Genomic DNA, 72,089 nt, shown 5'->3' on the forward strand with positions numbered 1-72,089 from the left:
CTGTTTTATCCAAATAAGTCAAAGAAAACAGACCAAGAATATGATTCTATTTAAGCATAGCTTGATAAACCACTGAATTAATTGGGATTACTTACAGGAACATGATTAAGAGGCTACTTACAGAAACTTGGGTGACTCAAGCAGTCACATCACTGAAAACTCCACGCCATCATGGGTGTTAAGAGTTACACAACGAACTTCCTGAACAACATGCAGGCAGCTCCACCAAAGAGTGTCCTCTTTCCCAGAAAATGTATGCTATTTATGCTTCCTCAGGGAAGAACCACCAGTTTCATGGGCTTCTGAATATATGTTTCTTGTGAGTCTCATGATTCTTCTGCCTCTCCCGAATGTTTCAATATGCAGAAAGTAGCAATATCTTTGAAACCATAAATTAAAATAAAGAATTTCTTCATTCTGTTTTATGACCATTTCCTTCATGAAAACCACATGCAAACAAATGTGGTGGGAGGAAAACTCTGACTATCCCAGTTGCAAAGAAAAGAGATCTTCTGACTGGTTTCTGTAAGCTGTATAGAAAGCTGCAGTGTTGCAGCTTTTATGAGTCATACAGCTACTTTTGAGTCATCCCTAATTCTTTTAAGTAACTTCTCACCCATATTCCTGTTAGTAACCCCAATTAAAAATGTTGGTTTATCAAATTGTACATTGATGGAATTTTTACTTTAGTATGTAATAGATCTCTTTTCTGGGGTGAATTTGTGTCATGTCTCCCTAGGTAAATTATCCCAAATAACACTTCAATGTTTTTGAAAAGGTGACTATATGCTTTGTTAAGAAATACATTACCAAGATGCCAGAAAATTTTACTAGAGGCTACCTATTCTATCAGAAACATTCAGTAGGAAGACATGAAGAGTTCTATTTAGCTCTTAGTTTTTGAAGGTTTAAGGGTATGAATTCACACCAACTCAGCTCTGATGAAGACCTCAAGGTATCATTTTATAACAGGAGAATGAGGAAAAGTATAAAGTCACATAGTGAGATAAGAAACCAGAAATCCAAGGAGTTACCATTCTTGTTTATTTATATTCACTCAGTCTTACATGAACTTACTAAGATCCTGTATGGACTGCATCAGTGCCTTTCTAGTGAACTCTCACACTCTTCTTCCAATATTGCTTCACTAAAGTCAAGCTTCAAACACATGAAATTTTGTGAAACACAGACTGTATCCAAATCACAATAAGGATACTTACAAAATCAGTGAAAGGTGTTCACTACAGTCTATGTCCAATACTGCAAAGGGTGAAGTAGGAGCTGAAATCAATCTGTTGATGATGTGGACTGTGTATCCTTTGCTTTTAAAATTGAATCAATATTATATTGCAGAATATTTCTGTTTATTCTAAGCAGTTATTGCTAAAATTATGACATAGTATGTGCTTTCAGTACCCTAAATATAAGAATTTTGCAGGAAAGAATGGGGCAACTGCTATTTTTAATTGGACTGATCCTTTGCTGATTTCTTTCTTTTTTATTAATTATTTTATTTGCTTAGATTTCAAATGATATCCTCCTTATTGGTTACCCCTCCACAAACACCCCATCCCATCCCATTCCCTCTCTTCCCCATCTCCTTTGCCTCTATGAGGGTGCTCCTCCCCCCCCCCCCCCCCCCCCCCACCCACTCCCGCCTCATTGCTCTAGCATCCTCCTATGCTAAGGCATCAAGCCTCCACAGGGTGATATCAGAAAAGACCATCCTCTGCTACATGTGTATCTGGAGCCATGTATACTCTGGTTGCTTGTTAGTCTATGGGAGCTCTGGGTGGTCCCGTTAGTTGATATTGTTCTTCCTATGAGGTTGCAATCCCCTTCAGCTCCTTCAGTACTTCCCCTAGCATTTCCATTGGGGTCCCCAGGAGATAGAACCTGTAGTGATCACCTTCAGTAGATAAGCACAGCCCTAAGTTGAGGGGTGGGGCCACCCACCCATATTAAAATTGTTAATTCAGAAATGTTCATGTCCAAAGGAAAGACAGGGTCAGAAAATGGAACAGAGATTGAAGGAAAGTCCATCCAGAGACCGCCTCACCTAGAGATCCATTCCATCTGCAGACACCAAACCCTGACACTATTGCTGATGCCAAGAAGTGCTTGATGACAGGAACCTGGTATGGCTGTTCCCTGAAAGGTTTTACCAGCACCTAACCAATAAAGATGCAGATACCAATTTCTCTTCTTGGTACAATTTATGAAATTTCATTGTATTCCTTATATGCAGTCTTTATTCTTTCTATGATGAGGGGGCATATTCTATTCTTGATTTAAACTCTATTATATCATTTTGGCAAAACAACTAAAACCATCTCCTTAAACTTTCTTCCTAGAATTTTTTCAATCAAACCAGAAATTCTATAAAGTCAGTAACTCATATGAACAGCATTGACTCATGAAAGTTCACTCTTGTGCTGATGTGCAGGAAGTTTGCCCAATAGGGTGGGCTGTCACTCAAAGTAATCACACCATGATATAGGCAGTGAAGGTGTCTCTCAGTGTCTACTAACACCAAGCCAAAGAAATGATAAGTATGGCAATGACAAACATGAGAAAGCATATCAGTAGCAAAAAGAAATCCTGGGATGAAGTCTCTGGGGCTGTGCCTCAACAGAATGCACCCATCACAGCTGAACAAGACAGTGAGCTGTCTCCCATGAGCTCACTTGCCTGCTGCAGCTCTTCCTGCATGGTATCTACCACAGACATCCAGTATGACCAGTACCCTTTGTTGAACATGCTCTCCCTTTTCCATTCTATGGGTTTGGCTTCTCTGTAGAAAATCAAGTGTCAATTTGTATGTGGATTTATTTCTGAGGCTTCAACGTGCTTCTATTGATCAACTTGTGTGTTCCTATACCAATACCATGCAATTTTTATTACTATTGCATGTACTGTACTATTGTAGCACAGTTTGCACTCTGGAAGGCAGGAAGGTTGATTGTATCAGAAATTCTTTTATTGTACAGGATTGTTTTAGTTATCCAAAGTTCTTTTGCTTTTCCATATGAAGTTGAGAATCATTCTTTCAAGGTCTGTAAAGAATTGTTTTGGAATTTTGATGGGAATTGCATTGAATCTGTACATTGCATTTGGTAAAATGGCCATGTTTACAATGTTAATCCTGCTGATGATCCTTGAGCATGAGAGACATTTCCACCTTCTGATATCTTCTTCAATTTGTTTCTTCAGAGACTTGAAGTTCATGTCATACAAGACTTTCACTTTCTTGGTTAGAGTTACACCAAGATATTTTATATAATTAGTGTCTATTGTGAACTGTGTTGTTTCACTTACTTCCTTCTCAGCCCATTTATTGTCTATATAAAGTAGGGTGGCTGATTTTTTTAAATTTAATTTTGTATCCAACCACTTTGCTTAAGGTTTATCAGCTGTAGGAGTTATTTGGTAGAATTTGGGGGGTCACTTATATATACTACCATATCATCTACAAGTAGTGGTACTTTGACTTCTTTGTTTCCAATTTTCATTCCCTTGGTCTCCTTCAGTTGTCTTATTGCTTTAGCTAGAACTTCAACTACTATATTAAAGAGATGAAAGAGTGAACAACCTTGTCCTGTCCCTGATTTTAGTAGAATTGCTTTAAGATTCTCTCAATTTAATTTGATGTTGACTATACATTGCTTTTATTGTGTTTAGAAGACTACCTCTGATCCCTGACCTACGCTGGGAGCCTTCTCAGCCTGGGGAAAATGTGGGTTGGAAGTGGGACACTGTGTGGAATGCAGGCCAAAGTACTGATGATTTTGGGCCTTTTAGCTCTCTAAATGTACTGGAAAAAGAAGCTGATACCTTCTGAAAAACTAAATATTTTCTTACTTATTATGTGACTGAAGACCACTGTCTCCTTTTCTCTTTAACTCTCTCTGCTTTACTTTACTTTATAAATTTCTGTGTTTATTAAACTTAACTTTTTGTTGCTGTTTTGTGGTTAAAAACTTAAGTCTTTCTTACTGTTCTTAAGTGCTGAAGTCTGGCAAATTAACATATGTTTAGCAGCAGGGGGTTAAGTAATAATTTGTTAGATTTCCTTTCTCACTTGCCTGGGAGCTTCATCTCTCTGGAGCTGGTCAGGCCAAATGGAGACCTGAAACAATTCATCATGAGACAAAAAAAGAAGGCCATGTTTACAGAAAGAAAAACTTTTACACAAACAAATATTCAGAGACACATACACACATTGATACACACAGTCATACACACATTCATGTCAGTATGATCGCCTGTCTTATCCATTCAACATATACATATACTTATACACACACACACACACACACACACACACACATACACATGGTGGATGGAGCAAAAGCCCCCAGTGAGTAGGTTTCATTAAGCAAGCACCAGCACAGAAAGAACTCAATCATTCTGCATGAAAAAATAAGCTCCAATTTTTACTGCTGAAAGAAAGAAAAAACTTCCATCTTTTTATTGAATAAGAAAAATCCATGTCCTTGTCAGCAAGAAGAAAACTGCTGCTAAGAAGAAACAAAACAAAAAAATCAAAATGAACAACAACAACAAAAAAATCTTCTTTCTCATGGTAAGAAAAAGCCTGTCTTCCCTCTCTGCTCTTATTGTCATCATTCCTTGTTCTTGTACTTTCTCAAGATAATTGATCACATAATATTACAAGCACCTTTTTTCAAAAGTCCAGAAGCCCAAATCTAAACTCAGATCATAAATGAGTAAGAAGTTACAACAAACATGTTTATATGTGTTTCCATTAAGATTAGCTATCTAAGCATTCATTATCTGTCACTAGTTCCTAAGTTCATTAAACGTTCAAAACAATAATTTTTATGTGATAAGTTATCATGGTTTTGTCAAGAGGCAAATCATCTGCCTTGTGTCTCATCAGTCCTGAATTTTTCTATAGAATAAACAGACAATATTTTATCTCCTGTCCTTGCATCTACAATGTCTAGTCCAAGTTTACAACACCAGTTATCATAATGGTTTCACAGCCAGCCCAGAAGGAATGTTTTCTCTGATGGTAAATCTGTTTCAAACTTGCTTTGTATCTTAGTGAAATTATCCATGGAATTTGAAGTTTTACAGAGCCCTAGTTGTAGCCTTTCTATAGAGGGCTCAAAATTACTAGTATAAATTTAGAAGTTCTATAGAATCATTATGAGGAGTTAAGAAATCCTCAGTTTGTCTGCATAACATTACTACAAGAGAATGTCTCTTCATTGATCTGCAGAGAATCTGCCCAGTAGGGTTGGGTAGTGCCCAGGGATCATTAGACTAATTCAATAATGACAGAAAAGGCATATCAGTAATGATAATCAATCCTGAGATGAGATTTCTGAAGGCCTTGAATTTCAGAATTTACCTATTGCAGATAACGCAAAAACAGTGGACCATGTCCAGGGAAGTCATCTGCTAGCTTTTGCTTCTCCTAGATGGCTCCTGGGCATTCTTCCCAAGAATTTTAAAAAGAAGGAGTGTTGGATTTTGTCAAAGGCCTTTTCAGCATCTAATGAGAAGATCATGTGGTTTTTTTCTTTAACTTGTTTATATGGTGTTACATTGATGAATTTTCCTATATTGAACAACCCCTAATTCCCTGGGATGGGCCTACTTGATCATGATGGATAATATCCTTGATGTGTTCTTGGATTCAGGTTGTGAGTATTTTATTGAGCATCAAAGTTCATAAGGGAGATTGGTCTGAAAGTATCTTTGTTGAGTCTTTGTGTGGTGTAGATATCTGAGTAACTCTTTCCTCATAGAATGAGTTTGGCAATGTTTCCTCTGTTTCTATTTTTGGAACAGTCTGAGGAGTATTGGTAAGTAGTCTGGTCAATTCTTCACTAAACCATCTGGCCTTGAGGTTTTTGGGGGGTGAGGGGAGACTTTTAATGACTGTTTCTACTTCCTTAGGGGTTATAGGACTATTTAGATATGTTTCTCAGTTTTTTATTTAACTTTGGAAAGTGGTGTCAGTCTAGAAAATTATCCATTTCATTTAGATTTTCCAATTTTGTGGAGTACAGGTTTTTGAAGTAAGACCTAATGATTCTTTGAATTTCCTCAGTGTCCGTTGTTGTCTCCCTTTTCATTTCTGATTTTGTTAATTTGGATACTGTTTCTGTTCTTTTTAGTAAGTTTGGCTAAGTGTTTGTCTATCTTGTTGATTTTCTCAAAGAACCAGCTTGTGGTTTCATTGATTCTTTTCTTGTTCTCTTTGTTTCTAATTGATTGATTTCAGACCTGAGTTTGATTATTCCCTGCTATCTATTCCTCTTGTCTGTGTTTTCTTTCTTTCTAGAGCTTTTCAATGTACTGCTATGTCATTAGTATGAGAACACTGGAATTTATGAAGGCAGTTAGGGCTATAACCTTTCTTCTTAGCAATGCTTTCATTGTGTTCCCATATGTTTGGGTATGTTGTGCATTCATTTTCATTGAATTCTAAAAGGTCTTTTTTTTTTCTTTATTTCTCCTCTGACCCAGTTATCACTGAGTAAAAAGTTGTTCAGCTTTCTGTTATTTTTGTTGTTGAAGCCCAGTTTTAATCCATGGTGGTCTGATAGCATACAAAGGGTTATTTTGCTTTTCTTCTATCTGTTTAGTCTTACTTTGTGACCAAGTATATGGTCAATTTTGGAGAAAGTTCCATGAGGTTTTGAGGAAGTATCACCTTTTGTGTTTGGGTGAAAAGTTCTATTGATGTCTCTTAGATCCATTTGATTCATAATCCATGTTACTTTCATTATTTCTCTGTTCAGTTTCTGTCTAGGAATGTGGGTGCCTTTCATTTGGGGCATAGATGTTAAGAATTGAGACACGATCTTGGTGGATTTTTTTCCTTTGATGAGCATGGCATGTCCTTCCATATCTGTTTTGATTACTTTTGGTTGAAGCTCTATTTTGTTAGATATTAAAATAGCTATTCCAGCTTGTTTCGTGGGTCTGTTTATTTGGAAAACCTTTTCCCAATCCTTTACTCTGAGGTAATGTTGCTGAGGTCTGTTTCTTATATGCACCAGAATGATGGGTCCTGTTTATAAATCCATTCTGTTAGCCTGTTACTTTTTTTGTTTTGTTTTGGTTTGGTTTGTTTGTTTGTCTGTTTGTTTTGTTGTTGTTGTTTTTGGAGACAGGGTTTCTCTGTGTAGCCCTGGCTGTCCTGGAACTCACTCTGTAGGCCAGGCTGGCCTCAAACTCAGAAATCCACCTGCTTCTGCCTTCCAAGTGCTAGGATTAAAGGCATGTACCACCACTGCCCAGCAGCCTGTTACTTTTCATTGGGGAATTGAAACCATTAAGGTAGAGATTTTAATAACCATTGTTTGTTAATTCCTTTTTATTTTGATATTGTTAATGTTTCTCTCTCTTTCTCTCTCTCTCTCTCTCTCTCTCTCTCTCTCTCTCTCTCTCTCTCTAGTGTGTGTGTGTGTGTGTGTGTGCGTGTGTGTGTTTGTCTCATTTTGGATTTGCTTGTATGGAATTATCTATTTCCTGTGTTACCCTCCTTGTGCTGTAGATTTTGTTTGTTCTAGTATTCTCTACAGTGCTAGATTAGCAGAAAGATATTGTTTAAATTTGGTTTTGTTACAGAATATCTTTGTATCTCCTTCTATGGTGATGGAAAGTTCTGCCCAGTAGTCTGGGCTGATATCTGTGGGCTTGTAGCATCTGCTATACCTATGATGAGGCCATTCTAGCTTTTAGAGTCTCAGATGAGAAATCAGGTGTAATTCAGTTAGGTTTGTCTTTGTATATTACTTGGCCATTTTCCCTTGCTTGCTTGGAAAATTCTTTCTTTGTTCTGTGTATTTAGTGTTTTGATTATTATGTGATGAGAGGGTTATATTCAGTTACATTTCTTGTAACTTTATAGGCATCTCTTTCTTTAGATTAGGGAAATTTTCTTCTAAGATTTTGTTGAAGATGTTTTCTGGGCCTTTGAACTGGGAATCTTTCCTCCTTCTCCTCCTCCTCCTCCTCCTCTTATTCCTATTATTCATAGGTTTGGTTTTTTTAAAGAGTCCCAGATTTATTGGATGTTTTGTGTAGTAGACTTTTTAGAGTTTGCACTTTCTTTGACGTATGTATTGATTTCTTCTATCATATCTTCTACACCTGAGATTCTCTCTCTTCTATCTCTTGTACTCTGTTGGTGATGCTTTTGCATTTATAGTTCCTGCTCTCTAGGTTTTCCATCTCCAGGATTGTTTAGGTTTGTGTTGTCTTTATTGCCTCCATTTCCCTTTTCAGGTCTGGGGCAGTTTTATTCATAACCTTCACCTGTTTGATTGTAATTTCCTGTATTTCTTCAGTGTTCTTTTCTCTTCCTTCTGATTAGATTTGGTTTAAAGACTATTTTATCAGATATTAAAATGTCAATACCTCCTTACCACTTAGGACCATTTGCTTGGAATACATTTACTTGTCCTTTTACCCTGAGATAGTATCTATCCTTGAGAGTACAGTTTGTTTCTTGGATGCAGCAGAAAGATACATCCTGTTTTCTATATTATTCCGTGTCTTCTTATTGGGGAACTGAGACTATCAATGTTGAAGTTATCAATGTGCAGTATTTACTGAGTTCTGCTATTTTGTTGTTATTGTGAGTATTTTTTTTCCTGCTCTTTTGATTTACTATTCTGTGATTATTTATTTCTTGTGTTTCTTGGGTATGGTTAACCTCTTTATGTAGGCTTTGATTTTTGAAACATACTATGAATAAGGGTTCTAAAATGCGTTGACGCCCCTTCTAGCCATCCAAATGTAGGGGAGAAAAGATGGTAAATAGGACAAGGGGATGTACACCTGATTAGAAGTAGTTCTTTTGGGATAATTCCCATCTTCATTTGTCAGGATACCAGCAGTCAAGTTCAGTAGTATCAGGATACCAAACACAAATTAGCAGTGGTGGCACAATCCAGCAGAAACAGCCAGGCCTCCACTGAAATGGCACAAGTCAGCAGGAACAGCCAATACCAGCTTGTAGCCTCCCATAAGTCTGAAACAGGCTAAGCCAGAACTTGACCTTGCTGCCACTAAGGAGATTATTGGTAGAGCCTTTTTCCCTAGATCACTCTATTGTTCTGCCACTGCTGCTGTTCTTCTTCAAGATACTGCTACCTGCTGAAAGGCCCTGAGCTATTCCGGAGACTATGCCCTATCCTGCACTTCATCACCTGCAGCTGGTTCCAGGCTCCAAGGATGAATCAGCGGGAATGGATTCCTGCCCCCTCTTTTATAAAGCGTGTCCACCATTAAAAATTTGAACCTTGATCAGAACACTGTCTTAGTTCCATCTTCCTCTCGTCGCCTAGTTTCTCTCTCTTTCAGCACCGGCCTGCTATTCAGGTGTACCCATCCTTGTGAGCCGCTGGATGGTTCACAACACCAGCTGGGATGCCAGGAGAAAATCTCTGCTGTGCCTCTCTTAATGAAATGAAGATCAGCGATGACTCAAGACCAATAAAGCATTGCAAGGCTAACTATGAAAGCATGCCTTCACTGTCCAGTGGGTCCTATTTATACTCTCCCAAACATCACTGGTCTTGCCTCAGCCAAACCTTATGTGAGTCTGCCTTAGCAAGACACCATGTGTGTCTGCGTTACATAATATAACTAGAAATTTGCACTTCATATGCACTGTTGTGTAAAAATTATACTTTTCCCTAACATTAACAATCTACCTACAATATAAATAATTATAAGAACCATAAAAGTTGAACTTTACATCATATTTTAAATAAACAGCTTATGTATAATATAGTCTAACAAAACCACCTTAAATTTCTATTATCATACAATAATTCAAACAAAACAACCTTAAATTTCTATTAATGTATAATAAAAACAAAACAACCATAATTTTCTATCAATATACAGTGATTCAAAAAACAAACAAATTTCTATCAGTAATTCAAACAAAACAACCTTAAATTTCTATCAGTATACAATAGTTTGAACCTACCAACCTAGATGATAAAAGCCATAGCACATCAAGCAGCCAAAACCATCCATTCCAACTTAAGGGATCAAGATCATGGTCTTATAATTGACTCATGCTGAATTGGGGTGAAGAATTCCTGTTTGGGGCCCAAAGAAAAACTGGTTAATACAAACAAACAAACAAACAAAAATTAATTGTAGCATTTGTTACACTGTCTCTGTTTTTATCCAGTCTATGTGTTGCCTGTCAAGCCTATGTGTTGTTCAGTCTCTGTGTGATTGATCATTTGGGCTAGCCATTTTGAAGCTGATGTGCATTCATATTTTGTACAAATGTAACTGAAACAAGCTGTGAGAGTGAATCACTGAGATTTATTTGATTTGTGAAGACATCTCCATCTTATAACTATTGCAGGGTTACATTCTAATGTCAACACATCTTTATAAGTCTGTTGGCCTAGTTTATCAGTTTTTTTGGTTTTTGGTTTTTGGTTTTGGTTTTGTTTTGTTTTGTTTTGTTTTATAACCCCATATCTCTTAGCTGCTGTTGTTCCATATTTAGACCAAGAAGGCATTATTTAATATGATTCTGGGGGCATTTACTCTGCCTTTTTATTTAATAAGCATTTATTTTAAGGTACAACTGGCTTTTTCTATAACTGCTTGTCCTGTGGGATTGTGTGGTATACCAGTTACATGCTTTATATTATAATATGGAAAGAATTATTTCATTTTATTGGATACGTATATGGGAACATTATCAGTTTTAATTTGTGCAGGTATTCTGATAATTGGCATTATTTCCAATAAGTGTGTAATTAACACAGTCAGTCTTTTTAGAACTTAAAGCTGTTGCCCACTGAAACCCTGAGTATGTGTCAATGGTTTGGTGTATATACCTTTGTTTTCCAAATTCTGCAAAATGGAAAATATCCGTGTGCCAGATGTCATGTCTTTTGTTCCCCTAGGGTTACTACCAGCAGATAACAGAATTTGTTTGCATAAAGAACACGTAGGATTTTTATTATTATTAGTTCTTTGGTTTGTTTCCAAGTGATAGAAACTTTTTTCTTTAAACCTCTCCTATTAATATGATGTTTTTCATTACATTTTGAGGCTTCTAACACATTTCCTATTTTTTTTTTTTTTGTCATTTCTCTATCTATGGTAATTGAAAGTTTTTCTGGGTATTGAAGTGGAAGTTTCTTGATATTTTATATAATACAGATTCACAAGGTACTTTACTGAAGCAGACTTTTGTGGTATTTGCTGAGGCAAGAATCATGGGAGGACATGTGCTGTTTAGAGAGAATATAAATAGGACTCAATAGACAGTGATAGCTTGTTTGCATAGCTAGCTCTGCAACGCTTCATTGGTCTCATGTCTTCACTGATCTTCACTTTCTTGAGAGAGGCACAGCAGAGAACTTTTCCTGGAGTTCTTGCTAGAAGATTGGAATCGCCCCCAAAACTACTTCTAAACAGGCTCATATCCCGTGTCCTACTTGCCATCTTTTCTCTCCTACCATTAGATGGTGGGCTAGAAGCAGGGGGTCAAAGCATTCTGGTCCACTCTATTTGGTGTTCTCTAAGCTTCTTGTGCATTTATAGGCATTTCTTTCTTTAAGTTAGAGAAATTTTCTTCTATGATTTGTGTCAAAGATATTTTCTGGGTCATTGTATTTTGAGTTTTCTCCTCTATTTCTATGATTTTTAGGCTCGGTGTTTTTCACAGTGTCCAAAATTTCTTGGATATTTTGTGTTAGAAAGTTTTTAGCTTTAGCATTTTCTTTGACTGATGTATCATTCTCTTCTATGATATCTTCTATGCCTGAGATTCTCACTTCTATCTCTTGTATTCTGTTGGTAGTGCTTGTGTCTATAGTTCCTGTCCTCTTTACTAGGTTTTCCATCTCCAGAATTGCCTCAGATTGTGTTTTTTTTTTAATTGCTTCTATTTTCATTTTCAAGTTTTGTACAATTTTATTCATTACTTTCATCTGTTTGGTTGTAGTTTATTCACTTCCTCTTGAAAGGCCTTTATCATCTTCTTAAGATTAGATTTAAGCCCATTTTCTTGTGATCCAGTGTGGTTGGATATTCTGTGCTTGATGTAGTAGGAGGGGTGGGTTCTAGGATTGCCATATTGTCCTTACTTTTGTTGATTGTCTTCTTATGCTGGTCTTTAGCCATCTGGTTGTCCCTAGTATTGGAAGGCCTAGTAGTTCCTGATGGTAGCAGGCCTCTGGGATTGCAGTAGAGCTGCTTGTCCTTGGTGATAGCAGGTTTCCAGAGATGCAGGCAGAGCTGGTAGCCCCTGGTGGTTTCAGGCTGCTAGTTGTCCTGGTTAAGGGCAGGTCTCCAGGGATCCTGGTAGACCTGGTGGTTCCTGAAGATTTCAGGCCTCTGTTTGTCCTGGTCAGCAGCAGGCCTCCAGGGATATAAGTGGAGTTGTGTCCTGGGAAATGAAACACAAATGGGGCAAGGTGGTTTACTGCTGCTGGGTTTGCTCAGTGTGGCTGGCAGGTAGGGAAATCACCTGCCACCAACCTAGTCTCACCTAGTGGTCCATGATGGCTATGGGTATCTGGGTTGTGATTTGATTTGTAGAACTGGAATATGGAGTACAAAGGGGTCAGGAAAGACCTCACAGCTGCTGAGCTTGCTGTGGATCCAGCAATCAGGAATCTGGGGCTTGGGAACTCACCTGGTTGTCTCTGGCAGCATCAAGCCTCTAGAGATGAAGGTGGAGCTGTCTCATCAAGAGTTCTTAATTGGTCTTTCCTGATTCTTTGGTGAAGTATTTTGAACTAACATATATCCCAGTTAATTAGTAGCATCTCTTCTCTGCATTTTTTCAGGAGCAATTCATAATCTCCAATGTGGCAAAATTCTCTTTACTTCATCAAACTTTTTTTCCTAAGGTATCTGAACCAGCCAACAAACTATTATTCATATAAATTATGGCATGAGGAAACTGTTTATGAATTATTTTTAATGGCTGTTGTACAAAGTATTATCATAAAGTAGGACTATTAAATATCTCTTGTGGTAAGATTTTCCAATGGTATGCCTTTCTTGGACAATTTCTATTATAAGTAGGTACTGAGTAATTGGATTGTGATAAAGCAATATGTTAAATCATTAACTATTATAGCCTATTCCTCGGGCTACAAGGAAGGCAGTGAGTTTCCAGCTATGAAGTGCCCACTAGCTGAAAGATTTCATTACTGGTCCTCAGATCTGTCAACATCCACCATTTGCCAGATTTCTTTTTAATGACTAATACAGGAGAATTCCAAGAGCTAGTGGACTCTTCTATATATTGAGCCTCCTGCTGCTCTTACACTAATAGTGTCTATAGTCTTTCTTTTGTAATAGGACACTGTTTTATCTGAATTGGTTTGTCAGTTTGCTATGTTAGTGGTAGAGCAGCTGGTGGTCTACCAGCAGTAGCTCCCCATACAAAGTTAAAGAATCCGCTTCTGTTCTATTCTGTTTATGAATAGCTTGAACAGTCTGTAACTGTCTTTGATAACATCTTTTAATTTCTTTATTAGGAAAATCTCCTCCTTTACAAGTTATAGGAATACTCATCTGTGTTTCCCGTTGTTGCATTAGATCTCTTTCCCATAAGTTTATGACTGTATCTGCCATATCTTCTCCTATGCATTTAAACCATTTTAGATTTTGTTTTACCACGAACAATATACCAATCCCTAGGAGCTATGTGGCCATGCTGGATTCCAGGAATCTTGTGATATTAAAGTTACATCTGCTCCAGAATCCATTAATCCTTCAATCTCAATTCCATCTAATTGTAAATTTAGCTTTCTCTCTTTTCATTTTGAGTAGTTTGCCAAAATATCTGGTTTTTTTTTTTTTCCTTAAAATATTTTACTCTATCCCTAGGAGCTGTTCTATCTCTGTTAAATGGTTCATTTACATTTTGAGCAGGTCTGTTTGTCCTATAAGGTCTTGAATTTTCTAGTTGTTTTTCAGAAATATTTTTCTTTGCTGAACAGGAAACAAATGGCTCATGTTATTTTTTAGCCAGGCCTTGAGTTTTCTAACATTAAGATATTGCTTGGATATCTTTTGATGACCTACACTCATGAGCCATATGACTGTTTCTTCCACATGTTATAAATTGCATCAGAAACTTTCTCCCTGAATTATTACCATTATAGAAGAATTTAGCCTTAGGAACTGTTTGGTTACAGGTCCTTTAGAGAATGACTTGATCTTCACAACCACAGCAATGGGCATTTACTGCAAATGTTGCCCAATTGTCACAATTGTATTGTGAACATTTCTCTTTGTGTGTGTGTGTGTGTGTGTGTGTGTGTGTTTGGTTTTGTTTGGGGGGAGTTTTTTTGTTTTTGTTTTTGTTTTGTTTTGTTTTAAGGCATATACTGTCATGGCATAAAGTGAATGAGTAAAACCATACCCCTGAGCATTTGGTTTTTTAATCTATGGTAGTTTTAATCTATTCATAAAGAGGTACAGATCTTATCCTTAAAAATCTAATAGCTTTTTTATATTTAGCATACCACTTTCAAAAGCTAGAGATTCAATTAAAATTTCTCTTGCAGATGGATCTGATATTGTTCTATTCAGAGCTATAGTTAATTTTTGTGAAAAGTCAGTGAAAGATTCTTTTAAACACTGGGTTATCTTTGTAAATGATTCAGCTCATCATTGTTGTTCAAGCTTGTCTCAAGCATTTAAGGCTATTGTGTGACTTTGTTCTAGGACAGCATCTTTGAAAGTAATCTGTACTCTTAATTCAGAGAACAAACCTTCACCTAGTAATGAATTCTTTACAAAGTTGTTACCTCTAGTCCTATTTCTTCCCTCCACAATTGAAGACTCCTCTTCCCATCATGTTTGCCATTGTCATTGAGGGCCAGGGTCTAGAATGTCTGTCATCAAGTTTCTCCAATCTTTTCGAATTATACAATTCTGAGTCACCCAGTTGTTAAGTATCTGACATATGGTGAATGTAAGCCATAGCTTGTTACTGCTTTCTTAAATCTTTTTAAATTTTTGCCTCTATGGGTTGCCATTCAAATTCTTGATTACCCTGGGGATTTCCTTCATCTCCACCTAATTCCTTTATTAAGGATGGGAAAAGCATTTTAGTTGTTTCTTTTTTTTAACAGATAAAGCCTGTCCTTTTGAAGTCTTGTTACAAAGTGCTGCTGTAGGTTCTAGCCTTTCTTCTTCTGTTTTTATGGTCTGCTTTAATTTTATTTATAATTTTTTGTAACTTTTCTTCTAAGATGTTTCCAGTTTCTATTATCTCCCTTTTCTAGTACCTTTATTATCTTAAAACCCTTCTCAATTTTGTTTGTAAGTTTCTCTAACTTTTCCTTTAATGTATGTCTCTATATCTTTATTATCTTAGTATATTCCTCAGTCCAATGTATACATTTTTGTAAATTTTCCTCTAAATCTTGTTGCTTCGCTAAGATCTTCTTTGAGAAGACACAGAAAACTAGTATGCTTATTTAAGGAAAGAATGAGGATTATTAATTCAACAATAATCATAACCAATACTGTGTCGGTTTCAGCTAGGTCCTCTCTCTCTCTCTCCTCCTCTCCCATTTAAAATGGCATTAGATGAACTCCAAAATCTCTGTGATATTGTACCTCTAATCTTTATATACTGCATTTCTTTTAATTTATTTATTTCAAATCATTTATATTTGTCTGTGAAATTTTGGTCAGGTCTGTAGTGTTAGTTTCCTCTTTGTGTTCTCTGTCTCCCTCTGCTGCTCAGCTCAGGACACTCACAGTAGTTAGTCCAGTCCTGGTCCTTTTGCTCACAGGGAGGATGGTAAGGCCTCTCAACTGAAAAAAAAAAAAACACTTTGGGCCACTGATGTCCTGGGCCCTGGTGACACCTTGACATTTCATGCTGAGCCAGTGCTCATAACCGTGTCTCAGTCTTTGTGGGAGGAAAGGATTGGTGTCAGGTTCCAGATGGGCTTTGGTTTAAGTCCACCTTCTTTCTGTCATGCCCCTACCCTGGGGAAGGCTCTAGAAAAGCTGCTGTGGAGCTCTTCAACACTTGAGCTGAGTCATCCCATGGCTAATTTCAGATCTGTGTGCAGTTCCAAACTCTGCGGCTGGTGCACGAGGCCAAGCACAGTCCTTGAAGAACTAGTTCTGCCACTGTGGGCATGCTGAGGAGCTTGGGCTATGCCACTGCTGTTCTCCCAGTAGCTGCAGTAGTGTGACTCTACCAAGGCTAGTTTGGTCTAGTCCTCTGCCCACTCCCACATCAGACCCTAACTGGGAGATCTGTTGCACCTGTATCTGTTGGCCGAGTGAAGCTGTGGGCTCAAGGGCCTCATTCAAGTGTTTAGTAGCTCAGCAAGGCGTTAGGAGCCACACTTTCATTTTGGGGCGCTGGAGGGGGGGGGAGAGACTTTACCAAGGAATTTCTCAGGTTAGTTTGGATTCTATGCCCCACATATGGGACATCAGATAATGAACTAACTATATGTAGGCTTTCCTGACCCACTCTATCCTGTTTAGTTTCAGAGTAAACAACACAGAGATAACAGATATTAATAAGCTACAAACCTAAACTAGGCAGTTTGTGTGCTATTCTAGCTTACAGTCAAACCATACACACCATGCTACTTGCAGTTTGAGTCTCACCTGGATTATTCTGTTCCTTGTGTGTCCTCATAGAGAGCTTCTTTTGCCACTTGGTCATGGTCCATCCTCATTGTTCATCCTCCTTCATGGGGACCTCCTTCTTTCTGTTCTTTCTTCCTCCTCGTGGTACCTACCTGAGAGCCCCTATTCAATCTCAAGTTCTTCCTTTCTCTCTTTCCTGCCCAGTCAAATGCTCTAGCCTTTTTAAACCAATCACAGATTACAGGGGAACATTCTTTACAACATATTGATTATTACAGTGCCGCAGTATCAAGTTACAGTCTGATTGGGGCACAGAACTCAGCTTTTGAATACACAGCTCACAAGACTAACCCCAATAGGGGTTAACTTAAGTTTTAAGATGTAGTTGAGAACAAGCCTAAGGTAAAGCCAAGATTTCATAAAAAAAAAATCTTGCCAGGCAGTGGTGGTGCACGCCTTTAATCCCAGCACTTGGGAGGCAGAGGCAGGTGAATTTCTGAGTTCGAGGCCTATCGAGATAGTCTGGCAATAACTGGCACTCAACAGTTTTAATTAGAGTGCCATTCATAGGGCATATAATCAAAACTTAGGCTTTCAGGTGATACTACTCACTGCTACGTTTTTGATGGGGATTTTAAGAAATTTCTCTGTAGTCCATTGCCATGGTGTATAGAAACTAGTGTTTATTGTGCAATAGCTATACCAAGGGAAGCTCATGAATATTGGCTATACTGTAAATTAGAAAATTAATTTATATCAAAGGCACAAGGAAAATTAACATTGGATTGCATCTGCATTGATTGATGTAATTTTTTATACATGTGTGAAAAATATAGGACATTAGGAACAAATGGAAAAATGAGCAAATGTTTGTCATACATTATATTCATTGCAGACCTGAATCTAAACTTGCAATGTAGGCTTGTTTACTCCTCACTATTTTTCCATATTGAAAGTGGTATTAGTCTCATTTCTCTGAAAAGAACCTGAAGCTCAGAAGTTACTCTAAATACTTTGAAGTGTCAGAACTCAGACAATCCCATGAATCATTTATTCTAGAGACTATACTTTATCTATGAGTGCAGAGCTTTCAAACTGTTCAGCAAAACAATAATTATGTGCTTTAGAAACCTAACTTGACTACATACAAAATGTTCAAGAAAGCATTAACATGGAAGCAGTTTTTCAGGCACATTCTCTTGAAGTTCATGAGAAGAACTAGCTAACTGTAGATGACAGAAATCAAAGATGAGGTGACTTATCTTGTGGGACTCCCATAAATTATCTTGACTATTCACTATACCTACGTTTCCCTGGTCTCTTCATCCTGTGAGCCTTCCATGGTTTCTAGATTTGCCTCTGACTCTTCCAGGAAAGTTGCAATGTCTTAGGAAACCTAACAATAAAAACTGTGAAAATATGCTTGTAAATGACTAAAAAACGTGAACACTGCTACCTTTTAAATATACCACACACTTCAAGCATCATCCACCTGTGACCACTGAATGATGCCCTACCTTCCTTCCCTGTTGAGTTAATGGAATATAAAATTCCATGTCTCACCTGACTTATCAACAGCATAGGGCTCCCTCTTCCAGAAATCTGATCTGTTAGAGTGATCCATCCTTGATGTTAAAGCCTCTTTCTGCTTGTGGCATTCATAGCTGATTTCCCACCCTTTGGTCCCTTGATTATCTAACACCTAACCCTTAAAGTCTGGAAGCAACCACTCTTTGGCTGCTTAGGATAGGATTAGGGATAGAGTTAGGGTTAGGGTCCATTTACAAGTGGGCAAGCAAAGAGAAAAAAAGAAGGCACTAACTCTGTGGTGACAATTTTAATTAATCTGTTCTTGAATTTTATATACCTGGAAGTGTTGTGTTTTAAAAAAGGTAAGAGAGGAGGAATATGCTTTGATGGATGTGTAATCAGGTATGGATCTGCCTCAGCAGATCCATGCTGAGGCATTCCTTCCCCCTGAGGGACACCATAGTATAGTATAGAATAGAGTTTATTCAGGGCATGGGGAGGGGAGTTGAAAGGATAGTAGAGGCAGAGAGAGAGAGAGAGAGAGTGAGGTCATGGGCAGGTAGAGAGAGAGGAGGGAGGGGAATAGGGAGAGAGTGGGCTAAGGGCAAGGGGACAGATTGGGAGCAAGAGCAAGAGGGCGAGGAAGGGGGTAAGTCAGGCACACTTGGCTGTTGCCAAGCAACTGTGGAGCAGAGCATATCTGGCTGTTACTAGGTAACCGTGGGGCGGAGCTTAGACAAAAGGCTATCAGCAAGGAGGCTCAAACGGTCCCCATTGTCATTCAACCTTAGTGTTTACCTCCTGAGACACTAGTAAGGTCCTGAGGTCTGTAACAGGCATTTCCTCACTTTTATGTAACACACCTACACCATGCTTTGATTACAAAATTTAAAATGCTTTTATTAAAAAAAAATCTTTATTCTCTTATTGTAGGTGTAAAACACCTATGAGATTGTAATTATACAAAAACATGGAATTTGTATTAATGTAATCTGTTTTACTAGGTCATGATTGTCAAAGCTGCCAAGGATGTCATTGACCTTCTTTGGCATCCAGGGGTTAAATTGAGGCAGGAAGCTTGGTGTGACATTGGTGATTGGGATCAGTGCTGAGAGCAGCTGATGAGAGTCAGCACTAAGAGGGCCTGACAGGGGTCATTCCAGATAGTGACTGATGGAAGCTGCTGCCTCTGGCAGCCAGTGATTAGAGAAATTACTCAGCAGACTTTTCTCTGAGGGAACGAAGCTTGATTCACTGGGGTCTGCACTTCAGTGGCCAGCAAAAACTCTCAACTCTTTTAACTCTTAGGGGCCATCGAGAAAGAAAAGGAAAGAGAAAATTCACACACACACACACACACACACACTCATACACACAACACACATATGAGTAGTTGAAGCAACATGCTGACTTCAATAACTTCATACATATAAATAGATTTATGCACACATACATACATATATACATACATTCCTACATGCATACAGATCTACAGACTGACAAACATATTCAAGATTCACATACTGAGTGGATGGGAAAAAATTCCAACAGGCTTCAAGCATTTCACACACACACACACACACACACACACACACACACACACACACGTATATGTATATGTACATGTATATGTATATGATGTATATGTATACATATACATAAAAATATATACATGTACACATATATACACATCATATATACATAAGCACATATATACATATACACATATGCACATATACATACATAATTAGGAAGTAGAAGGAACAAAGTTACAACAAGCAGGTTCCAAGCATTTCACACATATATACACATAGTTAGTGGATGGAGCAAGCTCCAACACACACCCACACAAGCTTTACTCATATACATGCAGACAGACTTGATGAATGAAACAAACTTCCGACAACTTTTTTTCTCCTGGAGCTTATAAATCTCAGCAAAATCTTTCAAATAGTATAAAATTACAGTGTGATTCCATTTTCTAGTTAATGACTATGAAAGAACAGTATGTTCCCCCAAAACCTTTATAAGAAATAGCTACACAGTAGAGGTAACAAAAACAAGTTGTTCCCAAGAATCCACATACATTCATAGCTAAGCAACTTGTTATAGATTAACCAAGTGAAAGCCAGTGAGGTTGCTTTCTCAGCCAGTTTCTGTTACTGGCAGGCAGCAATTTGCAGTTACAAAGAAAGGATTAATTATATTGTTATTTATTTTTAAAGTAACAGTAAATGAATCTTAAAAGAATCACAAATCTAAACTTTTATATAAAAATCAGTCATATTTAAATCCTCAGAATGTACATCTATTCATCAACAATTTTTATTAAATCCTATCAGGAGGCTGAGGGCTAAAATGAGTAAAAGAAATCAACTACCACCAGTCCAGCCCTAGTGAGAGCCATGTCAGCCAATGCTGCCATTGTTCTCGTTTCCTGACCTTACAAAAGTCCCTTGCTTAACTATTAGGAGTGTTCTGTTCTGAACTTCAAATTGTTCACTAAGATTTTCTACATCAGAGCCAAGAGCAAAACCATCTCGATCTGGCTTCATTAACAATTTTATTTTTCCAAATGCTTTCTAAGGATGATGGCCATTGCTGAAAGTCTACAACTCTAAGTTCTTTCCTAGGGTGGTTGATTAATCTGCCCCAGTAGCAACGTCTGAAAGAGATCAAGTACTACTATTTGTGAGCACCAGAGATGTTGCCCAGTGAGGAGCTGGAAGCCCCTTTAGAATTTTCATACAATTCTTAGATTAAAAGGGATGTGAGTGCAACAAGCAGAGCAAAACTCCACAACATCATGAAGTCCTCAGGACATGGTCCTCAGGGCTATGCCTCTCTGAGGCTCACTCATCATGGCTGTCTTATCTCTGGGCCATATTCCATGAGTTCTAAAGCCATTCACTGTTCCTCCTGCATGAACCTCAGCACATGATCATTGATATTTGATTCCAGAATTAACATTTCTGGTTTGAATATGAAATAATATCCAGAGTTCATGGATTTGAATACTAGATCCCACGCTGGCAATGCAGTTAAGCAGTTGTGTAACCTTTAAGAAATGGAGCCTCCTCTAGGAATCCTTTGTTGTCAAGGACTCAAGATTTAAATCTGTTTAAGTTTCTATTTGATCTCTGAATCTTGACATCAGCCCAATTATCAAGCTAAATTCCCAATACTGTCCCCATATCTTCCCTACCATAATGGAGTATTTCCCTGGAACTATCAGCTAGAGTATACCTTTCATTCCTTACAGCACATGTTATCAGTTACTGTCAGAGGACAGGAACTCAAACAACTTTCTCCTGTTCCCGTGTAGGGCAAAAGTACATTTTTATATCACTAATATTTTGTTGTACTATACATATTTTAATCTCTATGTCAGGATTCACAGAAAACCTCTCATATATGTAATCACCCAAGTCAATGCTAGGTAGCAGCTTATACCCAAGTATTTAGATTTATGTTCCTATGGAACTATAGTTACAGATTGTTGTGAGCTGTCATGTGAGTGCTGGGATTGAAACTGCTTCTAACAGAGCTCTTAACAACTGAATGATCTCCACCCTCACCAACCCACTTTCATTAAAATAAATAGAAAAACATACACAAGATATTTCTAAGGACCAGCTTTGAGGAAAGCTGCAGACAGATAAAGGTGTTGGCCTAACAGAAGCTGTCTGTCTTCAGGTGACAGAGCTGGAAGAGTGGGAATACAAAGTCCTTTGGAGTCCAGGAAATTTCATCATAAAATCAAGGAACTTAACAAGGAGCTACAAGATTTGACGGTTTCCCTGCTGGATTTTGGTGTTGCTTTGGTCTGTTCATTCTTTGCTATGCTTTGATTCTTTGTGGAACAGGATTATTTATTCTGTGGAATTGTATATTAGAAATATAGCATTCTCATTTAAGAATACAGTAGAATATGGTCAGATAAAAAGTAGTTTTCACTATTTAAGAGTTGCAGAAAATGTGGTGGTTAAATGTGAATGGCTCCTATAGAGACATATGATTAAATACTTATTTTCTAGTTTGTGGAACAGTTTTGGGAGGAGCACAGGTGTGACCTTTTTGAAATAGCTGTGTCACATGAATGCAGCTTGAGTCTTTAAAAGCCTCTGACTATGCCTGTGCTTGCTACCTCTTGGTCTGAGGTCCAAAATGTGAACTCTCAGCTATTCCTGCTGCCATGTATTTACATTGCCATCCCTTTGGAGCCTTCAGCCCAATTTGTTGCCATCAATTATAATTTGCTTTGGCCATAGTGTGATTCATGACGGCAATGTAAAGGTAACTTCACAGAAGCGTTCTGTTGAAAACAGGAACATGAAAAATCTCCCCCTACAACTATATAAACCAGGGATACATTTTTATGTAAGTTAAGCTCTAGAACAGTTAGGATTAGCCCAAAGTTCTGGGGGTTGGAAATGGTCTTAAAATTGATAATTCTAGAGTTTTCTAAAGAAGGAGCTCTACTAAGAACATTTTCCTTTACTTCTAACCAGAACAACATCAAATAACTTTTCAGATCTCCATTCTATAGAAGATGGTCATGCTAGGAATGATGCACCAAGGTATAAGATTAAATATACACTGCTATTTATTACAGATTTAGTATGTGTTATACATTATAGTATATTTAATGAATCAATGTCAGCTGGGGTGACTCTGACTCCAACAAAGAAAAAAATCAAAATTATATTTGTTAAGGGCCAACTGACTCCATTTTTATTTCTTTTCATAATTAAATCTAATGTTAAAATTTGATTTATTTCTAAATTGCTCCCTATGGTGTTTTCTCTAATCATGTCCCAAGTTAAAGGTCACTCATTTCCTTGACTTGTTCTTCCTCTATAATCTTCAGATTTACACATCATAAACTGTTTCCACTGTTCATGGTATGTTCTGAGAACTGGCTGGTGGTTAACCTAATTACAAACGGTAAAATACTTTACTTTTGTTATCACTTGCTATGTCCCTCAGCCTTGAGCTTCAATATAAAAATGTTCCTCCAATTTTAATCAGGGAAACATCTTACTCTTACTTGAGAAGAGACTGCAAGATTTACTCAGCCATGAAATATATTTTTATCTCATGACATTTTGGTGATTCCTTCTAACACTTGACACCATAATACTCACCTTTTTTTAAAAGGTCCATTTGACCTTTATACTACGGAGGTGAATACTAGTCAGCAAGTTAATATTGTAAAAAACAAACAAACAAAACAAAACAAAACAAAACAAAACCTGTATTTCTAGCCTAATCTGCAGGAGCCATACATGGGGGCAAAATTGCCTGACAAACAGGATAGTTAGGTTATCTAATCTCTGCAAGATGTCTTAGGTTATATATGTACTTTGACTATGCTACTGTAACCTGATTTTGGGGCAGGGGGGCGTTGCCGTAGGATGTTTGCTCAAGTGGACTTTGTGATTTTCTTCCTGGAGTTGGAGTTTAGCCAGTCTTGCACAAAATGGGGTTTCTTCAAAAACTGAGCTGGTAGGCTTTACAGTGCAAATTCTCTCTCTCTCTCTCTCTCTCTCTCTCTCTCTCTCTCTCTCTCTCTCTCTCTCTCTCTCTCTCTCTCTCTCTCTCTCTCTCTCTCACACACACACACACACACACACACACAAAGAATTTTAGATGTTATTTTATTAGTGTGAGTATCTTTGTACCCCATTCATGCCTCTTGGACAGGGATATCAGGAGGTGATGTCAGAACTCTGGAATTTCAGTTACAAATAGTAATGAGCTGCCCTGTGTACTGGGAATAAAACCTGAGTGCTCTGAGAAAAACTTCAGTGTTCTTAGCTTCTGAGGTATTTTCCACTCCCAAGTCTTCTGTTTCTAATAATATTTCCTGTCCAAGGCATTCTAGGTCTCTTGATGGGGAAGTCTTCTGGTGAGGGGCTGGGGGTGGGGGTGGGGGTGTCCCTGCAGGAATCAGAGAGGGAAACAAACCACAGACTAAGAGATGATAATGAAACCGGGTACAAATTGACTTGAGGAATCAGAGTGGGGAGTTTAATACTAGGCAGTTCATTGACACCATATTTGAAACACAGTACAATTTTGGAAAAGATTTCCAGGGAACAATCAGTCCAATACCAAATGCATAGTAATGCTTAAGGTGTGACTACATAGGAATTCTTTTACAAAGTCTATGTGACCCTGAGGGTGGGTTCCATAGCCAAAAGGCCTAGAATTTAATGTGCACTCTAACCTATAGCATAGAGATGAACCAGCCATAAAATATATATGGCATCTCCCCTAACGATGGGTAATAGTCTAGGGAAGAGCCTGGAATAATCATTCTGGAGAATGGGTAGGGTCTGGCTGCACAGATAGCAAAGAGGTCACCAGATCATTAACAAAATGTACTCCCAAACTTTTGAATTGAATGCAGGTATTTTATCTCCTTCATTGAGAAGTCCCTGTGTGTTTGACATTCCTTGTTTTCCTAGTGATCTGTGGGAGCAAGGACATTTGTGCCTTCAACATCCTGTTGCTCATTAAAGAATAGAACTCTCTTGTAGGTGGGAAAATTAGCAAAGATGAGTTCTGTCTTAGGGTTTCCATTGCTGTTAATGGACACCATGACCAAGGTTACTTTATAAAGGACATTTAATTGGGACTGGCTAACAGTTTCAGAGGTTCAGTCCATTATCATCAAGCCAGGAAGCATGGCAGCACACAGGCATACATGGTGCTGGAGAAGGAACTGAGAGTTCTATATCCTGATCTGAAGGCATCCGGAAGGAGACTGTTTTCTACAGGCAGCCAGGAGGAGTATCCCATTTCATACTGGGCAGAGCCTAAGCATAGAAGCCTTAAAACCCACCCCCACACTATATTCAACAAGGCCACGCCTCCTAATAATGCCACTCTCTGGGCCAACTATATTCAAACCACCACAAGTTCCATCTTTGGCTATCCAATGCAATGTGGTCAGTCCTGAAACCATATACATGCAGCCAACAGAAATGGAATCAGCTGTTGCAGGATATTTGATCACACTGTGCACACTGAGGCTGTGTTATTTACTGGAAAAACCTGTTTTCTAGTTGTGATGTGGTTCAACCCTAGCACATACCCTTGATCCAAGAGCTTTCTGTTTATTGTAAACAAGAATAAAGCAAACTATAGGTCAAGGGGCAGAGAAAGCAGTTGACAGAGAGTGAACAAAGAAAAAAAGACAGAGAGAGTAGGAGGAAGTCAGGAAGACAGAGAGATGCACAGGAAGTAGAAACATTCAGTTTGAAGGTTTGTTAGAAACAGAGTGGAGAAGGAAAACTCTCTTTTCCTTTTTGAACATTGACTGAAGATGAAGGACAGAGAAATGCTGTGTGCTTTCTCTTCATCTCTGAGCTAGCAGGCTTTCACCCCAGCATCTGGCTCCAAGTCTTCATTGGTAAAAATCAAACAACTAAGATTTTGTTAAAAACAACACTCAGCAAGTTTTATTCATATATCTGAGCATACTTATTCACAATACTTAACAAGGAAGAAATTGGTTGGGAAGAATTTGGGAAGTTATGAAGAGAGGACAGGAGTGGGGAAAGTGAAACAATATATTTGAATTAAAATATACAAAAATAAATTTTAAATAAAAAATGACTAGAGAGATAGCTTAGCAATTAAGAGAAATGGGTATTGTTACAGAGAACACAGGTTACATCCCCAAAAATCACATAGTAGCTAACCATTTGCTGAAACTCCAGTTCCAGGCATCTCCTGCCTTCCTCTGGCCTCTGTTAGTACTCTACAAAGATGCATGCAGACACACACACACACACACACACACAAATAAAAACAAAGCTTAAAAATAGAATTTTATATAGTGAAGTCAGCCCTAAGACAGAGAGCAGTCAAAGCTAATTAAAATGAACTCCTTCTAGTCTTGATTAAAAGTAGTTGTGGCCTTCCTCTGAGACAGCCTGCTTAGAGGCTAAAGCAGCCTTATTGTGAGATTTGAATATCTAAGCAAACTGTTCTTCTAAGAACAGTGCACAGTGCTAACAGGTGACTTTTCCTTGATGTTTTCTGAATTTGTGTTCTCTGTCTTTGTATATGTGAGGATTGTGGCATTGATACCTCTATCTGTTACATCATGCATCATGATTGGCAGGTCGCATTGACTCCTGAGAAATCTACTCTCACAGTGTCATTTACTTGCTTTTCAGCTAAGACCTTGTAGTACATGGTGAACACTCCAGAGGCATTTCTGTTCATCATTTTATAATTTACATATGTTTTTTGCTGACTTTGAGCTAAGAATGCCCTTAATATCTCTGCTTTGACATTGTGACCATGTTCAGCAGAGGATTTGACTTAACATTTATAGGAATAGGAAACCCTATTTGTGAACATATCCAGACTCCCTCAGTAAAATCCCTGTGCTTCCTTTGTTGAAGAAAATTATTGCTTTGGAAATGACTCCCATGCTCTCCTTGTCTACCATAGGAGAAAAGTCTTTCTCAGCTCTTCTGTCTTGGCTATTCTGGACTACAGCTGGAATTAACTGAAACCCAAAAGTTGGATACCATGGAAAATTTTCCTTAATTAGAGCTTTTGAAGTGGGAAAACCCTTCCTTAATCTGGATCTTTTCAGGTGCTAAAATCCAGCTTTAATCTAGGCCACAGCTTCTGGTGGCAGCTGCATATACAAAGGACAGTGAAGATGGTAGCTCTTTCTCTTTGTCAGCTTGCCCTACCTCTGGCTAGCAAGTTCTTTTCCTTTTCCTTTTCCTTTTCCTTTTCCTTTTCCTTTTCCTTTTCCTTTTCCTTTTCCTTTTCCTTTTCCTTTTCCTTTTCCTTTTCCTTTTCCTTTTCCTTTTCCTTTTCCTTTTCCTTTTCCTTTTCCTCTCTCTCTCTCTCTCTCTCTCTCTCTCTCTCTCTCTCTCTCTCTCTCTCTCCCCTTTCTCTTCTCTTTCTCTTTCTCTTCCTCTTTCTTCCTCTTCCTCTTCCTCTTCCTCTTTCTCTTTCTCTTTCTTTTTCACCAAGCCATCTCAGTCAGTCAACAGGTTCTCCAGCGTAGGAGCGAGGACAGAAAAGAAAGACAATTAGACAATACTGCAGCATGACCTCAGTCAATTCTGAGACTGAAAGCAGGTTTTTTTTTCCAATTCGCTTTTATACCATTTTAATTACATGCAAGTAATAAGGGCAAGAAGTACAATAAACACAAATAGTTAAGGAACAAGCAAAGCAATAAGCAAAGTCCCGTGATCACTCCTGTTTCCAAGGGCTTATCAGGATGACCAAAATTTCTGACCCTACTTCCTTGTCCAAGCCCCAAATCAGATTTTTGCCTGAAGCCTACTTCTTTCGTTCCACCCTGAAATTAGATTCCTGCCTGAACTTATTTCCGTGCCATGGCCTAATGTCATATTCCTACTTGAAGCCCATTTCCTTGTTCTTGGCCAATGTCAGATTCCTGCCAAGCAGCCCCAAAAGCTCCTCAGAGTTTTTCTTTTTCCCTTCCCTTCCCCTTCCCCTTCCCCCTCCCCCTTCCCCCTCCCCCTCCCCCTTCCCTTCCCCTTCCCTTCCCTTTCCTTTCCTTTCCTTTCCTTTCCTTTCCTTTCCTTTCCTTTCCTTTCCTTTTCTTTTTCTTTCTGACATTAGAGTCCATGTCTTCAGAATTCTGGTATATGCCGAAACATCCAGCAACAATGGTAACTTAAGGATCCACTACTGGATTCCTTAAGTTACCATTGGCAGACAGCCATTGGTGAACTAGGTGACCCAGAGCCTAGAGACATTCTAATAAATCCATTTTCTACATACATATAGATTCATTTTTCCAGGTATGTTCATCTAAAGAACCTTTACTAATGCAACTTTCTTTTATTTTTATTTTGTTTTGATTTTAAACCTTCTCACCCAGGAAGATATGCTGCTAACAATAGTGTTCACCAGTGCCATCTGTTTCCTGCTTTTCTTCCTGCGTCGTCTCATACCTACCACATGAGAAGTATCTGCACTTTATCTAAGGCCACAAAACAAAACTCTTGTTTCCTAAAAATCTCTTTTTAATTGTTAATATTCTGGGCACCCTTTTACTTGTGGAACAGATTAATAACTCCACTGCAAGTTCAGTAAGGAGCTATGCAAGCTATCTACCTTGATTCCAGGAGGAAGAAGTGACAGGCATGCCCCTAAATTGACCTTTAGAAGAAGAGGAGGAGGAGCAGGAGGAGGAGGAGGAGGCAGCTGAGTCACTGAGGCTGAAGTGGTGGAGTCTCCCCAGGGCTGGGTGGGAAAACAGTCAGGTAGGCTATTGGAAGACAGGCACAAGTGCTATAGAATGCAGCCACTGCAGATCTGGAAACATTTTGTCCTTGGTCGTGAAACCTGAGCCAGAAAACAGTATGCTGTGTTCCTTTAAGACACTCAAACACTAAGGGAGGTGTTCATGGTCACTCAAGACTCACTGGCCAATCAGGGCCTCCAGGCGGATCTGCTAGTGAGGTGACAAGGAGAGTTTTTCCGGGTGCCATGTTGCAGGTTCCCTGTAGCTGAGCAGGCTTGAGCGGTTGGTTCGGTGCTCTGAGCCCTGCTGCTGGGTGCTGTGAGGCGCGCTCCGAAGTTGCGACATGGTGAGCGCTGGGTCACTCACTGCCGATAAAGAGGAGAAGCAGGCAGCTGAGCCTCTGGAACTGAAGTGTTAGGCCCTCCCGGAGGCTGGGTTGGAAAACAGCGGGCTGGCACAATTACTACACAGTGAGCTTAGGGTCACTGCAAGCAATGGGGAGGGGCAGGCAGTTGATCCGCGGGAGCTGAAGTGGGTGGTAAGCAGCCTCCTGATGCAGCAATCTGTAAGATCCATTGGGATTCCAGACACTTCCTGGACCCGGTAGTGTCCTCTGAATAACTTCACTGTGGGGCTTGTATCTACGGCAAAGCATTTAGAACAGGAACTTGTGTGTAGAAACATCATTGTCAGGATGCCAAACTTGGAAAGCCCCGACTTCTCTAGTGTCTTCTACAAGTTCTGCCCTTAGCATTTAACGTTTAGTTGTAAGATCCATTTGGAGTTAATTTTGTGTAGATTGTAAAAGGCATCTCGTGTGTTGAGTAGCATTCTAATATTAATCTGTGGATGTAGAAAACTAGGATTGATGATGAAAGGATAGGAAATAGTAAATGGCGACAATTAGAATTTAGCTGAGGGAGGAAGGACTGCCTCTAAAACACCCCACAGATAAGTAGTATGCCAACCAGGCATGATTTATTCACCAGGATTGTCCAGACATTTGTCTCCAAACCATAACAAAGGAAACAACTCTGATTTACAATCCGCCACTAGGTCCATCCTCATATCAAAGAGCAGGCCTCTAAGAAGCTTTTCAGAGAGGGCATTACAGGGTCACAACCAACACTATCTCTGCTGCCCAGTGCCTGGAAGACAGTCCTGCAACTTCTTTCAGGCTGGGCCCTGACTGGTCAGTGCAAAGGAGAAGACACCAGTGAGTGAGTGTCCTCCAACCTCCCTGGGTTTTGGGGTGGGGGATTACAAATAAAGAGGGACCTGTGTGGGCTGGAGACATGGCTCAGAGGTTAGAGAGTACTGACTGCTCTTCCAGGGGTCCTGAGTTCAATTCCCAGAAACCACATGGTGGCTCACAACCATCTGTAACGAGATCTGGTACCCTCAAATACAGGCATATATGCAGACAGGACACTATACATAATGAAATATATATATATATGTGTGTGTGTGTATATATGTGTGTGTGTGTGTGTATTTTAAGGGACCTGTGTACGAACTAAGTTCGCTGACAACTTTTGAAGCTGGTCACAGCTTAGAAAGGAACAGGGAGGAAGGAAGGAGAGAACTTTCCTGCTTTGTCAGTAGTTGGCATTTGCAGTGAAAAGTGTGGTAATCAATTTTAGACAATCAGTAAAATTTCAAACTGGTCATTTTGGGGAGTTCACAGGCCAGGGCAATTGAGAATCTGGATGAGAAACTGAACTTATTTCTAGAAACCAAATTTCTGTAGTTTCACTAGTTCATCCAGCACAGAAAATCTGGACAACCTGGTGTGGCTATGCATAGCAGAAATGCTATTTTTCCTGTGTGAAAATGCACAACCTCAGAGAAAGGTATGAATAATTCTTGATGTGCTCTAATACATATGTCTAGCCCCTGAAGAATGGTGGATCATAAAGCCTAATTTCAACTTTTTAAAATAATTTTTAGGATTATAATTAAATCATTTCAACCTTCTCATTTTTCCTACCATTAAGTCTCATGCCCTGAAGAAAATAGCTGAGGTGCCTATTTAACAAATCAAAGCAGAGCTGGCTGTCAGGTTCCCCAGCATTCCTTAGTCCCTGTCTGTTACAGGGTATGCCTGGCAGACCCCACCCTCTAGCCCAGGGGTTAGTCTGTCCTTCTCCCAGCTGCTCTTCCTTATGTAATCGAGCCATTTTAGTTACCTGGTTTTTTTCATCTATCATTTTACCCTCCTGGCCTCTTAAGTCTAGCTACCGACTCTGCCTTTCACCCTTTCCTCACGTGGCTCAGGGTCATGTCCACTCTGGACTCTCCCAGATGCCCCTGCCCTGGCTATACTCTCCCTTTTATCTATAATAAACTTTCTACCCCATCATTCCTAGGAGCTGCCGTGTCCTTTCCTATTTATTTATTTATTTATTTATTTATTTATTTATTTTTCTCATTTACCTCCCAACTACTGCTCCTTGCTTTCAAATTCATGGCCACTCTTTGCTTTAATTGTGGTTACTATGTGATTTGACTGAAGTTTAGCTATAGGACTTCCCAGCTATGAGGTAGAGATGGCTGCACTATACATTCTGTCTGTAATGATATGTGCACATCATGGACCCTGCACCTTGAAGATCAACAGGAAGTGCTCTGGGACACTGGAGAATTTTACTAAAATACAAATTTCCCAGACTAGGGCTCTGTCTGTCCCTACAGTGGGAGGGCAGAACTGAGAAGGCCTCAGCTATCTGAGTCATTTGATCTCTGATCTCCAGTAGAGGAGCTGCTACTGTCTTGGGGCCCAGTTGGCTGGTACTCTGAGCTAATGAAGAACTCTAGGCAGGCCTAGCAGTCAGGAGCACCAGTGGGCAGTAGCTTGCAGGTTCTTTCTCGAATTCTTCTCTGATGTAGCTGTAGGAAGCTGTGAGGGAGACCATAAGCCATGCCATGATGAGTACATGGGCCAATATCTCCAGACCAGGAGGAGCATGTCTGCTGAGCTATCAGAGTCTCATCTGCTTGGACTGAGATGGCCTGTAGGTGAGACTCTGGTTCCATTAGTACATGTGATGACCTGGGAATCTTACTCTTGGGGTGGGGAGACTGCAACCCTAGCAGTGGAAAGCTGTGGTGCAAATAATATTACTAACCAGAATGCACACACAGGCATTGCTTTTGGTGTACAGTTGGAAGACAGATTGGAAAACCAAAGGTCTGGTTTCTAGAAAATTTGAAACTCGCATTCCACATTCAGTTTTATGTGATAAATTTTATGAATAGTTTTGAAAGTAGTTGAAAGGAGGTGGTGGGGATCATCCTTCAGCTGTACTTGATCAGAATCTTCTGCCACCAGGCACAATGGCATGATTCAAGGAAATTAAATTTTAAGGTGCAAAATGAGTTTCTGAGATGCAGAGTTTTGCTAGGTGTACATGATGATGGGTAGGTGGGTAGGGCAACTTCTGTATCTTGTGCCATAGTTCATGTGACAGGAAGTAGACATTAAATTATTCTTTAACGTGATTTTGTGTATATGCTTCAGTGGGGCTGGGTTTACCGGAAACCACAAGGGGTCATAAGAAGCTGCAGAGCAATAGCCCACTTTTCTGATCACTTCCATTTCCAAAGAGAGTTCTAGTGCATGGGACCTCTATGTTTGGGAGATCAGTAGTAGCTGGAGGGTAAGAAACACAAGAGTTTAAGGGGTCACTCATAGTAGAGTTGTGAAGTCTGTGTTTAATTTCTTATACACACACAATCAAATGCACTTGAAATTAGTTTTAAGAAGTATCGGAATTCTCATGCTCATTGCAGTTATATTCATGGTGGCCTAAATATGAAAATAATCTAAATGCTCATTTGTTGAGGACAAGCTGGGTGCCTTAGGAGGACACTGTTCTAAATGAATGAAGACAATACCAATGGTTAAAGGATTATAGACATTTTTCTTAATTTTTATATTATTTAAAGACATCTATGTCTTTTTACTGGGGAATTGAGTCCATTGATGTTAAGAGATATTGAGGAAAAGTGACTGTTACTTCTTGTTATTTTTGATGTTAGAGGTAAACTTATGTTTGTATGACTATCTTCTTTTGGGTTTGTTGAAAGATTACTTTCTTGCTTTTTCAAGGGTGTAGTTTCCTTCCTTGTGTTGGTGTTTTCCATCTATTATCCTTTGTAGGGCTGGATTTATGGAAATATATTGTGTAAATTTGGTTTTGTTATGGAATATCTTATTTTCTCTGTCTATGGTAATTGAGAGTTTTGCTGGGTAGAGTAGCCTGGGCTGGCATTTGTGTTCTCTTAGGGTCTGTATGACATCTGCCCAGGATCTTCTAGCTTTCATAGCCTCTGGTGAGAAGACTGGTATAATTCTGATAGGCCTGCCTTTATATGTTACTTGACCTTTTTCCCTTACCACTATTAAAATTCTTTTTTTGATTAATGCATTTGGTGTTTTGATTATTAAGTGATGGGAGGAATTTCTTTTCTGGTCCATTCTATTTAGAGTTCTGTAAGCTTCTTGTATGTTCATAGGCATCTCTTTCTTTAGGTTAGGGGAGTTTTCTTCTATAATTTTGCTGAAGATATTTACTGGCCCTTTAAGTTGGGAATCTTCACTCTCTTCTATACCTATTATCCTTAGATTGGTCTTCTCATTGTGTCCTGAATTTCCTGGATGATTTGGGTTAGGATCTTTTTGCATATTGCATTTTCTTTGACTATTATGTCAGTGTTTTCTATGGTATCTTCTGTACCTAAGATTCTCTTTTCTATCTCTTGTATTCTGTGGGTGATGCTTGCATCTATGACTCCTGATCTCTTTCCTAGGTTTTCTAACACCAGGGTTGTCTCCCTTTGTGATTTCTTTATTGTTTCTATTTCCATTTTTAGATCTTGGATGGTTTTGTTCATTTCCTTCACCTTTTTGATTGTGCTTTCCTGTAATTCTTTAAGGGATTGTTGTGTTTCCTCTTTAAGGGCTTCTAAATGTTTACCTGTGTTCTCCTGTATTTCTTTAAGGGAGTTATTTATGCCCTTCTTAAAGTCCTCTATCATCATCACCATCATCATCATCATCAATCATCAGAAGTGATTTTAGATCTGAATCTTGCTTTTCCAGTGTGATGGTGTATCCAGGACTTGCTATGGTGGGAGAATTGGGTTCTGATGATGCCAAGTAACCTTGGTTTCTATTGCTTATGTTCTTATGCTTGCCTCCTGCCATCTGATTATCTCTAGTGCTACCTGCCCTCACTATATCTGACTGGAGCCTGTCCTTCCTGTGATCCTGGTTGTGTCAGAACTCTTCAGAGTTCAGCTGTCTCTGTGATCCTGAGATCCTGAGTGTGTCAGAGCTCTTGTGAGTCAAGCTGCCTCTGGGACCCTGAGATCCTGGTGTGATCAAGTCCCTCTTATTGTGGGCTTGTTAGAGCGCCTAGGAGTGGAGGTTCTTATGGGTGTTGTGGGACTGGCTATGGAGTTAGAGACATAGTCTGCTCAGGGCACACTCCTGGGAGTGTTAGAGGGCCTGGGAGTGGAGCTTCCTCTGGGTGTTGTGAGACTGGCTGCAGAGTTCATGCCCAAGGTCTGCTCAGGGTATGAGCAGACCGATTATAATCCAGCAGGTGGATTGTAGACTTATAAAAGACTTTCACAGTCAGTACTGTATCCACTACAAAACATCAAGCAATTACAGCTTAGGCAGTTTCAACAAATCCACATCTTTCTCTGTTTTTGTTTATTAATTATTTTATTGGTTTACATTTCAAATGTTGTCACCCTTTCCGGACTCCCCTCCACAAGCCCTCACCCCTTTGCTTCTCAGAGGGTGTTCTCCCACCTACCCACCACTCCTGTCTCACCTATCTATGATCCCCCTTCTCTGCGGCATCAGGCCTCCACAGGACTAAGCACCTGTCTTCTCAGTAATGCTAGATAAGGCAGTCCTCTGCTACACATGTAGCAGGAGCCATGGACTGTCTCATGTATAGTCTGGTTGGTGGTTTAATCACTGGGATCTCTGAGGCATCCAGTTAGTTGATACTGTTGTTGTTACTATGGGGTTGTGATTCCTTTCAGTTCCTTTAGTCCTACCCACTAACTCTTCCATTGGGGTCAGTCAAATGATCGGCTGTGAGTATCTGCATTCTGTCTTAGTCAGCTGATGGCAGAGCCTCTCAGAGGACAGCCATACCAGGCTCCTTTCTACAAGCATATCTTAGTATCAGCAATAATGTCAGGGTTTGATGTATGTGGATGGGATGGATCCCAAGGTGAGGTGGATTCTGGATGGCCTTTCCTTCAGTCTGTGCTCCACTTTTTTGTCCCTGCATTTCCTTTAGACAGGAACAATTCTAGGTTAAAAATTGTGAGATGTGAGATGTGGGTGACCTAATCCCTCAACTGGGGGACATATCTGTCTACTGGAGGTGGTCTCTTCAGGTCCTATCTCCCTGCTGCTGGGCCTTTCAGCTATGTCATCTCCCCTGGGTCTTGGGAGCCTCTCACATGCCTGGCATCTGGGACTTTCTAGTGGTTTTCCCCCTCATTCTCCACCCCCCACTGCTACCTATTTCCCTTCGTTCTCCTGGGCCTCTGGACTTCTCTCCTGTCTCTTCCCATACCTGATCTTGGCCCTCCTTTTCCCCTCTCTCTTCCCTCTCCCAAAGCTCAAATATAAGTGGATCAAGGACTTCCACATAAAACCAGACACACTGAACCAATCCACTTTTTTCTTCCATTTGATTTTAATGTTTAATGCACTCTTATTTGTCAGATTGGTGTGAGAACTTCAGCCATCTTATCTACACTACAGATAGCAAAATAAAATGAAGGGCAGAAAGAACACAAAATCTAGCTAAAAAAAATCATATTCAAAGAGTTTTTCAAACATTTTTAATTGGTATGTGGAGAAGAAAAATTAAATATCAAGCTTTTGTAGCAAGAGGTGTTCCAAAGATAATGAGCAAATGTGCTATCATAGTTTACTGTAAAAATGCAGACATTTGTTTTATTTGGATAATTTGAGAGATTTCTGCCAATGAGTTATGCTGCATGAAAAAATTAAAAAATGGAGTTAAACAACAGACTGACTTGTTTTGTTTGAATTTAAACAATGACAATAAATTATAGTTTGACAAAAATGTAATAGTCTGAGATAAATGACTCATCTCTTCGTTTTCTTGTAATCAAATAATCCACCTTAGATAGTGACATTTTTATCTTTGCTTTTGAGAATGTGTATAGACGTTTAATTTTTTATATATGTTTGTATGTATTGAGTATATAATATAGCAATACTATATAACATTATATATGTAGTTCTATTATTTGAAAACTAACACAAGAAAATGATCTGGGTTTGTGACCTTCATGATACATATTTCACATTGTGGAGAGCATAACTTTTGATTTCACAGATGTATACAGGGCCAAGAATGAGCTTGTCATAAACTCCTGTGTGATGTTCACCCATACAGAACGAGAATTATATCTGTCAAAATCATGCTTTTTCCCTGTTTTCACTATTTCACTTCTTTTTGTCCATTATTACTTTTCTTCTTTACATTTTTCATTTAAGAAAAATGGAATTAATGTTTTTTAATTGGAATAGATTCTTGTCTCATATAATATATTCTGACTACTGTTTCCCCTTGCTCCACTCCTCCTAAGTCCAGCCTACTCTCCGTGTTCCACAGATCTACTCCCCTTCCTCTATTTTCTCTTTAGAAAAGAGCAAGACTCTAATAGAGGATAGCCAAACAAGACCAAACAAGATACAAAAAGACAAGGCAATAGACCTCATATTGAGTCTGGACAAGGCAACCCAATAGGAGGAAAGAATCTCAAGAGCGTGTGAGAGAGTTAAAGCTATAGCTTCTGTCACTGTTGGGAGTCCCACAAAAACAGCATGCTAACAGCCATACTATATCAGCAGGGGACCTATTACATACCCATGCAAAACTCTATACTTGCCACTCTGAGATTTTTGGCCATCCAGGTAGTGTAAGTGACAGGTTCTCTCTCATAGTGTAAGCTTCAAGTTAAACCTAACATTGGTTTGCCCTCCAAGAAGTTGGGTGCCACCATTCCCCTGCATATCTTGCAGGCAGGACAGATTTTAGTTTGAGGATTTTTAGCCAGGGTTGATTCCAGGTTTCTCTTTCTGTAGGCTGTTCCTTCTCACCCCAGAGACTAGAACCCATGGGTGGGGTCTCTAAGTCTGCATCTGCTTCACCTCTCTACATCCAGAGAGCTGTGTAAAAGTTGTCTTCAGCAATGCAGCCCTGCTGCCAGTTTTCAGAGAGTATCCTTCTGTCCTAGCATCATCCTTGGTTATTTAGGGATCTCCATGGGATCTCCGCTGCCAACAACTCAACTGAATGTGACTCAGTCTCAGCACGGGGAATATGCCCTGCTTGGCTATAAATGATGGCAGTTCAAACTCTGTATTCTTCATTACTTAGTTAGGAGTCCTAACTAAGGTCACCTTCTTAGATTCCAGGAAGTTACTAGTGTACTAGGTCTCTACACTAACCCCAAATGCCCACTAATTGTAGATATTTCTCCCTGCACTCTCTCCACTTTCACAACTGATCCCTTTCACTCCTGTCCCCAATCACTTTCAGTCCACTCACAGAATCTATTCTATTTCTCATTTCCAAAGAGATCCATGCTTCTCACTATAGCTCTCCACTTTACCTATACTCTCTGAATCTGGATTATAGCTTGATTATCATTTACCTAATAACTGATATTTGTTCAGAAGTGAATACATACCATATTGGTGTGTCTGGTTCTTGGTTACCTCATTTAGATTTATTCTAGTTGCATCTATTTTCCTATAAATTTCATGATGTTATTTTTTTAGCAGCTGAATAATACTCCATTGTGTAAATATATGACATTTTCTTTATCCTTTCTTCTGTTTAGGGATATCTGGATGGTTTACAGTTTTTGACTATAATGAATAATTACTATGAACATAGTACTCAAGTAAGTGTCCTTGTGTTAGGATGGAACTTTTGGGTCTAAGCCCAAGAGAGGTATAGCTGGGTCTTGAGGTATACCGAGCTTTTGGTTTTTTTTTTTTTTTTCTGAGGAATCACAATATTGATTTCCTATCATAGTGGTTGTATTAGTTTGTGTTCCCACCAGCAATGGAGGAGTGTTCCCCTTACTCTACATCTTTGCCAGCATGAGCTGTTACTCATATTATTGACCTTAGCCATTCTGACATGTGTAAGATGAAGTCTCAGCAAACTTTTCTGCATTTCCATGATGACTAAGATGATCAACATTTGTGTTTCTTAGCCATTTGAGATTTCTCTATTTAGATCAGTACACTATTTTTATTTGAATTTTTTTATTCTTTATACATCTAATTTCTTGAGTCCTTTATACATTTTGTATATTAAGTCTCTATTGGTTGTAGAGTTGGTAAAAATCTTTTCTCATTCCTTTACCTATCTCTTTTGTCCATTGACTGTGATATTTTACCTTACAGAAGCTTTTAAGTTTCATGAAATCTCATTTATTAATTGTTGATCTTAGTGCACACACTATTCATGTTCTGTTCAGAATGTTGTCATTTGAGCCAGTATAGTCATTCGAGTTATTCCCCACTATATCTTTTCTCAGTTTCAGTGTGTCTGGTGATATTTTGATGTCTTTGAGTTTTGTGCAGGATGATGAATATGGACCTTTGCAATTCTTCTACATGCAGAGATATAGTTTTATCCAGTACCATTTGTTGAAGGCACTGTCCTTTTTCCATTGTGTATTTCTGGACTCCTTATCTAAAATCAGGTGTCCATATGTAGATGGAATTATGTCTGGGTATTCAATTCGATTCCATCGATCAATGTGTGTGTGTGTTTTGCCAATATCATGCAGTTCTATATTGTTCAGGATTTGTTTAGCTACCCTGGGTTTTGGTTATTCCATATGAGGTGGGAATTTTCTTTCAAGGTCTATAAAACAATTGTTTTTGAATTTTGATGGGAACTATGTTTAATCTGTAGATTGATTTTGGTTGGATGGCCATTTTTACTGTTTTAATCCTGCCAATCCAGGAATAGCAGAGATTTTTTTTTTATATCTTCTGATATATTGTTGACTTTCCTTCTTCAAAAACTTGAAATTTTTATCATACAAGTCTTTCACCTTATTTTTAAGAGTTATTCCAATATATTTTATATTGTTTGAGTGTATTGTAAAAGGGGTTGTTTGCTTGATTCATTTCTCAGTTTGTCATTTTTCTATAGGAGAGTTATTGATTCTTTTGAATTAATTTTGGATCCAGCCACTTTTCTGGATGTGTTTTTCAGCCTTAGGAGTTTAGTAGTGGGATTTTTGGAGTCACTCATGTATACTATCATATCATCTGCCAATTGGGATACTTCAAGTTCTTCCTTTCCAAATTATATCCCTTTGGTCTCTCTCAGTTGTCTTTGCTCTAGTTAAAACGTCAAAGACAATATTGAATAGATATGGACAGAGTGGAGAGTCTTGTCTTGTTCCTGATTTTAATGGAACTGTTTTGAGTTTCTTTCCATTTAATTTGATGTTGTGTATAGGCTTGCTGTAAATTTCCTTTATTATGTTTGGGTATGTCCTTTGTATCCATAATCTCTCCAAGACTTTGATCCTGAATTGGTGTTGAATTTTGTCAAAGGCTTGGTCCATGTCTGATGAGATGATCCTGTGACTTTTATTCCCTGTCAGTTTACTTATATGGTGGATTACATTTACTGGTTTTCGTATGTGGAACCATGCTTGCATCTCTGGGATGAAGCCTACTTGAACATTTCTGTTCTTTGATTAAGTATTGATTACAATATTTTATTGAGTATTTATGCATCTAGGTTCATGAGGGAACTTGGTCTGTAATATTCTTTCTTCGTTAAGTATTTATTTGCTTTGGGTTTCAGAGTTGGTGTTAAGTCTCTCTTTGAAAGTCTGGTTGAATTCTGTACTAAACCATTAAACCTTGTTATGCTTGTTTTGGAGGTTTTGTCCCCCTTTTTTAGCTTGGGAGTCTTAATAAATTCTTCTATTTCACTAGGGGTTATAGATCTACTTAAATTGTTGATTTGATCTTGATGTAACTTTGGTAAGTAATGCCTATCAAGATATCCATTTCTTTTAGATTTTCCAATTTGGTGGAGTACAGGTTTTTTAAATGTGTCCTTATGATTCTCTGGATTTCTTCATTGTTGTGTCCTTTTCATCTCAAAGTTTTTTAATTTGCATATTCTTTCTCTTTTACTTAGTTTGGATAAAGGTTTGTCTGTTTTGTTGTTTTTCCTAAAATCAGCTGTTTCATTGATTCTTTTAATGCTCTCTTTGTTTCTGTTTAACTGACTTGTGCGCTCTTTTGCTGTCTTCTCCTCATAGATGTGCTTACTTCTCTTTTTTTTTCTAGAGCTTTTAGGTGTGCTGTTAAGTTGCTAGTAAGAGATCTCTAAATTTTTTAAATGTATGCACTTAGTGCTATCAACTGTCCTCTTATCACTACTTTCATTGTATCCTGTAAGTTCTGAAATGTTATTTATTGATCTTCACTGAATATTAGAAAGTCTTTAATTTTTTTTCTTTATTTCTGTCTTGACCTGTTTTTTCTTCAGCAGAGAGTTGTTCAGTTTCCCTGAGATTTTAAGCTTTCTGTTGTTTCGCTTGTTGATGCTGTGCAGCTTTAATTCATGGTCGTCTGATGGGATGCAGGGGATTCTTTCTGTTTTCTTGTGTCTGTTGATACTTGCACTGTTTGAGTATGTCATCAATTTTGGTGAAAGTTCCATGACTTGCTGGCAAAAGGGTATATCTTTTGTGTTTGGGTAGAATCTTTTATAAATATAAGTTGGGATCATTTAGTTTATGATATCAGTTAGCTAGAGCATTTCTCTGTTTTGTTTTTGTCTGCAGGGCCTATTGATTGATTACAGTGAGGTATTGAAGCCTCCCACTATACAGTGCTTGAAGATCAATGTGTGATTTAAGCTGCAGAAGTGTTTCATTTACAGCAGTGGGTGCTCTTATGTTTGTGGCATGGATGCTAAAAATTTAAATGTTATCCTGGTAGGGTTTTTTTTTTTTAATGAATATATAGTATCCCTCCTCATTTCCTTTTATTAATTTTTGTTTGAAGTCTGTTTTCTTAGATATTAAAATGGCTATCCCGGCTTGATTATTAGGTCCATTTGCTTGGAGTATCCAGGCCTTCCTGGAGGTGGCCCACTGTGTTTGCATGGTGTATGATTAGGTGAGTTCAGTGGCATGGTTCCAAAGAGATTTCATCTCAGAATTGCTTCTTACAGCTGATATGCCTTTCCTATCATTATTAATTAACCTTCCCTGTGCATTAGTCAACCCTATTGATCAGATTTCCTGCAGATCAACATAAAAATGAACTTTCATGAATTAAGGCTGTTTAGATGAGTCAATTATTCTATAGAATTCCTGATTTGATTCAAATAATTTTAGGAAGAAAGTTTTAAGAAATAGTCTTAGTTGCTTCACTAGAAAGATATAACAAAGTTAGAATCAAGAATAGGGTGTGCCCACTTCTCATAATAGTAAGTAAAGATTGTATAATAAGAAATACCATGAGCTTTCATAATTACAGTAGAAAGAGAAATAGACTTAGGACATATTTATATTCAAGAAAAAACATTTAGGTACAAAGATAAAGTCACAGTTATGCACTATGATAAGGCCATGTAAAAACTGTTGCTTTGAACTTATAACAAGCATATTATAATGAAACACTGTCTTGAACTTAATATCAGCATCCTTTTGTAACTCACATTTTATGTACCATTTTATCTCTGAGGTAATTTTCTAAAGAACTTTTTGTCTAAGAATGTATAAAAAGAGATAAAGTTGTCTAAGAAAGCCAGAGAAAAAGAAATAAAGTTGTTGGTTGGATGGTTTGGCTTTGGGAGCTCTGTCCTATCCATACGTGTGTGTGTGTGTGTGTGTGTGTGTGTGTGTGTGTGTGTGTGTGTGTAAAAATGCACTAAACAAAGAAAGAATTTTAATAGTGGTAAGGGAAAAAGGTCAAGTAACATATAAGGGCAGGCCTATCAGAATTACAGCAGACTTCTCACCAGAGACCATGAAAGCTAGAAGATCCTGGGCAGATGTCATACAGACCCTAAGAGAACACAAATGCCAGGTGAGGCTACTATACCCATCAAAACTCTCAATTACCATAGACGGAGAAACCAAAGTATTCCATGACAAATCCAAATTTACACAATATCTTTTTACAAATCAAGCCCTACAAAGGATAATAGATGGAAAGCAGCCACATAAGGAGCAAAACTACACCCTTGAAAAAGCAAAAAAGTAATCTTTCAACAAACCTACACAAACATAATTCCACCTCTAACAACAAAATAACAGGAAGTAAAAATTAGTTTTTGTTAATATCTCTTAATATGAAAATTAATATCCTAACATGAAAATAACATATCCTAATCGGTTGAAATTCACAAATATGAGGAATTAGAAATTTATTGGCTGTTATCCAGTGGTCTCTCTAATTTGGTAATTGGAGAAATAGGTCCAATATTGTACAATCCATGGACACTTTCTGCTTTTTTGTTCATGACAGTGTCTTTCTGTGTACCACATAATGGTCTTGACATTGTGCTTCTATTTCAGCCTCTCTATTATTAGAATAGCTTATTTGATATTTTAACACTATACTGTGGTTTTCAGAAGAGCTTACATATGTCAGAATTATTTATACAGCCAAGAGAAACATATACAATTAATTTGGGAGGTAGTTTGTAAGAGAACAACAAAAAGTGAGACTGAATATTTTGCTTGATATTTCTAATTATTACATCAATTTTGAAGAAGAGGAACTTATAAGTCACTCTTTTTCTGAGATGAATGCTTTTCAAAATCATTACAGTCAATGAACCAGAATCTTAACCTCACCTAATGTCTGTGCCACCCTCTAAGCAGAACCATTGTTCATTGAAACAGTTGATGAATGACCTCATGGATAGACCATCTCAATACACGCACCCATTTTTTAAATGAACGTAACCTCTTCCCTGTGGGCTAAGAATGAAGACAATAACTCAAGTCAAATAGCTTTGACCATAACAGGAAATCTGTATCCAAATAATCCTGTCTACAATTCATTCCTTGGTGCAGCAGAACTGTCAACTCTTAGCTTAGCTACTATGGAGGTAAAATCCTTTGATGATATGAGGTCATTGAAGTACAGCCTTGTTACAATGAACTCCAGTGTCTAAAAATTGTTCATGTTTTGGATTTGTACCACAGTAAGAGCCAAGATTTTAAGCTCTACTAAAAGCAAAACAAACAAACAAACAAAAAGACTTTATCTATTTATGTTCATTTAATAACATGTCCATCATTTAAAAAATTGGTATAAAAATATACATTGTGTTGAATATGATAAAAAAGAAAGAGAGAGAGAAAGGAAGGAAGGAAGGAAGGAAGGAAGAAAAATCCACAGAGAGTTAAAGAGAAAAGAAGCCAGCAGTTTTCAGTCACAGAATAAGCAAGAGACTGTTAAGTCTACAGAAGCCATCAGCAAGCATTCAGTATAGAAAGCGAGAAGGCCAGAGACCACCAGTCTTTAAAGCTACATCCAATGCTTTGACCCAATTCAAACCACACCAGGCTGGGCTGGTTCATGTCATTAGAGGTAATATCTAACATTGATATTGAGCAACATTGTTCAATATCAATGATGTTGGGAAGATATAACTTGTTTTCTGATTTTACAAGATGTGCTCAATTGATTGTCTTGAGTGTCAGAATAAACTTTGGACATTTGAACAGTGTACAGGCTATTAGCATCATTAAAATTTGACTCAATGCATTTTCTTAATAGGATGACCATGAGCCTCTAGTGACCAGGTCTGAATGTAGTTGATTAAATCAAAGACATCCTACATAGGATGATACCTTTGAACTCTTGTCTCTCCTTTGTGGCTTTCTTTGAGGAGCTTGTGGAAGTTTTTGTAGGAGGAACCTTTCAGATTCCTTATTGAGAATGGGATTTGAGTGTCTATAGACTCAACCCATGGCCTGAGTTTTGTGTGTGTATGTGTGTGTGTTTATTGTGTTGTGGTTGAATCTCCTCAGTCAGCTTCCTTCTCATGCTGCCACAGCCTTTACCATTATAGACTTTGTCCCTAAATCACAAGAGATACAATAAAAGCAATTGCTATTCAATGCTAAGCTAATTTGCTATTCTAGTGTTTTTTATATTTTTAATTTTGTTTTGTTTTTGTTTTGAAGACAATGTTTCTCTGTGTAGCCCTGGCTGTCCTCAAAGTAGATATGTAGACCAGGCAGGTCTTGAAGTTAGAAATTCACCTGTTTTGGCTCCCAAGTGCTGGGATTAGATGTGGGACAACATCCCTGGCTTTGTTGTTGTTGTTGTTTTTATATTATTAGATGGAATGTAAGTTTTTGTACATGTCAAACATATGCTCTTTTGCTGATCTTCATTCACATCTGGAATTTTGAAATTTGACAGAGTCTATTTCTCAGGATGGCTTTGTCAAATTTCAAAATTCCAGATTCATGACATTAATACTACCTGAGCCTTCTGAATCATTGTAGTTCACATATGTGATATGTTTCCTACATGTTGTGTTTGTTTTGAAAATTTTTTAATGAATATGAGTATTTTGCCTGTATTCATGTAGTCCTCAGGACACATATTCCTCAGGGCTCTGCCTCTCTGAGGCACTTCCATCATGGTTGTGCTAACTGGTGCACCACACTCCATGAATTCTAAAGCTATTTGCTGTTACTCTTCCATGGGCCTTGACAAAAGATGGCCTCAGAACTCCCAAACTTGGAATAGTGGATAGTTGTGAGCCCCTATAAGACCAGCAAGTGCTGTTAACTCCTGATTCATTTACATTGCTAATATTTTTATTGGTTTATTTGGTACTATTTAAACATGCATTCCCTTTTAGTTAAATCTTTATGTAACTATTTAAAATGGGACACTTCAGATTTCTGGAAGATGAATGCAGAAACACAAAGGATGTATGAACTTGTGTGAGTTCTTTCCATCTTTTTTGTTTGTTTGATTGATTTTTGTAGGGGACTCAGGGTGTTATGTATCTCTGGCTGTCTTTCACAAACCAGGCAAACAACTCAATGAGATACAACTGCCCCTGCCTGGAGAGTGCTAGGATTAAAGCCATGAGCCAGTACACCCAGACTGCCCATCATTTGTTGTATTTGTTAATTGTTCATACAATATCTCTGATGTGTGCTCAGTATGATCATTTTGCTTCTCTCTCTCTCTCTCTCTCTCTCTCTCTCTCTCTCTCTCTCTCTCTCTCTCTCTTTTGATTAGCATTTCTCCTGCAAGGCTATATCCTATTCAAAGGGCACAAAAATGACAGAGGTGAACCTTATTATATATTTCCTTCTACAATGACTTGGCAATTACATTAGAATTACTGTGTCAGGAAATAAGTGGGGGAAGCACCAGAATTATATGAATATATTGTCAATGAAGTATACATTTACAGTATTGCCGCTATCATATTTTCTGTTCTACACACGAATGGGATATTTTAGAATGCAATGACCTATGCTGATGTGCATGTGAATTTCACTTGGGAAGAGTGGGCTTTGCTGAATCCTTCCCAGAAGAGTCTCTACAAAGAGGTGATGCTGGAGACCTATGAGAACCTCACTGCTATAGGTAAGATAGTGGATTTTCGTTGACTTTTTAAAATAAGGGGAGAAATGTTTCTTTGTTATTGATGATCTTCTGTTATTTCAATTGAGAATGAGAAAAATGAGGTGAATAAATCAAACATTGTTCTAACGTTCACTGGATATAGTAACTTAAAATTTCCTTAATTTCCAATAATATATACATTTTTTGGTACTGCATTTTAGGCTACAATTGGGAAGACCATTATATTGAAGAACAATTTCAAAGTTCTAGAAGAGATGGAAGGTAATTTTCATGTGCAAGCTGATACAAATATAGCTCTGAGGAAATTTTACTCTGCTCTGGAAGTTCAAAGCCACAACTTAAACAACTGCTTCTTTAAGTATATCAAAATAAAGTCTTTCTTTACGTATATTAATGGTTATTATAGTCCCATAAATCTATGTACCTCAATGTCAGCTGCCTGGTTTAAGAGGCATTCTTCTAAGAAAGGAGACAAGGAAACAATGCCTTAACAGATATCACCATTTGAATCATAGCCCTATTAGAGCTATGCTGTAGAACTTCTGATCTGTATCACTTAAATATTTTAAAAAGTATACACTTAGAATAGGTGGTAAATATATCTTCAAAATAGTCTAATGAGCAAATAGTCCATAGTAAAGCTGGTATTACTTATATTCTTGTAGTAACATTGCTAAATGTAGTGAGAGGGGCAGTTTATGAGAGTCAAGAATTAGATACCTTAATCCCTTACCACATGTATGTGAGTAACAACAATCCAACTGTGTGAATGCAATGTGGAAACCTTTATTTTGTTATTCTCCTCTTAATGGGTATATCATATTTCACAATGTATACATACCATTGAGCCTAGGGATATTCAAAGAAACAACGTACCTCTTTCTCTCCCAGAAAAAATTAGAAGATATCTAATAGTTCCCACTTGGAGTAGACTTTCTAAATATGGTACAAGTTTACAATTTGATAAATCTCTTGGGTTCTTTCAGTTTTCTTCAAATATATGAAAACTTCATATAGAAAAAGAATGCTATAAATGTGAGCCATGTAATAAATGCTCTTACCAGCACAGGTATTGTCAAAGATGCCTAAGAACTCATAATGAAGGGGGAACACATTGAATGTAAACAAAGTGATACAATCCTAGAATCTGATTCCTCTTTACCATTAGACCAAATTATAATATTAATTCATACAGATAAAAAATTCAACAGTGTAATGAATGTGGTAAAGCTTTCACATGTGCCAATTATCTTTACAGGCATAAAAGAGGTCATACTGGAGAGAAACCCTATGAATGTAATCATTGTGGTACAGCCTTTGCAAGGCATGGTCATCTGCAAAGGCATAAAGGAACGCATACTGGAGAGAAACTTTATGAATGTAATCGATGTGGTAAAGTCTTTGCATGGAACTGTCATCTCCGAATCCATAAAAGAACACATAGTGGAGAGAAACCTTACAAATGTGATCAATGCGGTACAGCCTTTGCAAGTCATTGTCGTCTTCAAAGGCATAAAAGAACACATACTGGAGAGAAACCTTATGAATGTAATCAATGTGGTAAAGCCTTTACACAACACAGTACTCTACAAGTTCATAAAAGAACACATACTGGAGAGAAACCCTATGAATGTAGCCAATGTGGTAAAGCCTATTCACGTCACAGTCATCTCCAAAGACATAAAAGAACACATACCGGAGAGAAACCTTATGTATGTAATCAATGTGGTAAAGCCTTTGCTTATCAAAATAGTCTCCAGTATCATAAAAGAACACATACTGGAGAGAAATCTTATGAATGTAAGCAATGTGGTAAATTCTTTCCATGCCGTAAGCATCTTCAAATACATAAAAGAACACATGCTGGACAGAAAGGCTATGAATGTAACCAATGTGGTAAAGCCTTTGCTTTTCATAGTCATTTCCAAAGACATAAAAGACATATTGGAGAGAAACCTTATGAATGTAACCACTGTGATAAAGCCTTTGCAAGTCACAATAATCTTCAAAAACATATAAGAAGACATACTGGAGAAAAACCTTATAAATGTAATCTGTGTGATAAAGCCTATGCACATCACAGTCATCTCCAAACACATGAAAGAGTGCATACTGGAGAGAAACCCTACAAATGTAATCAATGTGATAAAGCCTTTTCACAACAAAGTTCTCTACAAGTGCACAAAAGAATACATACTGGAGAGAAACCCTATGAATGTAACCAATGTGGTAAAGCCTTTACATGTCACAGATATCTCCAAAGACATAAAAGAACACATTCTGGAGAGAAACCCTATGGATGTAACCAATTTGGTAAAATATTTGCACAACATAGTACTGTCCACAGCATAATAAAAGGAAATATTTGAGAGAAACTCTATGAATATAATGTGTGGTAAACCTTTGCAGGTCAAAGTCATTTTCAAAGGCATGAAAGAATTCATACTGGGGAGAAACCTCATGAATGTATTTAATATGGTGACACCTTTGCATATTTCTATAGTCTTCATCGTCATGAAAGTATTCCTACTGGAGAGAAATTCTATGAATGTAAGCAGTGTGATAAAGCCTTTGTGTTATGGATCCACTTAGATCCAACACAAGTCAAACACCAGATCAATGCTAATGACAAAAATTAATTGTAATAAAGCTGCTACTGATTAAGCAGGACCTTAGAACATATTCTGGAGGTGAAATGCAACCCATGTTATGGAGCTTTTAAGCTTGGAAAGCACAAACATCTGTGCCAAGTTACAGCTACATTTTTCTATCCATCAGCATTTAGGGATAATAGTTTTTGTTTTTGTTTTTTTTTTTTTTGGTTGGTTTGTTGGTTAGTTTTTTGGGTTTTGTTTTGTTTTGTTTTGTTTTTGTTTTTGTTTTTGTTTTGTTTTTTGAGACAGGGTTTCTCTGTATAGCCCTGGCTGTCCTGGAACTCACTTTGTAGACCAGGCTGGTCTCGAACTCAGAAATCCACCTGCCTCTGCCTCCTGAGTGCTGGGATTAAAGGCGTGCGCCACCATGCCTGGCTGATAATAGCTTTTCTTATGTGATTAATCTATGACAGTAGATACAAAATGCATGTTTTACAATCTAATCAATCATACCCATTTGTTCTTTTGTAATTAGGAACAGTTATTATGTTTGGGGGAACCAAAGATGGTAACAGATGCTGTAGTTAGGAACAGTCATGTTTTAGGGAATAGAAGTCATGGTTAGGTTGATGTGCTATGGATATGTATATATTATTTGATGTTCATTGCTTCTTTATGTTCATATTAGTTACCATTTGACAGTTCCCTTTAAAGTACTGTCTTCCAAGGGAACTATTTCAAGATGGTAATGTAATAGCAAAGATAATATAACAGCAATGAGATTTATTAATTTTTTTCTGTTGTTTGTGTGTAATGCGATTATTGGCTTTTAGGCCATGATGGATAGATGGAGACTGGAAAACAACTTTCTACTTTGACCATCTTTCTATTGTGATAAAGGTCAGGTTGCCAACTTTGCATACCACAGAAATTTTCCACTGAGCCAACTCACTGAGGTTCAAATAAGATTAATTGAAATATTCCATCTCTAAAATATTGTCTTCTTTTCAAATTGTAAACATATTGTCATCTAAGGATTGAGGAAAACAGGATGCTTATAATAATAAATTCTATTTGCAAAAGAAAATGATATACTACTATCATGTTTTGTTTTTGTTTGTGTTGTTTGGAGAATGTGTTAGTTTATTCTTAGGAGTGAACATTTGTCCATAACACTTTCTCAGAACCATAATTGATTGCCAAAAATTATCTCACTGGGTAAAGTGATTACTGCTAACCTGATAACCTGAGTTCAATGTCTGGGAGAACCATATTACTCCTACAGGTTTTTTTTCCTCTTATTTCTATACTTGGGCTATGGCATATGCACATATACCAGCACATACATAAATAATTTTAAAACACAAATGAAGGCCAATGAGGTTGTTTGAACCAAATGACTTCCTGTGTTTCATTTCTAGAACTCACATAGGAAAGTAGAAATTAGCCACCAGTAATTTCTCCTCTCACTGCCACATGAGCACAGTGGGACAGATGTATATACACAAAAACAGTTCAAACATTCTCTGAATGGATGAAATTAACAAAGCAAAGAAAATAACCAAATTAATGAGAACATATGAAATTATTTGCAAATTTAAATTATTATTGCAGAATTTCAAAAGGCATTACTACTCATCAAAACAATAATGGTTCCTTTTTAAATCTTAATGTAGCTTTCATTCTGAGATTCAAAGATAAGCAATTTTAAAAACATATCTCAGCTGAGTTTAGAGCTGCACCCATGTGACCCCAGCACCTGGGAGACAGTGGCAGGTTGATTTCTCTGAATTTGAGGTCAGCTTAGTTCACATAGTGAGTTCCAGACAGCCATGGTTATGTAGAAATATCCTGTCTCAAAAATTTCCAAAAAGAATTTCTCAAATTATGGGGGCTTTCCTAATATAATCCAACTGGACTCTGACTGATTTTAGCAATACCTCTTGTTATCTTTACTCATATTAAGAAAACTATGTTGGGGCTGGAGAGATGGCTTCGCAGTCAGGAGCATTGACTGCTCTTCCTAAGGTCCTGAGTTCAATTCCCAGCAACCACATGGTGGCTTAAAGAGATCTGTAATGGAGTCTGATGCCCTTCTCTGGTATGTCTGAAGAGAGTGATGGTGTACTACATACATAAAATAAATACTTTTTTAAGTTAAAAAAGAGAAAGAACTATGCTAACAGTGAAAATAAGTAATGTGGAGAGTCCATTTACAAAGAAATAGAAATCCAGTGATTTGTTCAATAACCATCTAGCAGGGACTTCATCACCTTCAAGTGATAGGAGTCAGAAGGAGTAATGGAGCATCTTCATCTTCTGCATTGGAAGCTGGAGAATTAGTAGTACTGCTCTTCTTGAGTACCCAATCTCAGAGCTACCTGTATTTCCAGATCCAGAGCATCTGTTTCATACATCTGAGCTCCTGGGATACAGTATATATAAACAGTGAAAAGACAAATGCATATGTAATTCCCTATTGTACAAAAAAGCTTTTCTTCATATATATATATATGTCATTTTTTAATACTAAAATTGATTTAATTTAGGTGCAGTAGTTTTACCACTGTGTATACAAAGTACATGCCAGGTATTCCTGGAGGCCAGAAGAGTGCCTGATCTCCTGAAATTGGAATTACAGACAGTTATGAGCTGTCTCTTGGGTGCTAAGAATCAACACTAGGCCCTGTAGATGAACAGCCAATACTGTCAGGGGCTGAGCCATCTATTCAGCCCCATGAACATGTCATTAATAGCAATAACGTGTGAATGGTGATCCTAAGTTCATCTTTCCCTTTCCCTGATGACCCCAAAGAAATATAAGTTGGATAGCACTAGAAACTGAGACTTAGTGCTTAAAGAAATTTTGCAACCCAAATCTCCACAAAATTAGGGAAGAGTACAGGAGGATAAAATTGACCACATAAATCTTTAAAAGGTGGTTGACCACTTGACCAAAGCTACCAGAGACTAAGTTTATTTCACATGGTAAATAGGCAGCAATAGAAGCCCACAAGGACACATATAAGGCGTACTCCTGCTGGAATATATGCCTACTCTAAGGAAATAAAAGAAACTTACAGGCATGATGACTGACTTGTCTGAATGGGATCATATTCTGCTTCCCTTAACTACAAAACATTCAGTTAGAAGCTCAGATAGTTTGTAGCTCCAGATAACATTGATGTTATTGTCAGGGGAACCTGAGACTCAAACGGAAGTCATTCTAAGGATGGAATAATTGGGCATTTACAAAGAGCTTTGGGGTATAGATGAACTATAAGGGAGAGAACTTTGGATGTGAAAGGAAGAGGATTAATGGGTCAGAAAACAATGTTTTCATGTATAGCTGAAAACAAGTTGGCTCCTACTGTATTCTTTGTATCCACTCAGCTGTGGTGGGTCAGCCCCTTCCAGGTCTTTCATTGTTTCCTTTTCTTGGCAACTACATGTAGCTTTCAATGACTGCATCCTGTAGGCCTCCCATTTGTTGATCTCCAACTGGACCTTAAAGCTCCACAGTCTTCACCTTGTTATCCCTGTAGCCTGCCTGCCTGGTAGGAATAAGGATGTTCTAAAGAGACATTCATCTTTCTCCCTTAGACTAACATTTAGTGCAACGGTGGACCTCGTGAAATTCTGATTTCCCTTGGAATCTCATTCTGGGAAAGACTGGTTCCTCCAGATGAGAATGTCTCTCCTGAAAAAAAAATAGCCTATTATCTGAGTACCTTGCAGGAGAGAAAGGAGCTGAGAGTTGGGAAGGTATTTATGGATGGCTTGCTTGGATTACTTAGTTGTGTATAGCTTCTATCTAAATCTTTTAGGACCCCAAGGATGGATCAGCTGCCTTATATATTCATCCTTGTTCAAAAAAAGTCACACTGAATAAGTATGTTAATATGTTTTCAATTTTCATTAACAATTTGATTTTTTTTCTTCTATTGTTTTTTATTTAAATAATAGGCCTGGAATTCAGTGTATAGAGTAGACTGTCCTTGAACATCCAAGATATTTGCCCACCTTTCCTCCAGAGTACCTACATTGTAGGTGGGCATGCCACAACTAGAAAATTCAATTCTTTTAATTAGCTTATTGAGGATGAGTGGCTGAATCTAACTGTTTAGAATAACTAAAACACAGGCTCTGGTCTTAACTCCAGTAACAGAAAAAGGCTCTTAACAAAGACAGCCATCTTGCCTTAAAGTCTAGTGTCTTCTAACTATGAGCAATGTTGTTTTTCTTTATCACTGAGTCTATTACAGGTCATCCAGGGACAAGGGCAGAGTTCTGTTCTTATTCTACAGATGGTGAAATCCAGGCTTGCAGAGATAAGTGGTTTTGCAATATAGTTAAATATGACTGTTCATCTTATCATCCCATCATTGTCATGACTCACTAAATGAAGTTGAAGCTACCAGGCATGGTGGCACAGACCTGTAATCACGCTTCTTCCTTTAGAAAATAGAAGCAGTTGTTTCAGGAATTCAAAATTACCTACAGTGAGAATGGTCACTAGGGTATGGTGTGAGGCCCATGGAATGCAGGGAGACTGTGATTGGCTAAGGTCATTGTCCATAGACTTCCCTGCAGCTCCAGAACTCCAGGGCCATGCCAACAGCAAGTAGTAGCTGAGGTGTTTACTACCCCAAGTTTTCTATTCTTGAGAATGTTCCCAGTACAAGAAGGCAACCCAGGTCACTTCAGAGTCAGAATCCTGTTGTTCATTACAGAGTGGAATACTGCAAGTGGAAGAATTAATCCCACTCAAGGATGAACTTCTTAATTGAATATCCAATGCAAAATGTTCACTCCTGAAGCCTCATATACACAAGCAGCAGAAATGAACTCATTAGGTTTTACTGATACATTTGTGCATACTTACACATACTTAAAGGAAGAAATTGAAAAGGAAGATTTTTGGGAAGGGATAGAGAATAGTCATGGAAAGGCAGAAACTGATATATTTTAATTAAACTATATAAAATAAAATTTAAATAATAAAAGCAAGTAGAGTGATAGCATAGCAGTTAAGAGCACTGGTTGATGTTATAAAGAACACAGGTTCCATTCCCAGAAGTCATCTGGTAGCTAACTCTCCTGTAACTCCAGCCCCAAGGGATCTGATGCCCCTTCTGGCCTCTGCAGATACTGTACACAGACACATGCAAGCAGAACACCCACATACATAAGATAAAAATGAAGGGTAAATGGAATTTTTACGGTGATGGCAGAGCCCTGAGACAGACAGTAGCCTGACTAGTTAAAATGAACTTCCGGTCCTGCATGGAAACTGCTGTGGCCTTCCTCTAAGCCAGCCTGTCCTTAGGTAACAGCAGCCTTGTTCTGAGTTTAGATTATCTCAGTGTAGCTATTTATCTAAGAACTGAAACCACAGTGCAGTTAGATAACTTTTCTTTGATGTTTTCTGTATTTGTATTCTCTGTCGTGTGTGTGAGAATTGTAGCACTGACACATCTTTTTAATCTATATTTTTATTCATACATTATGATCTAGAATATAGATTTCCTCTGTAAATCTCTTTCTGCCTCAGTGGCTAGACTTGTAATCTCCTGTTTCTATTTAAGTTATTCAAAATATAACCTGGGTCATAACATAAAAGAGATTTAAGGATGACAGCACATATGGAATGCAAAATCTATTCTAGGCTAGCTCTTCTTTGAGCATTAGCTAAAACATCAGTGAGACTACTTGATGGGTAATTTCTGTGGTGTGCAACTTGACCTTTATTACCATATAAAGATGGTCAAAGTAGAAAGCTGTTCTCCAGTCTCCATCATGGCCTAAAAACCAATAATCACATTACACACTCACGCATGCTCACATGTGCATGCACACACACACACACACACACACACACACACACACCAGAAAATTATTATTAAATCCCATTGCTGTAGTAGGGTAGCTGTGCTCTTAAGGTGTCATATTGCCCTGATTTTTGTTGATTGTGTTCTTTTGAGGGCCTTTAGCCATCTGGATGGCTTTAATCCCTGGATTTTCCTGTTGTAGTAGGTATTGGGAAGAGGCTTAATCTTGATGGTCCTGGTGTATCAGGCCTCTGATGGGTATCCTTGAGCTGTATGGTTCTAAATCAGCAGGTCTGTATTGTTCAGCATTCAAAAGTCTGAGTGGTTCAGGATCCACAGATCTGATGAAGGTTGGCAGAGAGGTAGGGGTATAATGGAGGTCCCTCTGAGATAGCAGGCTGCTTAGTGTAGCTTGGCACCTCCCCAGAGAACTCAGAGAGGAGGGAAGATGTGTGGGAGAAAGGAAGCTGACCTGTATGGTTTGGGATCTGCAAGTCTGATGAAGGTAGGCAAAGAGGTAGCAGAAGAATGGGGATAATTTATTTCTGTTGAGAGTGATGTCTCTTATAGCTGAGGCTTGCCTCATGCTATGTACTTAATTGTTTTGAACACCCAATCCTGTCTTGCTGCCCAATGCTGGGAAAACAGTCCTAAAACTCTTTCCAGGCTGGACCAGTGAAAAGGAAAACTGGACCAGTGAGTGAGTGAGTATCCTTCAATGTCTGACTTTTTGGTGGACTTACAAATAAAGAGAGGCTTGTGCATGAATTGAGTTCCATGACCAACTCTGAATACAAAATACTCCCAGCACAGAAATGGTTGGTTAACAAAGAATGAAAGCTTCCCTGCTTTGACAGTTGTTGACATTTGCAAGGAGTAGTGAAGTAATCTATTTTAGATTATCTATAAATGCCCTAACTGACCATTTCTTGAGTCCACAGACTAGGAAATCAAGAATCTGGATAGAATATTGAACTTATTGTGAAACCAAATTACTGTAGATAAACTAGTTCAACCAAAAAAGATCTGAGTAAAATGGTGTGGCACTACCCAACAGGACTGTTATTTTCCAGGTTTAAGATGTTTAGCTAGAGAGAGAAAATGTAAGCAATAATTGGTGTGCTCTAATAAAAAAAAAATCTAGACTCTGGAGTCATGGCCATAATTCTGGTTCAACTTTTTAAAATAATGTTTTGGGATTATAACTACATCACATCCACAGTCTCTTTTCTGCCTCTTAGCCCTACAATGCCTCTTCAATGTTTTCTAATTCGTGGCCTCTTTTTACTTTAACAACAGTTACTGTTTAAATGTGACCTGCTTTGTAACAGGACCCAGTTAAATGCTACTCAAATGTATCCCAGTGGCTTGTTCTGAGCTACTTAACCCAATGTTCTGGGTTCCCAAATGAAAGATACATTCACATATCTTTTATATTTTTACATGCCTTCAACTGGGAAGCAGGGCCACTCCCAAACCTCCACATGACTAACCTATTTCCTCCAATATCCCAAGTCATTACTTTCTAAAATCTCTATTTCATCTTAGCTGCCATAGACACAGTTGGGGGGGGGGGTGCTCTCTAGGGCAGTTCTTCCCTGGCTCTTACATGTTGGCTGTGTCTCTGTCCTGTACCTGTCTTGCTGGGACCATTTGAGTACATTAATTGGTAATTGCTACAATGATTGGTTACAGGACTTCCCAGTTATGATGCAAAAGGATGGCTGTACTGGATGTTAAGGGAGTAATGAAATGTGCACACAAAGGACCCTGTGCCTTGGAAAAGGAAGAGGAGCTCTGGGAGACTGAAAGAATTTCTACAATATTACAAACTTCCCATGCTAACACCCTGTCTGCCTCAAAGGAGGAAGGATAGAGTTGTCTGAGTCACTTAATCTGTGGTCACACTGTAGGGGAACTGTTTGTTACTCTCCTGAGGCAAAGCTAGGTTAAGGTTAGTATGATGGAATCTAGGAAGACCTAGCAACCAGGAGCACCAGTGAGAGTGAGCCTATGAGTTCTTCCCAGAATTTTCCAATGATGTGTCTTTAGGGAACTGTGAGGGAGACCAGACACCAACCATCGTGAGTATGAGAGCCACTGTTCTTAGACCAGGAAGAACAGGTTGACTGAGCTATCAGAGTCTGATCTCCTGGGACTGGAATGGACTGTAAGCCAGACTATGGTTCTGTTGGTACATGTGGTGATCTGGGCAGAGGCCCTTGAGCTCTAAGCCTTTCTGAGTGTGAGTCTAGGGTGGAGGATTCTCTGCAGCTGCGGTGCTTATAATATCATAGTATAATGTACAGACCCAGACCGTGCTTTTTGTATACAGTGGGAAGACAATTTGAATAAATAAAGGCCTGGTATTCTATCATCTATTTTATCTTGGTAAGTCCCAGTGATCTGTATCTAAATACTTTCTATCCTAACTTGCTTTTCTCGACCTAAAAGTGTCTTTCTAGACCTAAAATGTTTTCTTAAATCCTAAACAACTTAAGCTTTTATGCCTCTCAATGCTATAAACTTTAAATCTCTTTTGTGAGTTTCTTTTCTAAATTTGGTAAGTGAAAAAATTTAAGACTACAACTATCTAGTCTTTAACCCTATTAGAGACTTTAGAAGGATAAATATTGCCTGAGTAAACAGAATGTGCAGAGCAATCAGCTTTCAAAATGACATGACAGAGACTGTTGGCTTTCTTGATAGTCATCCTAGGTCCTTCTGCAATATTGGAGCATCCATCTCTTTGACCTACTAGCCTAGAAGATATGACAGACTATGTAAAGGAGGAATTATAAAGGGCAGGCCTACCTTGTCTTGGCAATATTTGGCAGTCAACTTTCTCCATGTCCTGCTTGACCACAGCTTGGATAGCATGCTGTCATCAGGTGAGACAAGGGTAGTTTTTTGCCCAGTTTTGCTGCATTTGGAGCAAACTCCATATGGAGGTTCTTTGATGTTCATCATCTTCTTTGAAGTAGTTTGGGGTGCTGTTAGGAGCAGAAATGTCTCACTCTATAAGTGTTTGAAGTCCATGTATCTATAGTATATCTGAGTAGGTAAACATTGCTTATTTCTAGCTGTTTGTATGTTTGTTGAGAACATCTATAGGAGGCTAAATAAAGTTAATTTCTGTAATGAACTTAATTAATACCTAATAAATCACAAGTTTACTTGACTATTAACTTGCATTTCTTAATTATTTTAAAGTTTGGAATAGTAGATTTCAAAAGGACTAGAACCTCACATTATGTATTTAAATGAGTTGCATAGTTACAATACCTTAAACAAGAGTTAAACATATATACAACATGTTGTAGCAAAAATATAATGTTAAACTTTATCAGTATACAAAAATCTATACCAATGTAAAATATTTGAGTCTTGTTGGTTTCTAGTTTAAAAAGTAGGTTCAATTATCTACCATTTTATTCTATCATTGTTAGATTCCCTCCTTTTTCTTTCTATCCCTTCTCTGCTCCACTTCTCTAACACTAGATGATAGGAGAGAAAAAATAATAGAGGAAGAAAAAGGAAAAAAAAAAACTCTGAAATTAAACTTCTTTACTTTGTCTCCCCCCTAACCAATACCATTAACAACTTGCAATCAAACCCCTTTAAATGATAACAAACATCTGTCACCCACCAAATGTCCAAAATTACCTACCCCACCTCTTGGGAATGTGCCTCATCCTCTTAAAATCTCTTCCTGCTGTCTGAGGGCAACAGTATATTTTGGGGTCCCTAAGAAAGTTGAGAAATTTGCCAAGTCCTGTGACAGCTAGCTACATCATTTGTTGTCCAGTCTCTGTGTGATGGGAAAGTGCAGGGGTTGGTTAACTGGCTGGCTGGAATAGTCTGTTAGGCTGGACCATCTTAGCTAGCCATTTTGAAGTTGTTCCTAATGGAAAGTTTTGCGGAAACAGCAATTGAGGCAGTCTCTGAGTCTGGATAACATGAACTCCTTGCCCTCATTGGTGTCTAATGCTTTTGTTCTAAAAACACACATTTAAAGGAATTATACTTTTCTGCATTTACATATGTATGGAAGTGTGGTGTGCACAGATAGTCTAAAGATGATGCTTTATGTTTGAGCAGATGAAAGGCATCATATTTTATAAATCCGTTTGGACTAAATAACCAAACTTTGATGTAAGTCTCCATCCAAATCACAGGAAAAGAAGGCATGTAATGGTAAATCATAAGGATTCTATAGCCAACAAGATTTATTAGCTATGCAGAGACATTTATGACTCAGTCAGTTGTCAGAGGTAAAAACCAAGCTGGCTTCTAACTTACAGAGATCCACCTGCCTCTGCCACCCTAATGCTGGGATTAAAGATGTGTACCACTACCCAGTGATGTGTTGTTTTCTTATATCTATTTCATTATCATGTAATGATGCAATTATATGCAACCATTCTACTGAAGCCAGCCAGGCAAGGGAGAAAGAGAAAGAATAATTTGTAGACCTGGACTTTAAGTATAGGCAACCTAGAAAAACTAAGACAACCCATTTGTACTCAAATAGTCTGGCTAAAATATTCTTTTGTTCTCCTGCTTATTCCTTAGCATTTCCTTCAAATGTGGTTTGAGCTATAATTAAGACAGAATCAAGTATACTCAAGCTGCCTGGTAGTAATAGAGACACCAGGCATGCACATGGCTGTAGAGCCCCCTGCATCATGTTCCAGTTGTAAGTTTGGTGATACTGGGATTGATGATCTGGGTCTAGGAATGACAGATGACAGAGTATATGTGGCATTTGTCTTTCTGGTTCTGAGTTACCTCACTCAATATCTATCTGGTCCCAAGAACTCCATTCCCAAGTCTGACATTCAGAGAAAAATCAGCATCCCCTTAGAGATTCGAGAAAATAATCTTTACCTCCTAAAAGGAAGTGTACATCTTATCTCTGACAAAAGAGACCTTTGGCTTTACCATTAATATGTGCCTGTTGTGGCTATAGCATATCAAGTCTATGTTAGCTTCTGGGTAACTTTAATCCCTACTCACAAGTACAAAGTCCTATACCCCAATTTACAGGTTCCCCTGTTAAATACCAAAAGTTCCCATCTACAGATTCAATTAAAGACATCAAAATTCCAACACAATTCTTCACAGATAAGGGTGTAAGCTCTTAGCTACTGCCCCATGCTATGCCTGTCTGCCTGAGCCATACTCCATAACATGGTGGTATTGGACTCACTCTCTGAAACTGTAAGCCCCCAATGAACACTGTTTTCTATACATTGCATTGATCATAGTATCTTATCATAGAAATAAGAAATAACTTAGGCATGAATAAATACAAGTAGAGATTATAAGTACATTCTATACATACACATTATAAAATAATTTGTCACAACACTGTATAATAATATTTTTCACTATGGCTCTTTTTTTCTAACCCTCTCAGTCTAAGTTTATTATTCTTTTATTATCCATTATTCCTGTAATATCTTTTACAGCCTATATCTCCTATTATTCTACTCTCTAGAATACTTCTCACTGGTTTCCATAGTGGCGGAATCAATGTTTAATCTCACCAACAGTAATTATGAATTCTCTACTCTCCACATCATTGACAGGAATTGTTGTTAGATAGTTCCCCAAACTTAGCAATTTTGACTAGTGAAAAATGAAGTCCTAGAGTTGCTCTTTGGTTTAGTTTGGTTTGGTTTGGTTTTCCCTCACTGGTTGCTTTATTGACAGGCTTGTGAATGACAGCCGTAACCCAACCATCTCTACCTTTTCTACAAAAGCAAACAAAGAGGAAAACGATGCTACAGGCAAAGCCTAGCCAAGGGCCTTGACTCCCAGGCCACAAATACAAGGAGGCTGGGAAGGACATAAAGTCCAGTTCTCCAAGGACAAGGTGCTGGTGAGGTAGCTGAGGAGACTGGAGGTCCCACAGCTATTCCTTGCCTGGGATGTCAAAAACTTACCAGAGAGGACAGAAGCCTAAAGCTTGGAACAGGATTGGGGACTGAAAAAGGGAGCAACTCAAAGGTTTTCGGAGTCATTTGATGGAAAAGGTTCTGTGAGGCCACCTTTAGCTGCTTGGTGAGACGGAGCATCGCTCGCCTCCTATACTACAGTCAAAGCTGCACCACTACCCCTCCCACACACACACACACACATCTACTCATTCACATCCATTCCATCACACAGAGGGAGGGCTATCACAGGGAGCCTTACACCCTGGAGCCCTGGAATGCCTGGATTTGTACCCAAATTGGAAGGCTGCAGAGGATCAGGCCCCTGACATTGCTATTATTCTGCTGGCTCACAGGCAACTATCCAGTCACTGTACACATCCGATGTGCATGTTCTGACAGATGTGTAGCAGGTACCTGGAATCCCTCTAGGCACACTGTACAGGAGATAACTCCAGTGTTGTGAGCATGGTCCATTTTTACATCGCAAGACTACTCATGGTTGCAGAAGAGGCAAGTGAACTAGATCTCTAGAGTGCCTGTCACCTTCTTGTGGGGCTTTCATTTGTACTTCTTTTTAAAATGGCATTTCTTAGTCATTTATGCTTAGTGTGCTCTCCATTCACATCTATAGGCCATTTATAATTGTTTCATTCTTAACTCTATTTTTTGAGATCCTAATATATTCAGAATATATGTCTTCTGTCAGAAACAAACCTGAAAAATATTGTTGCCCACTCGCTATGGTTTTCTGTCTTACTGTTTATTTTGTTATCCAGAGCACTTTAGTCTTATGAAGTTCTAGTTTTCTATTGTAATTCAGAAGTAATTCCTGAGGTAACAGAGGACTATTCAAAAAGTACTTTCTTAAGACTCTGTCCTTTAGGATATGATTGCCAACAAAGCTAAGAAATTGTTCTTTGAAAGAATAAACAAAATTGGCACACTTTAGCACATCCAACAAGAAATTAAAAAGACTGAATGAACAAATAAATGAATTTTAAAAAGACAAATTAACCTAATCAGATGTGAACAGAAAAACATTATAATACATGTTTTAAAAAAAACAGTCATTCTAAAGAAAACTTTAGAATCCTATCAGTAAGTTACAAATTATAAAAGAAAAGAGAAATTTCTACCATCATTCAAATAATAAGCCAAGAAAAGATCAATAAGTTATAAAGACCTGAAACAAACTAAGAGTTTGAATATAACACTTAAAAGATGTCAGAGTACAAGATATTCAAATTAGATGGGTTCACAGGAAAATTCTACCAGGCTTGTAAAATAATTCTAAAATTACTTTTTTTTTTTTTTTTTGCTATTACCCAGGTCTTTTTTTTCAACGTTTTTATTAGATATTTTCTTCATTTACATTTCAAATGCTATCCTGAAAGTTCCCTATACCCTCCCCCCGCCCTGCTTCCCAACCCACCCACTCCCACTTCCTGGCCCTGGCTTTCCTCTGTACTGGGGCATATAATCTTCACAAGACCAAGGGCTTCTCCTCCAATTGATGACCGACTAGGCCATCCTCTGCTACATATGCAACTAGAGACACAGCTCATTAGTTACTAGTTAGTTCATATCGTTGTTCCTCCTATAGGGTTGCAGACCTCTTTAGCTCCTTGGGTACTTTCTCCTTTATTGGGGACCCTGTGTTCCATCCAATAGATGACTGTGAGCATCCACTTCTGTATTTGCTAGGCACTGGCATAGACTCACAAGAGACAGATATATCAGGGTCCTGTCAGCAAAATCTTGCTGGCATATGCAATAGTGTCTGGGCTTGGTGGTTGTTTATGGGATGGATCCCTGGGTGGGACAGTCTCTGGATGGTCCTTCCTTCTGTCTCAGCTCCGAAACTTTGTCTCTGTAACTCCTTCCATGGGTATTTTGTTCCCCATTCTAAGGAGGAACAAAGTATCCACACTTTGGTCTTCCTTCTTCATGATTTTCATGTGTTTTGCAAATTGTAACTTGGATATTCTAAGTTTCTGAGCTAATATCTGCTTATCAGTGAGTGCATAGCATGTGTGTTCTTTTGTGATTGGGTTACCTCACTCAGGATGATATCCTCCAGATCCATCCGTTTGCCTAAGAATTTCATACATTCATTGTTTTTAATAGCAGAGTAGTACTCCATTGTGTAAATGTACCACATTTTCTGTATCCATTTTTCTGTTGAGGGACATCTGGGTTCTTTCCAGCTTCTGGCTATTATAAATAAGGCTGCCATGAACATAGTGGAGCATATGTCCTTATTACAAGTTGGAGCATTTTCTGGATATATGCCCAGGAGAGGAATTGCTGGATCTTCTGGTAGTACTATGTCCGATTTTCTGAGGAAATGCCAGACTGATTTCTAGAGTGGTTGTACCAGCTTGCAATCCCACCAACAATGGAGGAGTGTTTTTCTTTCTCCACATCCTCGCCAGCATCTGCTGTCACCTGAATTTTTTATCTTAGCCATTCTGATTGGTGTGAGGTGGAATCTCAGGGTTGTTTTGATTTGCATTTCCCTGATGATTAAGGTTGTTGAACATTTTTTCAGTTGCTTCTCAACCATTCATTGTTCCTCAGTTGAGAATTCTTTGTTTAGCTCTGTACAACATTTTTAATAGGGTTATTTAATTTTCTGGAGTCTATCTTCTTGAGTTCTTTATATATATTATATGTTAGTCCCCTATCTGATTTAGGATAGGTAAAGATCCTTTCCCAATCTGTTGGTGGCCTTTTTGTCTTATTGACAGTGTCTTTTGCCTTACAGAAGCTTTGTAATTTCATAAGGCCCATTTGTCGATGCTCAATCTTACAGAACAAACCATTGCTATTCTGTTCAGGAATATTTCCCCTGTGCCCATATATTCAAGGTTTTTCCCCACTTTCTCCTCTATAAGTTTCAGAGTCTCTGGTTTTTTTGTGGAGTTCCTTGATCCACTTAGACTTGAGCTTTGTACAGGAGAAAAGAATAGATCAATTCACATTCTTCTACATGATAACCGCCAGTTGAGTCAGCACCATTTGTTTAAAATGCTGTCTTTTTTCCACTGGATGGTTTTAGCTCCTCTGTCAAAGATCAAGTGACAATAGGTGTGTGGGTTCATTTCTGGGTCTTCAATTCTATTCCATTCGTCTACCTGTCTGTCACTGTACCAGTACCATGCAGTTTTTATCACAATTGCTCTGTAGTACAGCTTGAGGTCAGGCATGGTGATTCTACCAGAGGTTCTTTTATTGTTGAGACTAGTTTTTGCTATCCTAGGTTTTTTTGCCCTAGGATTGCCCTTTCTAACTCAGTGAAAAATTGAGTTGGAATTTTGATGGGATTTGCAATGAATCTGTAGATTGCTTTCGCCAAGATAACTATTTTTACTATATTGATCCTGGCAATCTATGAGCATGGGAGATCTTTCCCTCTTCTGAGACCTTCTTTGATTTCTTTCTTCAGAGACTTGAAGTTCTTATCATATAGACCTTTCACTTCCTTAGCGTCACACCAAGGTATCTTATATTATTAGTGATTATTGTGAAGGGTGTTGTTTCCCTAATTTCTTTCTCAGACTGATTATTCTTTGTGTAGAAAAAAGGCCATTGATTTGTTTGAGTTAATTTTATATCCAGCTACTTCACTGAAGCTGTTTATCAGGTTTAGGAGTTCTCTGGTGGAATTTTTAGGATCACTTATATATACTATCATATCATCTGCAAATAGTGATATTTTGACTTCTTCCTTTCCAATTTGTATCCTCTTGACCTCCTTTTGTTGTCTTATTGCTCTGGTTAGGACTTTGAGTACTATATTGAATAGGTAGGGAGAAAGTGGGCAGCCTTGTCTAGTCCCTGATTTTAGTGGGATTGCTTCTAGCTTCTCTGTATTTAGTTTGATGTAGGCTACTGGTTTGCTGTATATTGCTTTTATTATGTTTATGTATGTGCCTTGAATTCCTGATATTTCCAAGACTTTTATCATGAATGGGTGTTGGATTTTGTCAGATGCTTTCTCAGCATCTAACGAGATGATCATTTGGTTTTTGTCTTTGACTTTGTTTATATAGTGGATTACATTGATGGATTTCTGTATATTAAGCCATCCCTACATCCTTGGAATGAAGCCTACTTGATCATGATGGATGATCATTTTGATGTGTTCTTGGATTCAGTTTGCAAGAATTTTATTGAGTATTTTTTCATTGATATTCATAAGGGAAATTGGTCTGAAGTTCTCTTTCTTTGTTGGATTTTATGTGGTTTAGGTATCAGAGTAATTGTGGCTTCATAGAATGAATTGGGTAGAATACTTTTTGTTTCCATTTTGTGGAATAGTTTGAGAAGAATTGGAATTAGGTCTTCTTTGAAGGTCTGAAAGAACTCTGCACTAAACCTATCTGGTCCTGGGCTATTTTTTTGGCGGGGGTGGGGGGGAGACTATTAATGATTACTTCTATTTCTTTAGGGGAAATGGGACTGTTTAGATCATTAATCTGGTCCTGATTTAACTTTGGTACCTGGTATTTGTCTAGAAAATTTTCCATTTCATCCAGGTTTTCCAGTTTTGTTGAGTCTAGCCTTTTGTTGTAGGATCTGATGATGATTTGGATTTCCTCAAAACAATAAGTTTTATGATGCAACTTCTCTCTCTAGCTTAAAGACCTAGAATTCAATTTGGTTTCTGACCAATAACATAGAGGTCATCTGGCCATAAAGTACATGTGACATTTCCTCAAAGGTGGGTAATAGTCTAAGGAAGAAAGACTCTGAGAATCATTATTCTAAGAATTTGGGTTATGATGTCTGCCTCTATAGTAAAAGGTAGGTGAGGTCTGCCTCCACAGATAGCAGAGATCACATGGTCATTAACAAATTCCACTCTCAGCCTTTTGGAAAGAATCCAGGTTTTTTTTTCATTGATAAGAGGACCCTATGTGTTTAACATCCCTGGTTTTCCTAGTAATCTGTGGATAAAAAGACCTTTGTGCCCTCAACATTGCCTTGCTCATTAAAGAGTGGAACTCTCCTGAAAGTGGAAGAATTAGCATAAGGCAAAGAGGAGATCCCTATTTGGTTATCCAATGCAATGTGGTCAGTTCTGAAACCATTTAGACACAACCAACAGAAATTGACTCAGCAAGTTTTATTCATATATTTGAGCATACTTATTCACAAATACTTAACAAGGAAGAAATTGGCTGGGTAGAATGTAGGAAGGGATGGAGTGAGGACAAGAAAAAGAGAAAGTAATGTAATGTTTTAATTAAAATGCATAAAAAGAAATTTTATATTAAAATAGGAAAGAGCAATAGCTTATCTATTATGAGCAATGGGTGCTGCTACAGAGGACACAAGTTCCTTTCCCAGAAGCCACATGGAAGCTAACCATTTCCTATGATTCCAGTCCCAGGCATCTCCTGACTTCTGTTGGCACTGCACACAGCCACATGCAGGCAAATACACACATGCATTAGAAATAAAATTTTAAAACACAAAAAATTATATACAATGATGTCACAAGCCTGAGTCAGATAGTAGTCAGGGCTAGTTAAAATGAGCTCCTCTGATCCTGAATGGAAACAGCTGTGGTTTCCCTCTAAGCCAACCTGCTTAGAGGCAAAAGGAGCTTAATTCTAAGGTTAGAATAGTTCAGCAAATCTGTTTCTCTAAGCACAGTGCCCACAGTGCTGATAGGTGAATTTTCCTTGAAGTTTTATGATTTATGTTCTCTGTCATTTGTATATGTGAGAATCCATTGATGCATCTATCTATTAGATCGTACATCATGATTAACAGGTAGCATTGACTCCTGAGCCATATACTTTCACAGTGTTATTTACTTGGTTTTTCAGCTAAGACCTTGTAGTATAATGTGAACATTCCAGAGGCATTTCTGTCCATCATTTTTTTATAATTTACATATATTTCTGCATGACTCTAAGCTAAGAATTCCTTTACATATCTCTGCTTTTACATTATGACTATATTCAGAAAAGGATTTAACTTGGCATGCTTAGGAGTAGGCAACCCTGTATGTGAATATATACAGACTCCATAAGTAAAATTCTAAATACTTCCTTTGTTGAAGAAAAGTATTGCTTTGGAAAGGACTCCCATGCTTTCCTTGCCTGCCGCGAGGGGGGAGGGGGGGTGATATTTCTCTACTCTTCTGTCTTGACTACATCTGAAATTAACTAAAATTCAAAGAGTTGGGTACTGTGGGAGATTTTTCTTAATTATGGCTTTTGGAATGGAAAAAAAAAAAACTTTCTTTAATCTGGCTCTCTTGAGGTGATAAGATCTAGGCCACATATTCTAGCCTACATATATAAAGGACATTTAAGATGGTAGCTCTTTCTCTGTGTCTGCTTTCCCTAGCTCTGGCTAACAAGTTCATATTTTATTGGCATTAGAACCTACTTCAGAATTCTGGTATAAATTGAAGACCAGCTGAGACAGACAACAACATGAACTGAACCACTATTAAATGGCCATTGTTGATCTAGTTGGACCACAACCTATTCTAATGTGAAATATTCTAATAAATCCACTTTCTATACACATAGGTTCATCCTATCAGGTCTGTGTTCATCTAGAGAACCTTTACTAATACAGCTCTCTGTGTGGATGTGTGTTCACCTTCCCACTGAGGAAGATGTGCTGGCTAACAACAGTGCTCCACAGGGTTTGTTCTGTTTCCTTTTTTTTTTTTTTTTTTTTTTTCCTCTTTTTTTTTTTTTTTTTTTTTTTTTTTTTTTTTTTTCCTCCCAGGGTTCTCATACCTGTCAGGTGAATACTAGCTGCAGTTTACCTAAATCCAGCATGAAGTACTCTACCCAAGCCAGATTAGAGTATTTTCAGGTTTACTGGGGGCAGCTCTCTAGTGGGTTCACTGATCCCAAGGAACCAGAGGGTTCACTAGTTTCCAAGGAGGTCAGAGAAGTTGCTATGGGTGGGTAGAATGAGGAGGGTGGTAGGGAGAAAGAGAAAGATCAAGCAAGGCAAACTGGGAGACAAAAATGAGGGGGTAGAGGGGAGTCAGGGAGGAGGAAGAGGGAGGGAGAGGAAAAGGAAGGAGGGAGCAAGGGACAGGGAGAGACACAGAGACAGAGAAACAAAGAGACATAGAGCACAAAATGTCTGGATTATATAGGAAGAGCTTCTGGGCAGGGAAAGCCCAGCCCCTGGACTGGAAATTTCAGGGTCAAGGCGGAATATGCCAGCCATGCCCCATAACAGGTGGGGACTCAGGAGTGCTGTGAGAACCTGGAAGCCAGTTCAGCTTTCTTGTGTTAAATATACACATCAGCTGCTTGTCCCAGGTCTGCTTGGCCCAGCCACAAAACAAAAATCTTGTTCCCCAAAATCTCTCTCTGTTAATATCCTGGGCACCCTTCCACTTGTGGGACAGATTGACAACTCCACTGCAAGTTGAATAATGGTCTAGGCAAGCTATCTACCTTGATTGAGGGAGTAAGAATTGCTGTGAGGGAAGCTCTGGCTGAAGTCAAGACCTGGGGTTCACTGCCCACAAAGGGGAGGAGCGGGAGGCTGAGCAGTGGTAGGTGGAATGCTGGAGAGGTAGGTGGCGTCCTCCCGGGGGCTAAGTTGGGAGACAGATGGGTAGGCTACTGGAGGACCCAAACTAGTGCTACTGAAATGCAAATTCTTGCAGATCTTGAAACGGTCTAGTCCTGGACTGGAAGCCGCGGCTGAGAACGTCTCTCCACCGGGTCCCTTAAGCTCAGTCTAACCCTAGGGAAGGTGCTCATGTCACTCAAGACCACTGGCCAATCAGAGCCTTCAGACGGACCTGCCAGTCAGAAGAAGAGGGGGGTTCTTCCGGATGCCTTGCGGCAGGTTCCGCTAAGTAGCTAGCTGGCTTTAATGTTTTTCTGTGATGTGCTCTCTGTCTTGCCACTTGATGCTGTGAAGTGCGCTCAGGCAAGCTCCGAAGTTGAGACATGGTGAGCACAGGGTCACTGACAACAATTGGGAATAGCGGGGAGCTGAGCAGCGGGAGCTGATGTGAAGGGCAGGGTGGGAACCAGCGGCGAAATGCGGCCACCTGTGAGGACCTTGCGGTCCTAGCGGCTCGCTGGACCCAGCGCTAGCCACTGAATAACTTCACTGTGGGGGCTGCATTTGCGCAGAGCATTTGGAAAAGAGGCTTATGTGTAGAAACATCCTTGGCCTGATGCCAAATCCAGAGAGTTCTAGTTTCTACAATTTCTGTTTTTAGCATTTAACCTAAGGTGTTTGATCCTTTTGGAGTTAATTTTGTAGAGGCCGTAAAAGGCATTTCATATGTTGGGTAGCAATCCAGAATCCAGCTGTGATGTAAAAGTGCAGGATTGATGATGTAAAGCATTTACTAATGCTTAGGAGATAGTGAGTCACACCAAGTGGAATTTAGCCTAGGGAAGACTGCCTGTAAAACACCCCACAGATAAGTAATATGCTAACCAGGGCAGTTAGAGATTAGGATACATGTGCTTGTTCACCAGGATTGTCCAGAAATATGGCTCTAAACCATAATAAAGGAAACAACCCTGATTTACAACCAGCCATTAGGCCAATCCCCATATAAAAGAGCAGGCCTCTAACAAGCTAACCAATGGGGCATTACAGGATCACAATCAACAGTAAGGCGTGGTGTGCCATGTTTTGGTTTTCTTCTTGAGAAAAGCATAATTCTGCCACATGGGCAAGATGACACCTGGTGACAACCATTTGAAAAGGAAAAAAACCAAGGTTGTGTTCAGTGCTAGTCTGGGCCTTAGGCCCTGGTAGCTTTCCCTGAGGCCCTGAGGTATAGAGATAAAACAGAGCTCCTTCTCTAAGATCTGGAATGTGCTTGGGAGAGCTGGTTAATGGTCTGGGACCAGGCCTTTGGAAGGGGTTGCTTCAGATTCTGAGAACACAGCTTTTCCCACCTTATGGGGTTTTGGTTATCAGTCCCAAGGCCACTACAGGCTTGGTCAGTAATGTTTTTGAGATACACTGAGTTCCCTTTGTGCAGCACTGTTTGATTAGACTCCTTCTGAGTGTGTCCTATTTTATGATGTTTGTGCTGACTTCATAGTTTCTTCATATGTTTCCTTCCATTTTTCCCACGTAAGTAGTATACAAGATGTTATTCTTCTTAAGAAGCTTACTTAGCATAAGAAATAGTTTGTGCAAGACCTGGAGCCTCAGTTTTACATCTTCTTAAAGTTCCATGCCTCAGCAGACTGGGAAATCTGCCAACAAACCCTGACCCATCAGCCTGACAGGCAGGTCTTGATCTCTCTGTCTCTCTGCCTCTCTGTCTCTCCCCCACCTCCCACCCCCTACTTCTCTGCTTCAGAGAAGCAGGGGCAAACTTTTGCTCTGCTTTTAGAAATAGCAGATGGCTCCCAACATTTCCTTTTATTTCTTCTTTGACCACAGCTACTAACAAGCTACAACCAACCTTCCTAAAAACCCCAACAACCCTCCACCCTGCCTGTCAATCCCCAAATTTATGTACCCTCCAGAAAATTCCCAGAATTCCAGATGTCACACCAACACAGAAATCTGTAGCTGCCAAAATCATACTTCTGCTAGAGCATGAGGCAAATCATGGTTAGCGGCTGCAGATAGTCAGAAGCTGCCTCACACCCCACACCTGGGATTAAAATGAAAGCACATTCTTATCATTATATTTCTGTGTTTTTTAAAGAAGCCAAAATTCCAGAATTATTAAAAATATCACTACAAACCAGAATTGAATACAAGCTATTATTAAAGAGTTTTTTTTTACAATTAATCTTTTAATTTTGTGTAGAGCGATTTCTCCCTGGGAAGACATATTTATTATAGAACAGCTGCACCTTCACACTTTCAGGAAAATGTTTCTGAGATAAGCTATGTTGACTCTGGTCAGCTTGATCCCAATCTCTTGCTCTCCAAGGCAAAGAATGGCCTTGTTTTCCTCTTGATTAAACTTTCTAAATCCTTAAATAAGAGGAATATATCACAACAGAGTTTTAAACTGACTCATTTGAGTCATGTAATTAACTGTCCATTGCAGCAACAGGAAAAAACATTTGCATTTGGAGCATGGCTTCTGCATTCAGATCAGAACAGGAAGAACAGTTTACTGTGTGCACTACAGGGTAAAACAGGGTGAGCTATAGCTGGATCACTGACTGAAGTTTAAGGGAGTCATCTGCAGGGGTCCCCTTCCTTTGTGAAGAAAGACCTGATTCAGACAGGGTGGTGCTTTTGTAATTTCGAAGCATGTATTAATTCATGGATATAAATGAAAACATACCAGATTGGTGGGTGTACAATTTGGAGAGTATTGTGTTGAGCCAATGAATATTAAATTCCAATTAGGGGACTGTCCTATGGAGATACGTACGGTCTTTGTTGACATAGTTAAGTGAGTGCAGAGGGTTGAGATACCAGGTCTTTGGCTGTGGCTATGTGTGTCAGGTTACAGGTCTCAGCAGGTAATATAGAACAAGGAAGTCACAGTCGAACAGTATCTTATTAATGCTGTGGACCTGGCTTTCAAGTTCTCCCAGCATCACTCGCTCCCTACCTGTCACAGGGTATGGCTGACATACACACCCTCTAGCTTAGGGATTGGGGTACCCTTCTCCTAGTTGCCCTTCCTTATGTAATTCAACCATTTTGGGTACCTGGTCTTTTTCGTCTGTCAGGTACCTTCCTGGTCTCTTAGTCTGGCTCCCCCTTCTCCCTTTCACCCTTTCTTTACAAGGCTCAGGGTCAGGTCTATTCTGGACTCTCCCAGATGCCCCTGCTCTGGCTATGCTCTCCCTTTTATCGATAATAAACATTCTACTCCACCATACCTAGGAGCAGCCATGTCCTTTCCTTTTTTGTTTCTTTTTTTCATTCACCTCCCATTTACTGTTCCTTGATTTCAACTTCATAGCCATCTTTTGCTTCAGTTGTTGTTTCTGTTTGAGTGTGACTGGAGTTTGGCTGTAGGACTTCTGAGCTGTGAAGCAAAGGGATGACTGCACTGAACATTGAGTGTGTGATGGATTGCACATCCAAAGGACCTTGGAGGATGAACAGGTACCCTGGGAGAGTGAAAGACTCTACTAAAACCCAAATTTACCATACTTGGGCCCTTTCTGCCCCTAGGGTGAAAGAGCAGAACCAGGAAGACCTGTGCTGTCTGAGTCATTTAATCTCTAATCTACCAATAAGACGGGCTACTGTCCTGAGGCCCAGCTGGGTTGTCAAAGCTAATGAGGGGCTCTGGGCAGGCTAGCAATCAGGAGGAGCACCAGTGGGAGGTAGCTCCATATTCTTCTCTGATACAGTTCATCAGAGAGCTGTGAGAGAGGCCACAAGCCATGCCATGGTGATTGTGGCAGCCACTGGGAAGAGAAGGTTGACTAATCTATCAGTGCCCAATCTGATTGGACTTGAATGGACTGTGACCCAGAGTGTGGTTCTATTAGTATATGTGGTGACCCAGACAGAGGATCTTAGCCTCTGAGCCTGCCTGAGTATGGAATCCCTGGGGGAGCGGAGGAGAGGAAGCCCTACAGTTCTTGCCATAGGAAGCTGTGTTGCTTATAATATCACTGCTCAGTGTGCAAACACAAGCCTTGCTTTTGGTGTGCAGTGCAAAGATAGGTTTCAAAACTGAAGGTCTGTTTTCTAGAAGTTCTGAACATTGCATTGCAAATTCAGTTTTCTATGATAGAGTTTACAAATAGTTTAGAAACTGGTAGAGAGGAAGTGATGATCATCCTTCACTACCACCAGTCACAATGGCGTGATTCATGGAAATTCAGTTCCAGGGTTTTAAAGGAGTTCCTAAGATGCAGAGATATATCAAGTGTGCAGGTAGGTAGCGCAGATTCCACATCATGTGCCATAATCCATGTGACAGAAAGCACACATTAAATTATTCTTCAACATTGAATTGTGTTTGAGCTCAGTGGGGTAGGGTTTGAGTGAGATCACAAGGAGGCATGGGGCACTGCTGAGCCAAAGCCCACCTTTCTGATCACCTCCATGCAGAGAGAGCTGTAGGGCATAGGGCCTAGCATGAGGTCAATAGTGGCTGGAGGGTCAGAAATATTAACAGTTTTAGGGGTCACTTTGAGTTATTTTGTGGGAGTTGTAAAGTCTGTGTTTATTTAATTTGTTTACACATTCAATCATAGATAATATTGGTCAAGTTTACATTTTTCCTGCCTGAGTTTCCTTGGATCTTTCGAGTAAAACTTGCCTATAATTTGGGGCTTATGTTCTTGGCTTTTTTTCTGCATCCCCTTACTCTTTCACAAATATTGTAAACCTTTTGGTTGTTGTAGTTCTGTGATAAGTATGGATGGAATTCACATTGTGCCAAAATGTGAACTATTCTTCATAATCCTATTGACAATTCTGAGGGGTTTTTCACTTGGTAAATAGCTCTGGAATCCGATTTCATGTTATATAGTTTTAGGAGTTTTCTTTAGATTGTTTTGTATTTACATTGCAAATTTAACATGCCCAACATCGTTTTTTTCTTTTTTTTAAACATCTCTTTAATGGTGTTGTTTAGAGTTATATAAATGGGTAAAGATATTCTACATAAGTATTCATTTAGCAAACTTT

The 72,089-nt window shown here is 38.7% G+C and overlaps 1 protein-coding gene across 12 annotated transcripts; it reads left to right on the forward strand.

Annotated features, from left to right (window-relative positions):
• The first annotated feature begins 28,376 nt into the window (after positions 1-28,376).
• Positions 28,377-47,961, forward strand: LOC110301497 (zinc finger protein 431-like). 12 transcript variants are annotated; one of them, XM_029481692.1, is made up of 7 exons: positions 28,633-29,628; positions 37,325-37,387; positions 40,319-40,471; positions 40,588-40,655; positions 44,941-45,116; positions 45,317-45,377; positions 46,375-47,961. In XM_029481692.1, exons 5-7 carry the CDS (start codon positions 44,996-44,998, stop codon positions 47,483-47,485), a joined length of 1,293 nt encoding a protein of 430 aa, XP_029337552.1. In that variant the 5' UTR covers positions 28,633-29,628; positions 37,325-37,387; positions 40,319-40,471; positions 40,588-40,655; positions 44,941-44,995; the 3' UTR covers positions 47,486-47,961. The 12 variants fall into 12 exon arrangements, with proteins under 12 accessions (XP_029337558.1, XP_029337552.1, XP_029337553.1 ...); XM_029481693.1 differs by having other exon boundaries at positions 44,990-45,116; XM_029481695.1 differs by having other exon boundaries at positions 28,633-28,754.
• The last annotated feature ends 24,128 nt before the right edge of the window (positions 47,962-72,089 follow it).

The sequence above is a fragment of the Mus caroli genome, chromosome 9 (genome assembly GCF_900094665.2).
Source record: "Mus caroli chromosome 9, CAROLI_EIJ_v1.1, whole genome shotgun sequence".
Lineage (NCBI taxonomy): Eukaryota > Metazoa > Chordata > Mammalia > Rodentia > Muridae > Mus > Mus caroli.

Coding starts and splice junctions, on each gene's coding strand:
- LOC110301497 (XM_021171967.2), top strand. CDS start 44,358: ATGCATTCCCTTTTAGTTAAATCTTTATGTAACTATTTAAAATGGGAC. Junction 44,457..44,989: donor CACAAAGGATGTATGAACTT/GTGTGAGTTCTT, acceptor GGGATATTTTAG/AATGCAATGACCTATGCTGA. Junction 45,117..45,316: donor TGAGAACCTCACTGCTATAG/GTAAGATAGTGG, acceptor ACTGCATTTTAG/GCTACAATTGGGAAGACCAT.